At 38.1% G+C, this 72,089-nt stretch overlaps 1 protein-coding gene across 5 annotated transcripts; it reads right to left on the reverse strand.

Annotated features, from left to right (window-relative positions):
- Positions 1 to 6,636: 6,636 nt before the first annotated feature.
- PYHIN1 (pyrin and HIN domain family member 1) lies at positions 6,637 to 54,964 on the reverse strand. Of its 5 annotated transcripts, none has more exons than XM_007976591.3 (10): positions 54,783 to 54,964; positions 53,945 to 54,050; positions 49,321 to 49,605; positions 47,934 to 48,079; positions 47,220 to 47,387; positions 44,068 to 44,490; positions 42,476 to 42,664; positions 41,414 to 41,581; positions 19,317 to 19,441; positions 16,287 to 16,382 (listed from the first exon to the last, which is right to left on the reverse strand). In XM_007976591.3, exons 3-9 carry the CDS (start codon positions 49,583 to 49,585, stop codon positions 19,322 to 19,324), a joined length of 1,479 nt encoding a protein of 492 aa, XP_007974782.2. In that variant the 5' UTR covers positions 49,586 to 49,605; positions 53,945 to 54,050; positions 54,783 to 54,964; the 3' UTR covers positions 16,287 to 16,382; positions 19,317 to 19,321. The 5 variants fall into 5 exon arrangements, with proteins under 5 accessions (XP_072864340.1, XP_007974782.2, XP_007974783.2 ...); XM_007976592.3 differs by having other exon boundaries at positions 47,934 to 48,052; positions 53,945 to 54,182; XM_073008237.1 differs by having other exon boundaries at positions 53,945 to 54,182.
- Between the last annotated feature and the right edge of the window lie 17,125 nt (positions 54,965 to 72,089).

Here is a 72,089-nt window from a genome sequence, read left to right on the forward strand (position 1 = left end):
AAGTTCCTCGTCTCCATCTGAGACCACCAGCCTGGACTTCATTGTCTGTATCACTATCAGCATTTTGGTCAAAAGCATTCAACAAGTCTAGGAAGTTCCAAACTTTCCCACATCTTTCTGTCTTCTGAGCCTTCCAAATCTCTAGGAAGTTCCAGACTTTCCCACATTTTTCTATCTTCTTCTGAGCCCTCCAAACTTTTCCAACCTCTGCCTGTTACCTAGTTCCAAAGTGAATTCCACATTTTCGGTTATTTTTACAGCAGCACTCCACTCTTTCCCAGTACCAACTTGTATTAGTTCTTTGTCATGCTGCTAATAAAGACATACCTGAGACTGGGCAATTTATGAAGGAAAGAGGTTTAATTGACTCACAGTTTAGCATGGTTTGGAAGGCCTCGGGAAACTTACAATCTTTGTGGAAGGCACCTCTTCACAGGGCGGCAGGAGAGAGAATGAGTGCTGAGCAAAGGGGGAAGCCCCTTATAAAATCATCAGATCTCATGAGAAATCAGTCACTATAACAGGAACAGTATGAGGGAAACGGTCCCCATGATTCAATTACCCTCCCACTGGGTCCCTTCCATGGCACGTGGCAATTATTACAATTCAAGGTGAGATTTGGGTGGGGACATAGAGCCAAACCTTATCACTTAGCCCATAGTTCCTTCCAAATCTCATGTCCTCACAGTTCAAGACACAATCATGCCTTTCCAACAGTCCCCCCAAAGTCTTAACTCATTCAAGCATTAACACAAAAGTCCAAGTCTAAAGTCTCATCTGAGACAAGGCGAGTCCCTTCCACCTATAAGCCTATGAAATCCAAAGCAAGTTAGTTACTTCCTAGATATAATGGGGCTAAAGGCATTGGGTAAATAAATTTGTCCAAATAGGAGATATTGACCAAAATAAAAGGGCTGCAGACCCCATGCAAGTCCAAAATCCAACAGGGCAGTCGTTAAAGCTTAAATTTCCAAAATATTATACTCCATGTCTCACATCCAGGTCACGCTGATGCAAGAGATGGGCTCCCACAGTTTTGGGCAACCACCTTCATGAATATTTATTGCTCTTTCTGTAACCTGTTGAATATGTATGTTTAGCCAATCCATTCAGCATAAAGTTCTTACCCCAACCCCTCCTGCTTTGAAGGGCCTGTCTCTGGCCTTGGTCAGAGACAAATTGTGTATATGTGTGTGCGTGTGTGTTTCCAGTGAACAAACTTGACATACACTACTGAACTCTAAAGTGAAAGGCCAGTAGAGAAAACCAGGTCAGAGGTCATTTGCTTTACTCAACTAGCACAGGTGGATGGAATATGCCTACTGCCCTAATGGAGTGAGACAGGTCTACACATGTGCAGACTGATAAAGGAAACAGAGAACAGAGCCCTGAAGTGCTGGTGTGGGCATCACATTTGCAGCACTGCTAGCTTTTTGGTCAGCCTTTGCATTTAAAGACAAAGCTGATAAATGTACGACTATGTAATAGACTTGTGTTTGTGTTTGTGTTTGTTATCCTGTTGTTTTTTTTTGTTTTGTTTCGTTTTTGAGACAGTGTCTCACTCTTGTTGCCCAGGCTGGAGTGCAATGGCACCATCTTGGCTCACCACAACCTCTGCCTTCTGGATTCAGGTGATTTTCCCTCTTCAGCCTCCTGTGTAGGTGGGCTTATAGGCATCTGCCCCATGCCCGGTCAATTTTTGTATTTTTAGTAGAGATGGGGGTTTCACCATGTTGGCCAGGCTGGTCTTGAACTCCTGGCCTCAAGTGATCCACCCACCTTGGCCTCCCAAAGTGCTGGGATTACAGGAATGTGCCACCGTGTGTGGCCAAAGATTTCTTTTCCTTTTCTTTTCTTTTTTTTGAGACAGGGTCTCACTCTGTCACCCAAGCTGAAGTGCAGTGGCACCATCTCAGCTTACCGCAACCTCTGCTGTTATTCTTAAAAACTCAGAAAGGTGGGGACCACATAAGGCTTGAACACAAGACCACATGATCCCCAATGATCTTACTTGCTTTCATGGGCTTTTGACGCACCCATTTTCCCGTAAACATCCAGGCAACTCTCTCTGCCCTCTCCTGGGGAAGGAAGATGATGTCTCCCAAATGCCAAAAAAATAAACATCCCCAAGCCCCCCCACAAAAGAAAGAAAATGTATATATACAAAATATAATACTTTTAACCATAAAAAGGAAGGAAATTCTTTCATTTGTGATGACATGGATGAACCTGAAGGAAATTTTGTTAAGTGAAATAAGCCAGGCACAGAAAGACAAATATCACATAATCTCGTTGTATTAGTTTGTTCTCACACTGCTCTGAAGAACTTCTCAAGACTAGGTAGTGTATATGAAAAAGATATAAAGTAAAGAGGTTTCATTGACTCACAGTTCCACATGGCTGGGAGGCTTCAGGAAACCTATAATCATGGCAGAAGGGGAAGCAGTCACATCTTACATGATGGCAGGCAAGAGAGTATGTACCTAGTTCCAAAGTGAATTCCACATTTTCGGTTATTTTTACAGCAGCACTCCACTCTTTCCCAGTACCAACTTGTATTAGTTCTTTGTCACGCTGCTAATAAAGACATACCTGAGACTGGGCAATTTATGAAGGAAAGAGGTTTAATTGACTCACAGTTTAGCATGGTTTGGAAGGCCTCGGGAAACTTACAATCTTTGTGGAAGGCACCTCTTCATAGGGCGGCAGGAGAGAGAATGAGTGCTGAGCAAAGGGGGAAGCCCCTTATAAAATCATCAGATCTCATGAGAGTATGGAGGAGGAACTGTCAAACACTTATAAAACCATCAGATGTTGTGAGAACTCAGTCATTATCATGCAAACAGCAAGAGAGAAACTGCCCCCATGGTCCAGTCACCTCCCACCAAGTCCCTCCCAAGACACTTGGGGATTACAGGGATTACAATTTGAAATGAGATTTGGGTGGGGACACAGAGCCAAACCATATCACTCATTCATATGTAGGATCTCAAAAAGTTGATCTCATAGTGGTAGAGAGTAGAGTGGTGGTAACCAGAGGCTAGGGCGGTTGTAGGGGAGGGAGAAATGGGAAAATGTTGGTCAAAAGATACATAATTATAGTGAGATAAGAGGAATAAATATCAAGAAATCTATTTTATGGCAAGGTGACTATAACTAAAGATGAAATACCGTATTACTGAAAAATACAAGGAGAGTGGATGTTATGCCTTCTCATGACAAAAATGATAGCTGTGAGGTAATGTATTTGTTAAGCAGTGAGATTTAACCACGTCACAATGTATATATACTTCAAAACATCATATTATACCTGATAAAAACGTATAATGTTATCTGTCAACTGAGAAAATTAAAAAAAAAAAAAAAAGAAATAGTAGACTATGACGACGTCCCAAAAAGAAAGGTCACAATAGAGAATTCACCATGTCATAATACGCTCATTCTACCCCTAGACAGTCATATTAAATTAATCTAATAACTGAATCATTCTTCTTTCTGTTAAATGCAAGGTGATCACCTTGTTTCTTCAGCCTGCTCTGAAGAAGCAGTTTCTGATAGAACTGCTGATGTTCTATCAGAAACCATATCTAACAATTTCTCTTATCCTCTTCTGTCACAGAGTGCCTTAAAAAATTAAATTTGGCCATCTTGATACATGGTCATGTTCAAATCATGAGTGGAAGTTGACTATTCAAGATGCAATGGAACTTGGCCATAGAGCCTAGGGACTTAAGCCAAATGTTACAGCTATGTTAAAGAAGCATTGATGAGAAGCCAGTATGCCATTCACTCATTCACCCGTTTATCCATTTATCCATTCTATTATGTTCTTAATAGCTACCAGAGACTCTTTAAGGTTCTGTAGATAAAAGAAGAAATTAAAAACAAATCTAAGTTTTACGGAACTTATACTTGAACTTGGAAGGTAGTTATTTTTCTTAGCAGGAAATTAATAAATGCAATAAACTGAGATAAATGTTCTGATGAAAAAGAAGATGGTCCTTTAAGAATGTATTAGTTTTAAAGGGTTGTAACAAAGTATCTTTGACTGGGTGCCTTAAGCAACAGAAATTTATTATGTCTTGTCTCTGGAGGAATTAAGCCTGAGATCAAGAGGTCAGTAGGTTTGATTTCTTCTGAGAAAGCAACTGCTTCATGTACCTTCCCTAGCTTTTGGTGGTTTGCCAGAAATCTTTGGTGTTCTTTGGCTTATGAATGCATTATTCTTATCTCTACTTTCATCATTTCATGATGTTCCCCCTGTAATTTTTAAAAAAATTTCCCTTTTTAAAAAATAAAGACACCAGCATTATTGAATTAGACAATAATTAGCCTAATGCCCTCAGCTTACTTCATTGTATCAGGAATGACCCCATTTCCAAATAAAGTCACATTTTTAGATACGGGAAGTGAGGAATTGAGCACACAAACTTTGGGGGGATACAGTTTAACCAGTAGAAATCCACTCTTCACCTTCACTAATTCATATCCTGATGAAACGCAAAATATAATCACCTCACTCCAATATCCCCCAATATCTTAACTCATTCATTATAATTAACTAAGTCCAAAATCTCAACTAAATATCAAAATAAATATGGATCAGACTCAAGATATGATTAATTCCATGACAAAAGTCCTCTCCATCTGTGAACCTGAAAACCTAGAAAATACGTTATCTTTTTTAAAATACTATGATCCGACAGGCATAGCATAGACATTTCCATTTTAAAAGGGAAGAACCAGGTAGAAGAAAAGGGATGCAGGTCTCAAACAAGTCCAAAAACCAATGGAGAAAATTATATTAGATTTTAAGGCTCTTTGGATCCATGTTCAGCATACTTTGGTACAAGCTGACAGCATGTCAGCTGAGATGGTTGATGGTGTCCACTTGTCATATACCTGATCTCTTTAGCAAGTGGTAATCCATACACCCAAGGGGGGTGTCTCTTGGTATTCTCTTCAGAGTCTCTCTCTCTGCAATGTGACTAGAATAAGGATTTTTCAAATGCTTGTATTCAAATTCTCATTTATTTTTCTCAAAAAATGTTTCTCTTCAGTTTATCTCTTTCCTCATGTTATTTTAAACAGTAAGAAAAAAATTAGGGTATTCCTTCAACATTGCACTTAGAGGTCTCCTCAGCGAAATATCCGAGTTCATTATTCAACAGAACACAATACAGCCAAGAGAGCCAAGTCCCTTCTCACTATATAATGAAGATTGCCTTTCTTCCCATTTTCTTCCCATATACCTCATCTCCACCTGAGACCTAATCAGAACCATCTTTAACATTTACATTTCTAGCAACATTCTATTGATGAAGACACGTTTATTCTAAAAGATCATAGAGGCTTTCTCTTTGACTGTCCTATTTTTCTTTCTAAGTCCATACCAGAATCTCCTTTAATGTCCCTATTTACCAATAATCTCTTCAAGGCAACCTATACTTTTTCTATTACACCTCATTTATATTATACCTCATTCTTCCAGTTTAAACCCATTATATTATATACCTCATTCTTCCAGCTGATACTAACTTTCCAATTCCAAAGCCATCTCCACAGTTTTAGGTATTTGTTACAATGTACCCCATGCCACTTTTCTAAACTATTCCTTTTCTAAGGCCTCTAAAAGAAAAGACCACGAACTGGGTGGCCTAAACAACAGAAATTTCACAGTTCTGGAGGCTTTAAGTCCAAGATCAAGTGTTAGCAGATTTGAGCGTCAGCAGATTTGATTCGTTCCGATGGCTGTGAAAGAACCTGTCGTGTGCCTACTCAGTAGGTTCCAGTGGTTTGATGAAAATCTTCAGTGTTCTTTGGCTTATCAATGCATAACCTTAATATCTGTTCTTATGTTCACACGGTGTTCTCCATAGCATGTCCTTCTCTGTGTTCAAATTTTCCCTTTTTGTAAGGCATAGTCATATGAAATGGAGGCCCAATGTAAAGACTTTATCTTAATTGGCTCATTTGCCAGGAAGACACTATTTAAAAATTAACGGGTATTGCAGCTTTCTCTCTAAGAAGAAAAGACTAGTCATTTTCAAAAAATTATACTGGGACAATGAGATAGTCACATACAAATAATAAACTGGATTCATTTTTTCATATCATATGAAAAAATTATTTCAAAATGGATCAAAACTCTTAAATGTAAGAACTGCGACCAGGCACGGCGGCTTACTCCTGTAATCCCAGCACTTTGGGAGGCCGAGGAGGGCGAGACCATCCTGGCTAACACTGTGAAACCCCGTCTCTACTAAAAATACAAAAAAATTAGCCGGGCGTGTAGTCCCAGCTACTCAGGAGGCTGAGGCAGGAGAATGGCGTGAACCCGGGAGGCAGAGCTTGCAGTGAGCCGAGATCGCACCACTGCACTCCAGCCTGGGCAACAGTGACACTCCGTCTCAAAAAAAAAAAAAAAGAAAAAAAAGAACTGCAATTGTATACGTCTTAGAACAACACATAGGTGTCAATCCACATGACCTTGGATTTGGCAATAGATTCTAAGATATGATACCAAATGCACAAGCAAACAATATATAAATTGGACTTTATTAAAATTAAAAACTTTTATGTATCAAATAACATTATCAAGAATATGAGAAGACAACCAGTAGAATAAAAGTAAATATTTGTAAATCATATATTCCATAAGGGACTTATATCTAGAATATATAAAGAAGTATACAACTTAATAATAAAGACAACCTAATTAAAAAATAGGCAAAGACTCTGAATAGAAATTTATCCAAGGAAGATACACGCCAATAAGTATTTTTGAAAATGCTTGACATTAGTCATCGGGGAAATGCAAATCACTTTATACCCACTAGGTTGGGTATATCCACTAGGCTGATTAGAATAAAAATTATGTAATAACAAGTGTTGATGAGGATGTGGAGAAATTAGGACTTTTCTACACTGCTTATGGGAATGTAAATTGTTGTAGCCACTTTGGAAGACTGTCTGACAATATCCCATCACTTCACATCTGTTAGGATGTCTTTTATCAACAAACAAACAAACAAACAAACAAAAAAGATAACAGGTGTTATCTTTTATCTTTATTATCTTTAAGATAATAGCGTGTAACCCTTATATGCTATTTGTGGAAATGTACAATGGTATAATCACTAAGAAAAACATTATTAAGGTTTCTTTAACAATTAAAAATGTGGGAAAGTGTTGAGTGAAATAGTTGTAGAGTGGCCCACTCTCATCATGGACTTCCAGAATCCTAGCTGTAGGAGATCCCGTAACTCCCACAGACATCTGAGCTGGCTAGGAGAAATGCCAGGAGAGCTGGCAGAGACAGAACTCCAGATTGCACAGACAGAGGGTTTGGCACAGGATTGGCTGCAGTGGAGCATGGACATGGATGTCCATCCCTTAAGGCTTACCATACTCCTCTGGGTGGCTTTAGCCTTTGTTGGCTGCAGGGGCTGGATAGAAATGAGCTATCTGCTCAAAGGGTGGGGCCAGCTTGATCAGAGTGCCCCCATCTGCTGGCCTCGCTCAGAATTTCTGCCTGGCTGCACCCACTTGAAGCATGGCCTTGGCTGCATTAACCCACAATTGCTGTCCCACCAAAGCATTTTTGCCAGCATGTCCCCACATAGATGGTTTTGCCAGTGGACTGAGAACACCTCAGCCCCTTCAGTGCAGCAGGTCCTTTACCTCAAGTGGCCCGGAAAAAAAGGTGTTGGCCTAGTTTCAGACCCCTAGGGGTAGAGCACACAGCCTAACAGTGCTGAGCTGATCCTTGGCCCCATGAAATTATCCAGAAACCGAAGCCGATCAACTAAAGCCAACTTATAGCACAGTTACAGCACAGTTAAACACTCAAAGGCATCAAAGAATATAAAATAAAAGAGCCCCATCCAAAGGACAGCAAAGACTAGTAAAATATTAGCCCACACAGATGGAAAGAACCAGTGCAAGAACTCTGGCGCTGTAGAAACCAGAGTATCTTACCTCCAAACTACTATGCTAGCTACCCAGCAATGTCTACATGGCAATGAAGATCATTGAAATACAGGAGAAAGCTGAAACCCAATCAAAGGAATCTAATAAATCCAATAAAATAATACAAAAGCTTAAAGATAAAATAGCCATTTTAAGAAAGAACCAAACTAATCTATTAGAGCTGGAAACTCACTATAAAAATTTCATAATATAATTGGAAGTACTAACAGCAGAAACGGAGGATCAGAGCTTGAAGATCAGTTCTCCAAATCAACTCAGTCAGATAAAAATACAGGATAAAAATAATAAAAGTCAGATAAAAATAATAAAAAATGAATGAAACTTCAAGAAATACGAGTTTATGTAAAGAGACCAAACCTACAACTGATTTGCGTCACAGAAAGAGAGGGAGAGAGACCAAGGAACTTGGAGAACATATTTGAAGATATTGTCCCTGAAAATTTACCCAACCTTGCTAGAGAGGTTGACATGCAAATTCAGGAAATTCAGAGTACCCCAGCAAGATATTACACAAGATGACAATTCCTAAGACACATAGTTATCCAATTCTCCAAGATCAAGTTAAATAAAAAATATGAAAGATAGCAAGAGAGAAGAGGCAAATCATATACAAAGGGAATCCTTATCAACACTAACAGTGGAACTTTCATCAGAAACTTTGCAAGCCTGAAGAGATTAAAGGCCTACATTCAGCATTCTTAAACAAAAGAAATTCTAACCATGATTTCATATCCAGCCAAACTTAACTTTACAAGTGAAAGAGAAACATAGTTCTTTTCAGACAAACAAATACTAAGAGAATTTGTTGCCATTAGCCCAGCCTTATAAGAGGTCCTTCAGGGAGTGTTGAACATGGAAATAAAAGGTTGTTACCTGTCACAGAAAAGAAAAAAAACACAAGTAAATATTCCACTGACACAATATGCAACTATACAATCAATTCTATATAACAACCAGCTAATAATACTATGACAGGATCAAATCCTTACATATCAATATTAACCTTGAACATAAGCAGGCTAACCACTCCACTTAAAAGGCACAGAATGGTAAGTTGGATAAAGAAGCAAGATTCAATTACATGCCATCTTCAAGAGACCCATCTTTCATGTAAAGACACAGACTTAAATAGATGGAGGAATATCTATAAAGCAAATGGAAAACAAACAAAAAAGAGCAGGGGTTGATCCTTCATTTTGGGAAAAAAGAAACAGACTTTAAACCAAAAGCTATCAAAGAGGATGAAGAAGGGCATTACATGATGATACAAGCTTCAATTCTACAAGAAGGCTTAACTATCCTAAAGATGTGTACATTCAGCACTGGCACAACCAGATTCATCAAACAAGTTCTCAGAGACCTATGAAGAGACCTAGCTAATTTCACAATAGTAGTAGGAAAATACAACACCCTACTGACAGTGTTAGATAAATCATTGAGGCAGAAAACTAACAAAGATATTCAGGAACAAAATTTCACACTTGACCAAATTGACCTAACAGGCATATAAGGAATATTCCACTCAACAACAACAGAATATACACTCTTTTCATCTGCACACGGCACATACTCTGCACTGCATACATTTTTGGCCACATGCTTGGCCATAAAGCAATGCTCAAGAAATTTAAAAAACAGAAATTATATCAACCACACTCTCAGATGACAGTGCAACAAAAATAGAAATCAATACCAAGAAGATCTCTGAAAACCATACAAGTATTTGGAAATTAAACAACTTACTCCTGAATGACTTTTGGGTAAGAAATAAAATTAGTGCAGAAATCAATTTGAAACTAATGAAAACAAAAATAAAACATAACAGAATCTCTGGAACACAGCTAAAGCAGTGTTAAGAGAAAAGTTTATAGCACTAAAGGCCTACATCAAAAAGTCAGAAATATCTTAAATTTATACCTAACATCACATTTACAGGAACTAGAAAAAACAAAAGGAAACCAACCCCAAAACTAGCAGAAGAAAAATAATAATCAAAATCTAAATTGAACTGAATAAAATTGAGATGTGAAAATTCACGAAAAAAATCAAGAAAACAAAAATTGTTTTTTTGAAAGAATAAGATACATAGACCACTAGCCAGATTAATACACAGTAAAACAAGAGAAGATCCAAATAAACACAATTAGAAATGACAAAGGGGACATTACCATGGAACCCACAGAAATACAAAAAACTCTCAGAGACCATTATGAACATTCCTATGCTGAAAAACCAGAAAATCTAGAAGAAATAGATAAATTCCTGAAAACATACAACCTGCCAAGATTGAACCAGGAAGACACTGACTACCTAAACAGATTAATAACAAGTTCTGAAATTGAATCCATAATAAAATACCTACCAACCGACAAAAGCCATGGATCAGGCAGATTCACATCTGAATTATACCTGATAGATAAGGAAGAACTGATACCAGTCCTACCAAAATTATTCCAATATATTGAGAAAGGGAGAGTCTGCCCTAAATCATTCTATGAGGTCAGTGTTATTCTGATACCAAAACCTAACAGAAACAGAAAGGAAAAAAACAAAACAAAACAAAACAAAACCCTTCAAGACAATATGCCTGATAAATATTGATGCAAAAGTCCTCAAAAAAAAAAAAAAAAAAAAATACTAGCAAACTAAATCCAGCAGCACAGTAAAAGCTAAGCCACCGTGATCAAGTAAGCTTTACTCCTGGGATGCAAAGTTGGTTCAACATATGCAAATCAGTAAATGTGATTTATGACATTAAAAAAAAAACAAACAAAAATCATGTGATTATCTAAATAGACGCAGAAAAGATTTCAATAAATTCAACATTCTTTCATTTTAAAAACTGTCAACAAACTAGGTATCAAAGGAACATATCTCAAAATAATAAGCGACATCTATGACAAACCCACAGCCAACATCATGTCACAAACAGGCAAAAGCTGAAATCATACCTCTTGAGAACCAGAACAAGACAAAGTTGCCCACTCTCACTACTCCTGGTTCAACATAGCACTGGAAGTTTTAGCCAGAGCAGTCAGGCAAGAGAAAAAAAAAAAAATAAAAGACATCCATATAGAAAGGGAGGATGTCAAACTACCTCCTTTTGCAGATAATATGATTCTATACCTAGAAAACCCCATAACCTTTGCCCCAAATTTCCCAGAAATTATAAACAACTTCAGCAAAGTTTCAGAATACAATATCAATGTACCAAAATTAGTAGCATTTCTATACAACTAATAATACCCAAGTTGAGAGCCAAACCAAGAACACAGTTCCTTTCACAATAGCCACACAAAGAATAAAATACCTAGGAATATGGCTAACCTGGGAGGTAAAAGATCTCTACAACAAGAGTTACAAAATGCTACTAAAAGAAATCAGAGTTGATACAAACAAATGGAAAGACATTCCATTCTCATGGATATTGTTCATTCTAATAGATATTGTTAAAATGACTATATTCTCCAGAGCAATTTATAGATTCAATGATATTCTGATCAAACTACCAATGTCATTTTTCACAGAATTAGAAAAACTATTCTAAACTTTATATGGAACCCAAAAAAGATTCCAAATAACCAAACTAATACTATGAAGAAACAACAAAGCTGGAGGCATCACACTATCCAAATTCAAGCTATACTACAAAGTTACAGTCACCAAAGTAGCATGGTGCTAGAACAAAACAGATACATAGACCAATGGAACAGGTTAGAGAACCCAGAAATAAACCTGCACACCTACAACCATTGGATCTTCAATGAAGTTGACAATGACAAGTAATGGAAACAGGACTTCCTATTCAAGAAATAGTGTCAGGATAACTGACTAGTTATATACAGAAAATTAAAACTAGAACCCTTCCTTTCACCATATAAAAAATCTACTCAATATAAAGTTAAAAAAAAACTTATATATGTAAAACCTACAACTATAAATGCCCTAGAAGAAACCTAGGAAACACTATTCTGGACATTGGTCTTGGCAAAGACTTCATGACAAAGACTCCAAAAGCAAATGTAACAACAAAAACAAAAAATTGACAAGTGAGATCTAATTAACGATCTCCTGTACAGCAAATTAGACTATCAACAGAATGAAAAGAGCCTACAGAATGGGAGCAAGTATTTGCAAACTATGATTCTGAGAAAGGTATAATATCTAGACTCCATAAGGAACTTAAACAAATCAACAAGCAGAAACCACACAACTTCATTAAAAATGGTCAAAAGCCATGAATAGATCTTTCTCAAAAGAAGATCCATGCAACTAACAAGCATGTGAAAAATACTCAATATCACTAATCAATAGAGAAATGCAAATCAAAACCACAGGGAGATACCAACTCACGCCAGTCAGAATAGCTGTTATTAAAAAGTCAAAAAATAACTGATGCTGGTGAGGTTGTAGAGAAAAGGGAACATTTATACATTGCTGGTGGAAATGCCAATTATATGCTAACTTTTTTTATATGGTGAAAGGAAGGGATCCAGTTTTAATTTTCTGCATACAGCTAGCCAGTGATCCAGTTGCTATTTGCTGAATACTTCAGCCACTGTTGAAAGCAGTTTGGAGATTTCTCAAATAACTTAAAACAGAACTAATATTTGACCCAGCAATCCCATTACTGGTATACACCCAAAGGAATATAAATTGTTCTGCTAAAAGATACATGCATGTATATAGTTTTTTGTTTGTTTCATTAGTTTGTTTTTTTGGTTTAGAGTCTCACTCTTTTCTCCCAGGCTGGAGTGCAATGGCGCGATCTTGGCTCACGGCAACCTCCGCCTCCTGGGTTCAAGTGATTCTCCTGCCCCAGCCTCCCAAGTAGCTGGGACTACAGGTGCCTGCCACCACAAAAGGCTGAGGTTTTGTGTTTTTAGTAGAGATGGGGTTTCACCATGTTGGCCAGACTGGTCTCGAACTCCTGACCTCAGATGATCCACTGGCATCAGCCTCCCAAAGTGCATGTGTATGCTTATTGCACTTTTCATAATAGTAGTGACATGGAATCAATCTAGATGGCCATTAACAGTGGTTTAGATAAATAAAATGTGGTACATATACAATATGGTACAGTACAGAGTAATAAAAAAAAAAATTCATGTCCTTTGCAGGAACCTAGATGCAGCTGCAAGGCATTATCTGAAGCAAAATAACACAGGAACAGAAAACCAAATACCACTTGTTCTCACTAATAAGTAGGAGCTAAACACTGAGTATGCAAGGACACAAAAAGAAGCACAATAGACGCTGGTGGTTTACTTAAAGGTGGAGGGTGAGAGGAGGGTGAAGACTGAAAAACTACCTATCAGGTACTGTGCTCACTACCTGGGTGACAAAATCATTTGTATACCAATCCCAGCCGATATGCAATTTATTGATGTAACAAACCTGCACCTGTAGTCCCTGAATCTAAAATAAAAGTTGGAAGAAAAAATATGAATACCATATGACCCAAGATTTCCTCTTCTTGGTATTTATGCAAAATAATTAAAATAGGAAGTTGAAGAGATATTACCAGTGCTCCCATGTATATCACAGTATTATTCAAAATAGACAAGCTGTGAAAACTACCTAAATGTCCCAGTTTTGAGTGAATAGATAAGAAAATGTGGTATAAGGTATATAGATAAGGAATGTTATTCTTTCTTAAAGAAGGAAATTCTGCAATAGTTACAGCATGAATGAACCTTGAAGGCATTCTGCTAAGTGTAATAAGCCAGCCATAAGAGAATAAATACTGCATGAGTCCACATATGTAGAGTATCTATAATAGCCAAAATAAAACGGTGGTTGGCTGGGGCTGGAGGAAGGGGGAAATGGAAGCTGCTATTCGATGGGCGTACAATTTCAGATATGCCAGATGAATAAGCTCTGTAGATCTGCTGCACAACACTGTGCTTGTAGTTCGTAATCCTGCACTGTAAACTTGAAATTTGTTAAGTGGTTGATCTCATGTGTTCTTATCATAATAAAATTCTAATACATACCTCACTGTGTGGTTTTAGAGAAATAATATTGCCGACAGTGTTGGGTTTGCCTCTTCCAATCAGAATCATTTGCTAATACACTAGAGATCCTCTCAGAGCTATTTCTCTGCCTCTTGCAGAGAACCACTTGGTACAAACTGATCTCTAAAATGTCTATGAGGGTACATTAGATCTCTGTGAGCTGTTCTGTCTTTCTTTTTGGTTCACACATTTCAAAGTTAGGGGAAGCCCCAGATTCTCACTTACTTGTGGTCATATAGGAACTCTGATGTGTGGTAAGATATAAAAATATAAGATAGAATGGGGTCCAGGCACTAGAGGTTGAAGTTGTTTAAATTAAAACACAGTGAACAGGCTAATTCTTTTGGGTGGAAGATAATTCCTTTCTTATCTCATTTACAGACATGACTGTCCTTAGAAGTTACAATTTCAGGGAGAAATCAGCAAACACATTAGACAAAGCACCTAAATGACTCATTCTCTAACTCTTAATTACCATCATCTACATTCTCAAGAGTGGTCAATTATACCTAGTTTACATAAAGTAATATGAATATTATGTATTTGAGTAGCTCAGAATACCAATATCATTTGTATATAAAGCAGTTATTTGTTCAGTGTCCATAAGTCAAATTTGAATTTGGAGGATGTTTTAGCAGTTTGTGACATCTTCTCAAGATGAAATCTGTTTCCTAACTAGCTGAATGATGTGATTTTGACCACTTCACTCAATCTCTGAATTTCAGTTTTTTCACTGCACATGAGGAAACAATTCAGTGGCTTCAAAACATCCTTCAAAATTTGATTTTCCCAAATGAATCAAATTATCTCATACACACACACACACACACACACACACATGAATATTAGCAATGATATTTGGCAACAAAGAATGTCTAAAAGAACTTATTCATGGTATCTGAATCCATCATACCTTCTTACCTTTATGCCTCATAAAAGACATAATCAGAAAGGTGCAGGGCAAGAGGGGAAAAAAAAAACAACTATATTTATTCCTTGGATTGTTGGCCCAAACCATAAAGGCAGAACTTTAATGCCTCTTTTCCTTAGATGAACTGGGCATATATAGCTTCAGATCACCACAGTTCTCTGATGAGTACAGAAGATTGTGATTTTGCAATTATCTACTTTTTCCTAATTATAAGGGTGAGAGTGAGGCTCTTTTCAGCTTTCTCCATCTTAGGTGGAATCCGTCTTATTCACTGTTTAATTTGCATCTTATCCCTGTTCTCCTAACATTAGCACACCTAATCCAAGCCAGAACAACAGGCCTGGATGTTAAATCAGGACTATATAAGACCACCTAAGTGTCACTTGGAAAGTAAATTTGCTTTCTGTGCCCTTTTTGCTTTATATATGGAGAGTAAAAAGGAGAAAACTGTCAACCGTCTAGAGCTACTGTGAAGATTAAGTGACACAAAATAATTGTAGCAGGTACCAAATATATGATCTACAAATACATTGTAAGTTTTAGATACCGACTTTCTGCCATTCTACTCTAAAATAAATTAATTATTCTTCAGTTTGCCTGAGTTAACTGTCTGCCTGGGGCAACTTTCTGATGGATTCACACAATGGAACGTGAGAAGAGGAAATATGGTTGGAGAGCTCCTGAGGAGCTGTTGGTGCTGAAGGAAATGTACAGAACCAGGTAATTTACATCAAACAGGGCCAGGATTTCCTTTAACATAGGCAAGTGCCTTCATGCACATCACCAGAAGGTGCCTGGTTTGGCAAGCAAATTACCCAATTATTCCCCCTCCTGGAGTCCAATTCTGAAAAGATATCTCTAGTTTTGGCTAGAGCAACTCCTTCCCAGGACACAGTGCTTGCAACAGAATCATAGGCTGGATTTCACCCTTACCTGCCCCCTTGGTCTGGTTTCTTTGGGCAGGGCACAGTCAGTTCAGTCTTTACCAGGGCCTATTCCTTAAAGATCCCATCCAAACTATAAATCTGTGTGCCCCACCCTGACTTGCAGACCACAGTTTATTTGCTTTTAAATAACTCACAGATAGATTAAAGAACTCCTATGGAAGCATTCTTTTATAAAGAAAAAATTTATTTTTTTTCAAGTTATGAAAACTCTGAATGCAAAATATGATATGAAGAAAATGCATAAAAGTAAAACTAATGAAATAAAATGCACCCTTAATACTCCATTTCCTAGAATTAATAGCTGGTGTGTATATATATATATATAGTATTTCAACCAGATATATATATACATATATTATTTTCTGTGCTTCGATCTTATCTTCATAAACATCATTACCAGTGGCATCAGGGTTTTAGGTGGAGGACTTCAGGCAAAATTTCCACACTGGAATAAAGATTGAACGGTATTTGTTTGATATCCTTGTCCTTGGTGACCTTGAAGCATAAAGAGACAAAAATAAACCAGTTGAGATGCAGGTGGTCATACATTTCTTTCTCCAATCACACTGCCTCTCCTCCCTGTGAGCCACATCTCTTCTTCTATTTCCATCTGAAGGACTCTTTTCTCATTCTCACCTATCTCCTTTAATGAATTCCTGTCCTTGGAGTCACATCTTCCCCCTCTGTTGGGGCCATGAAATGCAATATTCACTCCTACCCAGCATGAGACCAAGTGAAAGGGCAGGAGATGTCAGGGAACAACAGGATAGAGAAAGGAGCTGGTGTGTCCAATGACAAGGGCTAAAGGAAAACTTCTCATTGGGCAGAAAGGTAGGAGGAGCGTACCAAATGTATTCCTGGTGCAACTGCTGTCAAGGAAGGCTTGGGACTTTTGACAAATGGCCCTGAGAACTGGAACAATCAGAAAGCCTTTGCGTTTTTGTGTGTCTGAATGTGTTAGCCTTTATTCTGATCTTTTTGCATTCCAATATTAGCCTTTATTTTTTCCAGGAATCCCACATGATTATATGTGACAACCAGCATAAACTTTGTCATGTAGATCCGACCATCTCCGTCTACACAGAGATGTTTCTCACTAAAGACAGCTAGCTTGGTGTTCTGATTCGCTTAGGGACATCCTTGGTAATTTAGGACTGTTATGAGCTATGTTGACCGCCCTCAAATTTAACTCCCTCTTCTGTTCATTGTGTACCACAAAGAATTAAATGAGTTAATACATGAAACAATTGGATTATAAAGGATTAATGAAGATAATTATTGAAAAACCCTTAGAATAGTCTGAGTCATTCGGCATACTCAGTAAATGAGAGGCATCATTATTTCTATTCTATTAGGTACTTTCAGTCACATCCACTGTTTTAACAACTATGTCTATACTGACGTAATTCATAAAAGGCCCAGCCAAAATTATCCAAGTTCACGCTCTATATACCAGATGGATAATTCTTAGATGTCCTGTGGGAATCTCAAACTTAACTTGTCTAGAGCAGAACACATTTTTCCCTGGAACATGGTCTTCCTACTGTGCTCATAGAGGTGTATTGAAGAATAAATGCAATCATATACATAAAAACATAACTTTCACTTCCAGCTTTACCCAGTAGATGCCCAGTTAGAAAAATCTTATTTTCATTGCTATTTCAAAGACTATGCAAGGTTTGTGTGTCAGTCTGATCCAGAAATGAATTATGATTTATGTTGACCCTCTTGTGGAAACCCCAGATAAAGTTGTAGTGATTCGGGATAAAACTAAAAGCGTCTTTTTTTCCCATATAGTAATTCTGAGCCAGTAATATCTCCATTTGTTTTCCCAACCATTTTGGGTTCTTTGATTTAGGAGACTCATGACAAAAGATGAAAAATAAGAATGGTCTGCTTTTGACTTTAAATCCAAAAGCATAGAAAAGTTTATACAAATGAATCATTAATACTTAATTAATAATGCAAACAATCACTTTGGGGTGACTTATGATATATAAAAGCAAGGACTTCTTTCAGAACTAGTGAAACACAGAGGAAGTAATCAGATGTATTTTCCAGGCCTCCTGTGGAAGTGCTAGATATCAAAGAAGAAATGGCTAGATGGGTGGTTAGGTGTAGGAAACATAGGGCCCTAGCTGGGATTCCTGGGCTAAGAGAAGTTTAGATGCAGTCAAACAAATCTAATGGCTACAGAAACAGACCATAATGCATATTTAAAATGGTAGAATGTAGGCAAACTTTGCATAGTCCCTTCAAAGTCAAAATGTTGGAGAAATAAGTTCTTTTCCAGAATGTTGTCCTGGGATGTCCAATTATGTCTATGAAGTAACAGAAAAGTGGGTCTGAGCTGGTAAGGACTACATATAAGTTCCATCCATGGTCACCTAAGCCAAGATGGCTAAAGAGGACATGCTAGCTTTGACTCTCAAATAAATTATGTATAATTTATTGAGGAAAATATGATTCTTGGGCTTATCAAAAACAACAAAAACATAAACAAACAAAAAACTACCACAAATTGAGAACCCCTGTATATAGGTTATCTGTCTTCAACTAGTCTGTGTGGTGACATGTCTTCAACTAAAAGAGTGGTGATGTGATTCTCCTCTTGCCTTTCTCTTTCATCACCTTCCTTCTCACTGTAGATCACAGTCTTCCGTTCCCTAGGTGGAGGTGACTCCACTGGTCCTATCATGGCCAAAAGCAGGCTGGGATTTCACTGGAACACTTAGATATAAATTCATTAGTTCACCTTTGTCTGATGTTCTCCTGGACAAGAAATCTACAAGCTGTACTTATTATCAAGTATGGTTGAAGAACACTCTATTATTAGAATTTTAATAAATGTTCTAAATAAAATAACTATTCAGGACACTTTGGCATGATGTGTTCTATGGCAGGAGGAAGGTATCAGTGCAGTGTTTTTCTGAGGAAGGGGGATTTTGGTTGGCCCAGAAATATATTGGAGCAAATGAAGAGATGAGAGTAAGGGATTCTAAACAAAGGAAGCAGCGTATGTCAAGACACTAGCTATGTAAAGAAATAGGGATTTTGAATATCAATCCTAAGTTATGGTCATTAGTCATAGTGGAAAATTGTGAAAGGAAACTGGAATGGAAGGTACGAACATACTGTTGTATTCATTTCTCCTTGTCTGGATACCTCCCCACATACACTATATTTGCACCAATGAAAAACAGTAATCTTCTTGAAGACAGAATTGATTTCATGAATGCATGTTTTGTGAGTATTGAAAGACTTAGAATCCAGTGGCATGTCCAATTATATACTGATAAATGAATGAGAAATGTAGTAAAATAATGAAATAATATATAGTCAGAGTTTAAATGAGAATCCCTCTGAAGACTGAGATTACCCCTACAATTATATTTTAGAGGTACAGGAATGGAAATAGAAAGGTGGTACCTTATTTAAGGAACTGCTGGATGGCGGTTGGTGAAAGTATCAGAAGAAACAGGAGGGGCCGCAGTTGGTGAGATGATTCTAAAGTTTGCAGGCGGTGACTGTGCTCCTGGGCGAGCTTCATCCTTCTGGAGTCATAAATTTGGGTACTTTAGTCTTTCACTTTATGACAGAAAGAACTGTTTTTTCTGCTTAATAGTTTTCTATATAAGTTGGATGTCATACGTGTGTGTGTGTGTGTGTGTGTGTGTGTGTGCCTGTCAAAATCCCTTTTTATAGAATCTTCTCTCTGCTAATCTCTCTGGATGCTGGCATACATTTAGTTTTCTTAACCCACATTTCAGCATACACAGAAACTAGCATTATAGTATAAGAGAAAATGGATCTGAGCTGGCAATGATTAGGCATGGGGTCTATTTGAGGCCACTTCTGCCAAGATGACAAAAACACACTGCCTGCTTACTGATCCACCAGATAAAATCTGTAGACACTCTTCAGAAAAATATGAACTTTGGGTAACGATAACAAAATAATAAAGAAAAATCCAATCACATATAGCAAACTCCTGTAAAGTATAAGCCTGTCTTCAACTCATAGGTGTGGGGGAGTCATTGAGGCTGTAGGCTGCGTCAGTGTGGATCTTGGGGCCTGGGCGAAAAACTAAATGAGAGAATAATGACTTAATACTCCCCTTTTCTTTCTGTAAGTTGACTTCTTGTTCACTGCTGATAGAGGGTGCTGTGGCACAGAGGCAGGTGATTACACAGTCCTACTTACTGGTAAGTAAAATGTAGCGTGGAATAGGATTTGATACACAGATATAAACTCATTCATGGACCCTTGTTTTTACTTACCTGAGCAGGTAGTATATGTAATCTCAATTACTTACAGGGTTGAAAATATACTATAATTACTGTGGTGACAAGTATTATAAAGGAAATAAATGGACACGTGAAGGACACAAAGAGATGATCTGTCTTATTTTTGGATGGGGTTATCAGGAGGTCTTGCTTGAGGACAGTTTTAGGCTGGCCCAGAAATATATAAGGGCCAGGGAAGGAATAAGAGAAAAAGATTCCAGACAAAGGGAGTACCATATATGAAACAACGCATATAGGAAAGAGTAAGAATGTTGAAAATAAACTGAGTTTTGGTTCTGAAGCAAAGGGGAAAGCTGTGAATGAACACTACAATGTAAGAGAGGAACACATTCTTGTATTTCTTCATCTTTGTATACTCTCCTCCACTCTTTCTCTGTATCTGGACCATAAATCACAATAATGTCTTCAGGTCAGGAATGATTTTATTAATGTATCCCTTGTAAATCATAAAAATCTGAGAATATAGTAGCATCTCTGATTACATACTTAATAGATGAATGAGAAATACAGTAAAATAAAAAACTGTATTTAGTCAGATATTGATTGAAAAGCTCTGTCAAGATACTGATTATCCCTTTAATTATAATAAAGGGAGGCACAAAGAATGGCAACAAGAACCTGGTCCTTTGGTTAAAGAACTACCAGGTGGGGTTTGTGACATTTTCTGTGACATCTGAGGATGGTTCAGAGTTGGAGGTTCTCTGACGCCTGAAGCTTACCTATGCGGACTATCCACTTTTGAGAGGATACTAACTTATTGGAGTCATATGTTCGGGTGATTCTGGCATCTGTGTTCTGAGGAAAAGATTGACTTTTCTGATTAATGGTTTCACTATGAGATAAAGCCTGATTATGTATCTGCCTCTATATCTATATCTATCTATATCATCTATATCTATATCATCATCTATCTGTTTTGCTTTTTTAAATTTATTTTTTCTTTTCTTCTTTTTACATTGTCATCCCTCTTGCATTTTCTCTGGAAAACAGCAAAGCTTTAGATATCCTAACCTCTTCACCTGCACATTCACAAATGGCATTCATCCTTCATTTTATTGACTGAAATTCTATAGGTGTGTGATTGGGCCTTGGCTCTGTTTCTGGTGAAAACTCGTCTAGGCTAACTTGGTCAAGCACCTCTGCTGGAGTTATTTTTGTTAAACAATCTTCTAGGTTATAAGGGTAGAAGTTTCAGAACAGTGTTAGCCAAATGGATGGAAGCCATTTTCATCAAGCAAATACGCAAAGGATTCCTGTAATTTGCACTTCAGGACCCAGAAAACTCAGCTGTCGGTTGTTTGGGCATACTGATCTTCATTTTGCTATCAGCACTCTCTGAAAGCACAGTTCCAGTCAGGGTTCTGGTTATCCAGTGATGTGCATCAGGTATCCAAAATCCTTCAGGATTCCCAACAGTAATCAGAACCATTCCAGATTTCACCAGGGCATTCCCAGTACCTGTCTTTTTTTATACCTTGTTAATGTAAGGATAGTGGGTGTCCAGAAAATCATATGTGACTCTCTCTAATGTTACTAAGGGAAGCACTTAAGGACATTCTACTTCCAATATCAAATCGCTCTCATTTATTTCTACTTGTAGATTTCCATAGCATTTTTTCTTTGGTCCTTAAGGAGATGGAAGAAAAGTGCTGAAAGATCTGTTTGCTTATGGTGGTTTCCTAGTGAGGACAAGAAACCCTAGTCATCTTGTGTACCTCGTCCTGTTTTAGAAGCTTCAAGAGTCTGTATTATAAAACCAAATGTAAAATTCAACACTATTTGAAATGCTTACTGATACATTACAGATATTTTAATATTTACTCTCACACTGGAAGAAACATACTCCCTAAACTACAAAAACTTTTTAATTAACTAAGTTGAATATGAATCTTGCATCTAACACTAATTATCTTTATTAACTTCAGAGAGATTTCTAACTGCTTTGAACCTCATGATTCTCACATGTGAAATGGGATATATGTTGCATCTTCATGGATATACAATAAAGAATATATGCTATAAATTTTGTAATAAACATAGCTTTACTTTAGAATCCAGTAAATGCTCAATAAGAAGAAATATCATTAATTATTTTCATTGTTATAGTATATGCAGGGTTTGTGTGTTTGCTCTATTCACAGATATTTTATGCTTTATGTTGACCCAGTTGTAGAAAATCTCACTGAGGAGGTATGGGAAGAATATTAAATAAGCTAGTCTCTATTCCCTTCTACCAAAGTTAGTAGTCTAATCTCATTGATAAAAGTGGATTGAACAAGTATCTCTTCAAAATAAGTCAAAACTGATAAGATCAGACATTGCAGTTATCTTAGTGGAAAGGCCAAGAAGTGATATTGGACATAGAGGCGGTGTGATAATAGACATTGGAGACTCAGAAAGATGGAAGTGTGGGAGTAGGGTGAGGGATAAGAGATTATCTAATGGGTATAACATACACTATCCAGGTGATGGATACACTAAAAGTCCCAACTTCATCACTGTGCTATTTAACCATATAACACAGCTGCACTTGTACCCCCTAAATCATTAAAAATTGAATATACATAATAAAATATAAATAAAAACATTTTCATTACAGTAGCAGAATTTGGATGCCTAAGATCTTAGCTTTGGTTGGATATTAATTTAAATAGTTGTTGATTATTTTCCTCATAGTAATTTCTCCCTACTACCATCCCTGATCATGACTCATACCATTCCGCGATCTACGCTTTAGATGAGTCATGACAGATGGTCATGCTTCTGTCTTCTTCGGAGTTTAGATCCCAAAGCATAATGAACCTATTTCATACACAAAACGAGTAAAAGGGCAAGTCTTTCCTGCTCAGCTGGTGAATCATAGATTGAGCGGTGAGACAACCTTTGAGTGGGTCACCAAAGCAGAAAAGGTCCATGGCGCATTTAGGTGTAGGGGGCCATGGAGATACGTGCCTCTTTCTAAAATTATTGTATCTAAGGGATTTTATGTATAGCAGAATAATTCCTATGAATGTAGAAATGGCTGTATTATGTGTTTAGACAAGATAACTTAGAAACTGTCGCTCCATTATGTCTAAGCCATCATGCGTCAGAAAACGGATTGTCTTTAAATGTTGTAGCAGAGAACAAATGGATCAGAGCTGATAATGACTAGGAATGGGATTCATCTAACCACCTGAAGTAAGATGGCAAAGAGGCTAGATTGATGTCACCATCCACAAATAGCAATTTTAGAAAGTGTACAGAGAAATATGAATTATTGGAATGGACCAGTCAATAAGAACAAAAGCAGTAACAAAACAAAATGAAAAAATGAGAACTCCTTACATAGGAGTCCTGTCTTCAACTGGTACGCATGTATTAGGGATGCAGAAAGAAGGTTGGTCTGAGTGCCGTTTGGGTAATATACTAGATTGGAGGATAGTGACTCAGTTTTCCTTTTACCTTAGCTTCAAGTTGCCTGTGCATTCACTGAAGATATAGGCATCTGATCCATAGGCCTTAACATGGCAGTTAAAGACAAAGAATGAGATAGTGAGTCACAGTTACCTAATTTCTCAAGAGAAGCCTTGCAGAACCTGAATTATGGAAACAAACTCAAGCCATAACAATGTCTAATTTTAAATATATAGAAAAATATTTCAGAAATTTTGACATCTACATTCTGACTCTGGAAGCAATATATGACGATGAAATACTTAAGTTTTAGAGTTCATTAAGCCTGGATTTGAATATTGACTGTAAGGTTCAGAGGTACATGTGCAGGTTTGTTATATAGGTGAACTGCATGTCACAGGGGTTTGGTGGACAGATTATTTCGTCACCCAGGTATTAAGCCTGATACCCACTAAGACTTGTTTTTTAATCCTCTCCCTCTTCCCATCGTCTTTCTTCAAGTAGGCCCCAGTGTCTGTTGTTCTCCTCTTTGGGTCCATGTGTTCTCATTGTTTAGCTCCATTTATAAGTAACGACATGTGGCATTGGGTTTTCTATTCTTGAATTAAGTTGCTTAGGATAATGGCATCCAGCTCCATTCATGTTGGTGCAAAGGACATGATCTGTTTGTTTTTTGTGGCTGTGTAGTATTCCATTGTGTACGTGTGCCACACTTTCTTTATCCAGTCTAACGTCGGTGGACATTTAGGGTGATTCCATGTCTTTGCTATTGTGACTAGTGGTGCAACGAACGTATGCATGCATGTGTCTTTGTGGTAGAATAATTTATATTCCTTTGGGTATATGCCCAGTACTAGAATTGCTGGGTCAAATGGGAGTTCTGTTTTAAGTTCTTTGAGGAAATGTCACACTGCTTTCCACAATGGCTGAACTAATTAACACTCCTACTGGCAGTATATAAGTGTTCCCTTTTCTGTGCAAGCTCACCAGCATCTGTTATTTTTTGACTTTTCAATAACAGTCACTCTGATTGGTGTGAGATGTTATCTCATTGTGGTTTTGATTTGCATTTCTCTAATAATTAGTGATGTTGAACATTTTTTCATATGTTTGTTGGCCATGTGTATGTTTTCTATTGAGAAATGTTTGTTCATGTCCTTTACCCACTTTTGAATGGGGTGGCTCATTTTTTCTTGTAAATTTGTTTACATTCCTTATAGATTCTGGATAACAGATCTTTGTTGGGTGCAGAGTTTGCAATTTTTTTTTTCTCATTCTGTAGATTGTTTGATTACTTTGTTGGTAGTTTCTTTTGCTGTGCAGAAGCTCATTAGTTTAATGAAGTCCTATTTGTCATTTTTTCCTCTATGTTTTAATTGTTTATGGCATCTTCAAAATGAAGTCTTTGCCAGGTCCTGTATCCAGAATGGTATTTTCTAGGTCATCTTCCAGGGATTTTATAGTTTTAGGTTTTACACTGAAGTCTTCAATTCATCTTGAGTTGACTTTTCTATATGGTGTAAGGAAGGGGTCCAGTTTTAATCTTCTGCATATGGCTAGCCAGTTATCCCAGCACCATTTATTGAAAAAAGTGTCCTTACCCCATTGCTTGTTATTGTCAACTTTGTCAAGGATCCAGTGATTGTAGGTGGGTGGCCTTATTTCTGAGCTCTCTATTCTGTTCCATTGGTCGATGTGTCTGTTTTTGTACCAGTACTATGCTGTTTTGGTTACTGTAACCTTGTAGTATAGTTTGAAGTTGGGCAAAGTGATACCTCCAGCATTGTTCTTTTTGCTTAGGAATGCTTTGACTATTCAAGTTCATTTTTGGTTTTATATAAATTTTAAAATAGTGTTTTCTAATTCTGTGAAGAATGTCATTGGTGGTTTGATAGGAATAGCATTGAATCTGTACATTGCTTTGAGAAATATGGCCATTTTTAATAATATTGATTTTTCCTATTCACGAGCATGGAACTTTTTCTATTTGTTTGTGTTCCCTCATTTCTTTGAGCAGTGTTTCGTAATTCTTATTGTAGATAGGAATTATCTACAATAACTACCTCCTTGGTTAGCCTCTCTGTGATTACCTAACCTCTCCAAGCTTCAGTTTCCTCATCTAAAACATGAAATGATTGCCTCACTATTTTGATTTGAAGATTATGAGAAAAATGGATTCAAAGTGATGTACACAGTGCCTGTCACATAAGAGACAATATACAAAACATACTACATTCTAAGAAAACCCTCTCATCCCACAAATAGTCTGCTCTAGAAAAAAATGTTGTATGGTGATTTCCAACCTTGATGAATACAAGAAATCTTTTTGTCAATTTCTGTGGCAATTGTGAATGGAATTACATTCCTGTTTTGACTCTCAGCTTGGATGTTGTTGGTTTATAGGAATGTGTACTGATTTTTGTATATTGATTTTGTATCCTGAAACTTAGATGAAGCTGTTTATGAGATCAAAGAGCTTTTCTGTAGAGACTATGGGTTTTTCTAAGCATAGGATTTTGTCATCTGCAAAAAGGGATATTTTGACTTTCTCTTTTCCTATTTGGATGCCTTTTATTTCTTTATCTTGCCTGATTCCTCTGGCCAGGATTTCTAGTACTCTGTTGAATAGCAATGGTGAGAGAGGCCATCCTTTCCTTGTCCCAGTTTTCAAGGGGAGTGCTTCTAGCTTTTGTCCATAAGGTATGATATTGGCTGTGGGTTTACTGGAGATGGTTCTTATTATTTTGAAGTGTGTTCATTCAATGTCTAGCGTATTTAGGGTTTTTAACATGAAGGGATGTTGCATTTTATTGGGAACTGTTTCTGCATCGATTGAGATGATTATGTAGCATTTGATTTTAGTTCTGTTTATGTGATGAATCACATTTATTGCTTTGTGTATGTAATCTTGTATTCCAGAGATAAAGCCTACTTGACTGTGTTGAATTAGTTTTTTGATGTACTGCTGGATTTTGTTTACTTGTATTTTATTGAGGATTTTTGCATCTGTGTTCATCAAGAATAACCACCTGAAGTTTTCTTTTTTTGTTGTGTCTCTGCCTTTTGGTATCAAGATGATGCTAGCCTCATAGAAAGAATTGGAGAGGAGTCCCTCCTCCTCAAATTTTGGAACAGTTTCAGTAGGAATGGTACCAACCCTTCTTTATGCATCTGATAGCACTTGGCTGTGAATCCATCTGGTCATGGGCTACTTTTAGTTGGTAGACTTTTCCTTACCGATTCAATTTCAGAACTTATTATTGGTCTATTCAGATACTCAATTTCCTCCTGGGTTACTCTTCAGAGGTTATATGTTTCTAGGAATTTATCCACTTCTTCTAGGTTTTATAGCTTGTGTGCATAGAGTTGATTATAGTAGTCTCTGAAGGATTGTTGTATTTCTGTGGGTCAGTGGTAATTTCCCTTTGTCATTTCTAATTGTGTTTATTTAGATCTTGTCTCTTTTTTTAGTCTATCCAGCAATCTCTCTTATTAATTTTTTCAATAGGTGAACTCTTGGCTTTGTTGATCTTTTGTCTGTTTTTTTTTTTTACATCTCAATTTCTTTTAGTTTAGCTCTGATATTGGTTATTTCTTGTGTCCTGCTAACTTGCGGATTGATTGTTCTTGTTTTTCTAGTTCTAGTTGTGATGTTAGGTTGTTAATGTGAGATCTTTTAAATTTTTTGATGTGAGTGCTTAGTGCTACAAACCTCTCTCTTAAGACTGACTTAGCAATGTCCCAGAGATTCTGATGTATTTTATCTTTGTTCTCATTAGTTTCAAAGAATTTCTTTATTTCTGCCTTCATTATTCACCCAAAAGTCATTCAGGAGAAGGTTGTTTAATTTCCATGTAACTGTATGGTTGGAGCCATTTTCTTACTATAGATTTATACTTTTATTGCACTATGTTCTGAGAAGGTGGCTAGTATGATTCTGTTTTCTTGAATTTGCTGAGGATTGTTTTATATCTTATTGTGTGGTCAATTTTAGAATGTGTGCTATGTGGCAATAAGAAGAATATGTGTTCCGTGGTTTTAGGTGGAGAGTTCTGTAAATGTCCATTAGGTCCATCTGGTCAAGTATTGAGTGCAGGTCCTGAATATCTTTGCTATTTCTTTTGCCTCAATGATCAATCTAATACTGCCAGTGTGGTGTTGAAGTCTCCCACTATTATTGTATGTGAATCTAAGTCTCTTTGTGGGTCTCTGAGAACTTGTTTTATGAGTGTAGGTGCTCCTGTGTTGTGTGTGTATATATTCAAGATATTTAGGTCTTCTTGTTAAATCAAAGCCTTTATCATTATGAAATGCCCTTCTTTGTCTTTTTAACTCTTTGTTGGTTTAAAGTCTGTTTTGTCTGAAATTAGGATGGCACCCTCTGTTTTTCATTTCTGCTTTCTGTTTGTTTGGTAGATTTTTCTTTGTCTCTTTATTTTGAGCTAATGGGTGTCATTGCATGTGAGATAGGTCTCTTGAGGACAGTATACCATTGGGTCTTGCTTCTTTATCCAGCTTGCCACTCTGTGCCTTTTAAGTGGAGTGTGTAGTCTGTTTACATTAAAGGTTAATATTGACATCTGCAGATTTGATACTGTCATTGTGTTGTTAGCTGATTATTATGCAGACTTGTTTGTGTGGTTGCTTTATAGTGTCATTATTCTGTGTACTTAATTGTGTTTTTGTAGTGCCCGGTAATGTTCTTTCCTTTCCATAATCAGTGCTTTTTTCAGTATCTCTTATAAGGCAGGTCTGGTGGTAAAAAAATTCCCTCAGCATTTGTTTGTCTAAAAGGGACCTCATTTCTTTTTTAATTTATGAAGCTTTGTTTGGCTGTGTATGAAATTCTTGATTGAAAATTATTTTTTTTAAAGAATGCTGAATATAGGCCCCAAGCTCTTCTGGCTTGTCAGCCTCCTGTTGAAAGTTCTGCTGTTAGCCCGATACGGTTCCTTTTGTAGATGACCTGCCCTTTCTTTCTAGCTGTCTTTAACATTTTAAAATTCATTTCAACCTTGGAGAAGCTTATGATTATGTGTCTTGGGGATGGTCTTTTTGTGTAGTATCTCATAGGAGTTCTCTATGTACTCTGAATTTGAAAGTTTGCCTCTCTAACAAGGTTGGGGAAGTTTTCATGGATGATATCCTGAAATGTGTTTTAAAGGTGTTTGCTTTCTCGTCGCTTTCAGGGACACCAATGAGTTCTAGACTTTGTCTCTTCACATAATCCCATATTTCTCAGAGGTTTTTTTCATTCTTTTTAGTTCCTTTTTTCTTTATTTTATTTCTGATTGAGTTATTTCAGAAAGCCAGTCTTTGAACTCTGAGGTTTTTTCCTTAGGTTATTTCATTCTAGTGTTAATACATGGAATTGCATTATGAAATTCTTGCATTTTCCAGCTTTATCAGATCAATTTAGTTCTTTTTTATGATGGCCATTTTTTTCTATCAGCTCCTGTATTGTTTTATTGAAACCCTTAGATTTCTTGGGCTGAGTTTTAACTTTCTCTTGAATGTCAATTATCTTAATTCCTACCCATAATCTGAATTCTATTTCTGTCATTTCAGCCATTTTAGCCTGGCTAAGAACCTTTGCTGGGGAACTAGTGCAATCATTTGGAGGAAACAAGACACTCTGGCTTTCTGAATTGCCAGAGTTCTTGCACTGTTTCTTTCTTTTGAGTAGTTAGAAACCTTCTTTCCTGGATGTTTTTAGAGAGCTGAGGCTTTGTGCAGGATTTTAATTTCTAGCTAAATTCTTGTCCATGGTTACACAGGGGTCTATATTAGGAAAATATTTTTGGCGTTGAAGTTTTGGGCTGTGATCCAGTAGGTGGCGTTTAAGTGTACTGGTCAGTAGGTAGACTCTTGCTCTGCCATATACAAGGCATGCTCCCTCTCAGTGCTCTGAAAGTGTGGGCTCCTTTCCCACTTGAGTACTGGCTGCAGATCTTGGTTTGGCACACTGCAGCTCTGGGGTGAGCTCAGACTTTATGTTCCCTCCCCAGCTTGGAGGCTGCAGCAGAAGAAACCTTAGCAGTGGTATGGCAGAGGGCCTTTCACTTGCCTCTTGGTGGTCCACCCCAGGGAAATGAGGAGCTGCTATCAGCCAGTGCAATTGGCCTAAGATGGGGCAGCTGTGCTGGGGGTCCAAGCCAGAGGGTCCTTGTTTGGTGAAGAGCAGGGCTATGGGTGGATCACAAGAGAGATAGACTGAGTTCTTCTCCTAAGGGCAACTGCAGCTCCTCCTCCGTCTGAAAGCAGCAGGGCAGTACCACTGCAGCAGCAGTGGCAGAGGGCCTTTTGGTTGCCTCTGGGAGCTGCACCTCAGAGAAATGCAGAGCCACTGCTACAGGGAATGTTCAGCGAGGAAATGGGCAGTTACATTGCTGGCCACAACTAGGGGCTCAGCTCATTGAAGAGTGGGGCACTGAGGGTTCATAGGGAGAAGAGACTGTGCCTCACTGCCTGTATGGTGACTGTGGTATGCTAGAAGCGCAGGTGAAACTCTCGGGGTCTTTGTTTCTTCCTTGGACTAAGGGGATCGGGGCAGAACCACTGCTTTGGCCATTGCAGTGGGGCAGTCAGTTGCCTCTGGGACCCCCCAGGGAAACACAGAGTCACTAGCAGACATTATGCTTAGCCATGGGTGGGGCAGCTGTTCTGTAGTTCAAAGCCAGGAGCCCTGTCTGGTGAAGAGTGGGGCTGGGAGCTCATAGGGAAGAGAGACTGGACTTCTCTCCAGTGCTCGCTGTTGTGCGCTGGAGGTGCCAGTGTAGTGACCAGATCCTTTGTTTCTTTCATGGCCCAAGCGCAGTTAGGGCAGTGCCACTGCAGCTGCAATGGTGGAGAAGTTGTGGGTCGTCTCTGAGATTTTCTCCTGAGACAAATGCAAAGCTGCTTTTCACTGAAGTGTTCAGGAGGGGGCAGGGTAGTTGTGTTTGAGCCCTAGGCCTGAAGGCACCACCCAGTGAGGAGAAATGTGAACAGGGACCCATGTTTACAACACTCCAGCCACTTCTCCGTGGGGTGGCTCCAGTGTGCTGGGGATCCACCCATCACCAATCACTGCCCTTCCTTCAGAACCTGAAGGCAATTGGTGTGAGGGCTGCAAGACAGGAAAAATGTCAGCCTAACTTTCCCGCTAGGAGTTCCATCCCAGGGAAGTATAGAGATGCTATAGTCACCACAGCCCAGGCAGGGAGTAGCTGGAGTCTGAAGTCAGGAGGTCCTGCCCAGTGAGGAGAACTGGCATCCGGAATCCACATATAAAACAGTCTGGCCACTCTTTCATGGGGCATCTGTGCTGTGCTGGGGATCCGGCCAGTCCCTAATCACCACACACGCTCCAGGGCCTGAAGGCAGCCGTGACAATGGCTGTGAAACAGCCAAAGTGGCGGGCTGCCTCTCCCTCTGGGAGCTCCATGCCAGGGAAGTGCAGATCTGCTACTGGCCCAGGAGCCCAGGCAGAGGGGTGCCTGGAGTACTAGGCTAGTGGACTTTATCCTGTGAGGTGCAGTGGAGGCAAGGCCTGCAGTCCAGTGCTGCTTAGTCCCCTGGATTTAGCTACTTTCCTGAAGGCCTGTGGCGCAGCCTGACCTCCCGTATTGCCAGAGCTGCAGCCGCTAATTCCAGGATACTTGGATCCAAGGCTCCAAGTTTTCCCTGTATGCCTGAGTGGCGGCTCTGCCCAGGCTCCACTTAGCTCCCCCCTCAGTCTGAAGGCTCCAGTGGGGTAGTCTCATGGGAATATCTCTTGAGCCCAGGGTGGCAAAGGTATGGGTCCACAGAGACTCTCACTCACTCACCATCTCCCTGCAGTGGAGAAGCCTCCTCTGGCTTCATGCCATTCCCAGGTGAGCAATTGTCTTGTCTTACTCTTCTCTATTCTCCATGGGTAAAGCCGTTTTCTTGGTGGTTCTCAATGGTCCACCTGGATGTTCCAGTTGAAGATCTAGCATTTACTTGCTACTCTCTTCTCTCTACAAGAGTGGTGCACACTAGCTGTTTCTAGTTAGTTATCTTGTCCCTCAAAAGCAGTATCTTAAATGAAGATTTAACCTCTCATTTCCTCAGTATTTAGAAATATGAAATGTGACGACTAATCATCAAGGCAGTGTAACGCAGAACAAATAAGAAAAGATACATAAAGTACATATAATTTACGTTTAGCACACTCACTATCTTTGTAAACTTGGGGAATATTTTAAAATCCTATGTATTTCAGTTTTCTCTTATGTGTAAGGCTAAGAGTAGCATTCTCATGACTGTGTTATGAAAAAGGGATGTGATAATACACATATACATATAGAATGCAGGTTTTAAAACCAGTACCCTGTAAATACTCAGAAAGTAGAATATCATTTATGTTTGGTATTATACTCATTCTGCAGGGATTTGGATGTCTACTCTGATCACTTGTGTCTTGTACTCCCTGTTTACCTTTCTCATGGAAACCCTAGATCAAACTGGTATAGAAAGTGTTTTATTAAAAACACTTCTTTATTCGTTTCTACCACTTATTGACAAAAACATCTTGAGTTATTATCTTCTCAAAAATAGTTAAATAAAACAGTCCATCACAATGGTGGAATTTGGATGAGAACATACATACTCTGGTTGACTAGTATTTTAAGTTATTAAAAAAATGTTCTCAGAGTAATGCTTTTCTTTACCATTCCTGGTCCTGATTCATGTCAATTTGTGTTTTTGGCTTTAGGTTAACATAACGTAAGAAATTAACGATAAGAATAGGCTGCTTCTTGTTTTAAATCCCAATCCATATACAAACTATATCACACAAAATCTTCTGGCAAACCCACGATGAGTGGAACGAGACTTTCCTGCTCACCTAGTGAGTCATAAGTAAGTAGTTGGATACTCTTTTTTTACGGGTGGTAGTTGGATACCCAAGAATAAATGGCTGCATGATGTGTTTAGGTATTTGAGGCCACAAAGGCATAATATTCTCCTGGAATTCCTGTGCTCTAGAGATGTTCATGTACAGCAGAATAATCTGTACAGTTTTAGCAAGGTTTGTGATTAAGATTTTGGCAGGTAAGATTTAGAAATTCCTACATAATCCCATTCAATCAATGTAAGTGAGAAAGGCATTGTTGTCTGGAGATGTTCATTTAAGTGGACATTGAAGTGGCCAAGAGAATATGGATCTGAGGCTGCAATGATTGAGCAAGGGCTCCATTCATAGCCACTTGTGCCAAGTTGGCAAAAAGACACAGGCTGCTAGCTCAAATAATACTTGAATAAACTACTGAGGCAATATAGTGAGTTAGAACTAAGAACTACAATGATAACAACAAAAACAAAACAGAGAGCTTGTACATAGGAAGCCTGTCTTCCAGAGTGTATACAAGGTGGTGGAGGTGTCTGTTGCTGGGCTTAGGGCTGGGGTGAGAAACGATTGTAAAACTAGTGATTTAATTATTTTGCTACAGGCTTCTGAACCCTGAGTGCAGGTAACTACCCCATCATGTCAGAGGAAAAGGTAATCTGGAATAAGAATTGATGCACATAGCATGAACTGACCTTTTCCCTCTTGTATTTTGTTCCTCTGGGGTAAACTCTACCTACCATCTGAGCTTATGGTATAGAAAGGGGGAAAATCACTCCTTCACTCTAGTTGTTCTAAGGCTATCATGAAAAGTAAAGGGAGCTAGGAAAGCTCATAAATGAAGGACCGGAGAGAACCAACAATGGGAGGACCTCATCTAATCTGAAATGTGGGTATCTGTGGGAGTTCAGTCAGGCTGGTGGGAAAAATTTTAAGATGAAGTTATAGGACATAGACACAAATCTTCTTGGAAGGCTGGAAGGTTTTGTAAAAGTCACAAGATAGGGTTATGGCTGAAAGCAGCCTAATTCTTACCTTGAGTAAATAGCTTAAAGTGGGTACAAAGGAAGGTAGAGTAGTTTATCTAAATAGCTTGTTTACTCATGTGGTCTTAAGGCCAACTTCTGATCAACTGCGGGTGCATAATCACTCTCTACTGGGGCGGGTTTGGCAACCAAATTACGCACAGGTTTGTTGACTCAAAAGCCTTTGTCAATTAAATCTGTGCTAAATAAATGCCCACAGGGCCAGCTAGTCGAGGCTGCAGCTGCTACTCTTTACAGCGCCTTCCTTGGTGTCTGTGAGGGGCCTGGACCCTTAGCTGAGGTGACAGGCAGAATATCTGTCTCAGTGTACATTATTCATCTGTCGTTGGGTCAGGGTCTGCAGGATGGACCCCTGCAGCTGGTACCCCGTGTGAGGAACACTGCAAAGGCAGTGCAACGGACCTCCCAAAAACGAAGGTGAAAAAGAACTGCGCGGTCAGTGAGTCAGTAAGTCGTTAGCGGCCACTTGGGATTTCCAAGTTCAGCGCCGGTGGGCCTTGTTCAGGCTAGGTTTCATCATGGGACAACAGTTATCAGCTCAACAGAAACAGTATATAAAAGTATTGAAACAGCTGCTTAAGGCTAGCGGAGCCTCAGTTTCACAGGCTCAATTAAGGGACCTAATGCAAATGGTTGTAACCCATAATCAATGGTTCTTAAAAGAAGGCATGCTAGATGTAGAGCTCTGGGAGTAAGTAGGGAGAAATCCTAAACAACATTATGCACAAGGGCAAGGGGTCCCAGTAACAGCCCTAACGCTATGGGCTTTAGTTAGAGGGGCTCTGGTTAGTTACAACCAGAAGAGCCTAAAAAGGGGAAGGAGGAGGAACCATCACCTGCCTTACCACTTCCTCTTCCCTCAGCCCCAGTATCATCAGGCCAAAATAACAAACGGGAACGGAGGTTTTGCCTGAGCTCCCTTCCTCCAATAGATGGGAAAAAAGGCAGGATATGCTCCAGGTATGGAACCCTGTCTTAAGCAAGTGGCATTAGAAGGGAGCCCTTCGCCTGCAGAGTAATGCAAGATCAACAAGGCAATCATAAACCCATTTCTTTTAACGCTTATAAAAAGATTTAAAAAAGCATTAGAGGCCAAAGTTGTGCCACCAAGCAAGCAGTAGGTAGAAAGAAAGGCTCGGCAGTGGGGAAGCTCACAAACCCGGAGCCAGCCAATGCTCCCAGGAACTCAGCCTGGGCAGCTGCCGCTACAGGAAGCCAGGCCTAGCTGCAGGAGGTAGCCGGCTGGGGAGGGGCAGGTGGCACATGTGGGAAGGTCCACCCAGCAGGCAGCAGCCGCCTTGCAGCAGCGGGAGGGAGCGGCACAGAAAACAGAAAAGAAAAGCCACACAGGCAACAGTGGCGCCTAGGCAAGCGCAAGGCCGCCACCACCCTGGGGCCCGCATGCTTAGCTCTCCAGCTCTGCAGGCGGACCACGGCAAAATTTCATGTGCTCCTTGTATACAAGCGACACCCCAGATTATAATTCTATGCTAAGATTTAAGTAAAATTTAGAAATTTAAAAAACCTCTTTCTAATAATGGCCACTGTTATCTCTCTCTTACCCCTAACGTGACTTTCTCCAAATCCAATTTAAGTAAAACAGTAACCTCTAAAGGGAGAGAAATTACAAGAGGCCCATGAGTTAATTAAGGAGCAATTAAAAGCAAACTGCTCCCCAGTAGAAAGAAAAATTTCCTGATTGCAAGGTTATTCATTTTATGGATGATATTCTACTAACAGCCCTTGGGATGCACCCATTTTTCGTCATTCCCAAAAAGTCTAGTAAATGTTTTACCTACAAAAGTAGTTCACTCCCCCATACCTAGTGCTTCAATACTGTTTACTGATGGTTTGCGTAAACATGGAAAAGCGCCAGTCTGGTGGAGACCACATAATTTAATCACTCAAACTCGGTTTACCAGCACTCAGAGAGCTGAGATTGGGGCTCTGATGTTGGCCTTGGAAACTTTTTCCACTCAGCCCGTCAATATCATTAGCAATTCTGCTTACTCTATTTATTGCAGAACGTTCAGACAGCCCTAATTAAGTCCACTCTGGAGCCTGCCCTATGTGCTTTTTTTCTCTGACTTCAGCAATTGCAGATCAACGTACACATCTTATTTTTATTACGTACATTCGAGCCCACAACTCACTGCCTAGCCCATTGGCTTATGGCCATGATCAAGCAGACCTTCAGGTTATGACATCACTGCTTGACCAAGCCACCTAACCGCATCAGTTTTTCCACCAAAATTGGAGAAACTTATCTAAGCAATTTCAATTTACCCAGAGACTGGCTAAACAAATTATCCTACAATTCCCAGATTGCCAGCTCACAGGCACATCCCCTCCTTCAACAGGTGTTAACCCTAGAGGACTAGAACCTAATCAGTTATGGCAAACAGACATTGCACATATCCCTGAATTTGGAAAACTAAAATATGTACATGTATCTGTTGATACTAACACTCATCTAATTAGTGCACATGTTCTTCCTGGAAAATCCACTGGATATGTCATTAACTTTTGCATTTATGGGACGGCCCACAAAAATTAAAACTGATAATGGTCCAGCTGATGCCAGCTCACAATGTCAACAATTTTGTCACACGTAGAATATCTAACATTCCACAGGTATCCCATATAACCCCCAAGGACAAACCATAGTAGAACATGCCGACTCCACACTTAAAAATATATTCAAGAAACAAAAAAGGGGGAGTATGGGTAAATACCCTGCCACACTATCGGCACAAGCTGTAGAAAAGCACTTTGCTAAAACCTCTCTAGGCATAAAACCTTCGGTTTTATGGAAAGATGTGAACAGTAATGTATGGTGTGGTCCAAGTGAATTATTAACATGGGGAAGAGGGTATGCTTGTGTCCAGACGCCCTCAGGTCGTCCTTGGATTCCAGCATGACACATCAAACCATATCATGGCGTGGCTAGGACCCAACCTGGTACCAGAAATGAAGGAACTAACGCTACAGGACCCGCAGCCCTGGACGATGTGGCTTCCTCAGACAATACAAGCCTCAGACGTTACCTGGGGGATGCTGAAGAGGACAACTCAGGAGGCTGAACGAATCCTGCTCCGGACACAGACACCATTCACTCCAGATAATTTGCTTCTTGCTATGCTTTCTGTTGTACATTGCAACTCACATAGGGTATGGTTCCTTTTTTATGCTCTCACTTTGTCTGCAACCTGTACCTGCTAAACTCTACTGGGCTCATATCTTAGATCTACCTTTCTTTCGCCCTGTCACCTGGGCAGACACTCCCTTCCCAGCCTTTAATAATGTGATTGCTTGGCTAGAAGGGTTAGATTTACACCCAGTGGGGTCTCTCAATAATGGCACACATTGGACTAAGGTGCCAGGTAACACTACATATCACTCCACTATCCTTCCACTATGTGTAAGTTATAAAGGTTCTAACCCTTAATGTGTACTTGCCCAAATCCAACTGTGGCTACATCATGGCAAAAGAAATGCCTTAACAGTCTTAGCTGCAGGTAGCCTCAAATTGGGTAATGCAATTAATGCCGCTTTCCCAAACATTCCTTCCTGTGCTAAAGAACAAAGGTGGGGAAGTAATGAATTCCACTTTAGCTGGGAGGTCTGTCATGGGGAACAAGCCCATAGCCTCCAATTAGGCTATTATAACATCTTAGACTGGAGCCCACACAGCTATTTACAGGGCAGTCTTACCGATGTCCTCATCCATCATGGCATCAATCACCGTTTTGTAACCTCATCCCATTCCCCTATGATTTGAGCTGATGGGGAGATGGGTTATCCCAGACCCCAAGTAAAGTCCTTGCCACTCCATGACACTTTATGGTACCTGGGACATCTTAGCACCTCCTTTGACACTTGGCATGGGACATATCATAATTCCAGTAACAATTATACTATAGCCTTCACTCGTAATCACACAGATCAGTGCCTAATTTGCACTCCCCATCCATATGTTTTCCTTATGGGAACTGATATTTCCATTATACCCCAAAACTCCGCGTTTGTGATCCGGGTGCAGGGACAGGGTTGGTTTGCCTCATGTATCACTAATTACAATATATCTAACTTAAATATTGCTAGTGTTATGATATTAAGGAGACAATCTGAGGCATTCCTACCAGTCAATTTGACACGCGATTGGCAAGGTTCTTTTGTCCTTACCACCTAAGAATGTCCCCTGTCCCAGGTCAGACTCAAAAGATTCATAGGCACACTTATAGCCTTTATGGTCTCAGCCATAGTCATCCTGGCAACCGCTAGTGTGGCTGTTGCATCTATTACTGAATCAGTACAAACAGCTGCTTTTATAGATAATACGGCCAGAAATGTGTCTAATAAACTTCTCTCACAGCAAGGTATAGATCAAAAGATTCTTGCACTACTGCGAGCCCTCAAGGCTGCCTTAGAATATGTGGGGGAGCAACAAGATGCACTGGCATTCCGACAGCAATGAAACTGCCACTGGGGGGCATAAACATATCTGTATCATTTCTCTACCACGGAACCAATCAATACATGGTTGGGATGAAGTGAAACAACGCCTCTGGGAAACCTTTCATGACAATTTAGCAACTTAAAACTAAAATTTTAGAATAAAATTTTAAAGCATAAAATTTAAGACATAAAGCAACTTAAAACTAAAATTTTAGAATCCTTTCACACTATAGATCCACACACCCAACAAACAGCCATATGGAAGGGTGTGCAAGATCATCTCTCCTGGTTAGAGCCCTGCTCCTGGGGGTCACTCTGACTGGAAAAGAATGCTGCTAATTATAGTCATGGTTGTCTTATGTTATTTGCTAATTCTAGGATGCAAAGCCAGAATAAGAGCAATGACCGCCCTGCCCAACAGACTTGTTGCTGCACATATCTGTATGCTTCAGTCCAGAGAACCTGATGCAGAAAACAGAAAAGGGGGACATGTGGTAGTTCAGTCAGGCTGGCAGAAAAATTTTAAGATGAAGTTATAGGACATAGACACAAATCTTCTTGGAAGGCTGGAAGGTTTTGTAAAAGTCTCAAGATAGGGCTATGGCTGAGAGCAGCTTAATTCTTACCTTGAGTAAATAGCTTAAAGTGGTTTCAAAGGAAGGTAGTTTATCTAAATAGCGTGTTTACTCATGTGATCGTAAGACCAACCTTTGATCAATCGTGGGTGCATAATTGCTCTCTACTTGGGGGTCAGCGATCAGATTAATTACCTACAGGTGTATTGACTCAAAGCCTTTGTCAATTAAATCTGTGCTAAATAAATGCCTGCAGAGTGGAGGCTGTGGCTACTACTCTTTATAGCACCTTCCTTGGTGTCTGTGATGGGCCTGGACCCTTAGCCAAACTGACAGGCAGAATATCTGTGTCAGTATACATTATTCATCTGTTGTTGGGTCAAGGTCTGTGGGACAAACCCCCACAGGTACCAGTGAGGACTTGTCCTAGGAAGGGATTTAAGCTGGCACCTGTGGAGAGGTGGGTTAGAGAAGAGACTGGAGAAAATGATCCCAGCAAAGGAAGCAACCTATGTCAAAGCTTCTGATTTGGAAAAGACCATGGATAGTTTAAAATAAAACCTGAGGTGTGGTCATAAACAAAGTGAAAGGATGAAAGGTAACTGGAATATAGACAATGAACACATTCTTGTATTCATCTTCCTTTATCTAGCTACATCCCCACAATCTCTCTCTACACCTGGACCAACAAAAGACAGTAATTCTCTTGACTCAGGAATGATTTCATGAATATGTATTTTGTAAACACCAAAAGACAAAATCTAATAGGGTCTCAAAGAATGTACTTCACTAATAATGATAAATTTTATTAAAGAGATTGTATTTAGTCTGGATCAATGAGGTGCCTGTCCTGATCCAATCACCCTAGTAATTATGATGTTGTGAAGCACAGGAATGGGAAATGCAAGATAGTATCTTGTGTAAGAAACTGTATTATGTGGTTTTTGGGCGTAACTGAGAAACCTGATGCTGGAACCCATATGGAAATGAGTTCTTCACTGCAGTTCACTGCAGACTCTGCTCTGGGGCTGAATTAGGAGATTGAGGTCAGGAGTTTGAGTGGTTGTGTCCTTAGTTGTTGGGAGGAAAATAGATTATTTTTTTCTGGTTAATAATTTTCAATATGAGCCACAACATGCTAAATATTTTATCCGTTTTAACAGGACCCTCTCTTTGTGAATGTTCTCTGGAATATCTATATAAGTGTAATTTCCCTAAATCTCCTCTTCTGCACATCCAGAAACCAGAATTACAAACTTAGCTCTGAAAATATCCGATGGGTGTTTATTAACTAAGTCTTTCTAGTCAAGGAAATACACAGATGGGCACCTGTTGTCTGTTCTTTAGATTGTAGGAAATCCAGCTCTATGTTTCTAACTATCTATCTATCTATCTATCTATCTATCTATCTATCTAATCACTGTGCTAGAAGGATTCTTTCAAATCCACAATTCCAGATGCAGAATTCTGCTGTTTTGTAGTCTGCATCAGTTAACCAGAATCCTCAGGGCTATCAATCATATTTAGAAATACTTAACAATCTACTTGAGCATTTGAAGTAATTTTTTAAAATTTTTTTCCAGAAGCAAGGACATAGGTCTCCTCAATCATATAATTTTCTCTATTTTCACTGATTTTTACCATTCATTAATAATACATTAATTTCCATCGTTCTACCACTGCTAGAATTCAGTTATCTACTATATAAAAAGCACTGTGTTATAGAGAAGAATGAGAGGACTCTAATTCTGGAGAGTGGCTTCTGTATGACTTTTTTCATTCTGGGTACCTTATTTTTGAGAAGCCCTGCAGAGCCTGGGCTATGCAAACAAACCCATTACATGACACTGTCAATTCTGAAATTTTTAAAATAAGTTGCTGACATTAGTATATCTCAACTTTAAAGCCACATATAATCATAAATTGCTCAAGTTTTACATTTCAGCAGGTCTGGATATGAATCCTGACTCTAACACTGTCTTTGAGAACTTGAAGATTTTTTTTTATGTCTGCATATGTCTATTTTCTTCTATGTGAATTGGGACAGAAAGTAGCATCCTCTTGATGGTTATGAAGAAGGAATGAGATAATGTACATCAGGAACAACATTTAAGATCCAACACCTAATTAAGTGCTCAAATCATAGAAATATAATTATTGTTGTTACATGTTCTATGCTGGGACTTGTAGTTTTTTTCTGTTCTACAAATATATCATGTGCTACACTGACCCTATTAAGGGAAATCCCAGATCAAGAAGTATGGAAAACATCTTATATAATAAGCCTCTCTCTTCACTTCTGTGAAATTAGTAATTTACTCTCATTGACAGGAGGCCCTGTAAAAGTAAAGGGTAGAAGGACTCATCAGTTCTGCTATCTTGTATCATTGAGGACTTGCCAGAGGAAAATATTTAAGCTGGCATCTGAAATTTAAGGAAATTCTTGCCAGTGATGAGATGGGAGAAATGGATTCCCAACAATGAAATAACATGTTTCCAAATATATACTTGGAATATTTATTTCAACTTGGAATGCTGAAAATAAATTCAGAAATAGTACCAATAAGCAAAGGGGAAAGTTGTGAAAGAAATTGGAATGTGGGTCATAACGCACTCTTTGTCTTCATCTCTGTTTGTCTGGCCATTACCGCTCCCCCTCTCAGTAGGTTGAGCAACACAAGATATTAGCCCTCTTGAGGTCAGCAATCATTGCACAAATATATTTTAGATAGCAAAGACTGTGATGTGGTAGTATCTCACTGTATGCATTCAGTAAACACATGGGTGATTTAATTTTATCAAGAGATTGTGGAAGAGAAACTCTTTTAACAGTCTAATGATCCCTGTAATTTATGTTTGGGAGATAGGAGGCATGGGACCCAGGAAATTGTACCTTGGTGAAGAAACTGCTGGATGGGGTTGTTGGCGGCATCTGAGGAGTCTTGGGACGGCTTTCAGGTAGGGTTGTGCCAGCCTCTGAAGGTTTTGGATGCTGACTCCGTTCCTGGGGTAGTGCCAAGCTCCTGGCGTCATGGCTTCTCTGGCTTGTATTTTTGTGTATCTGAAAGTATTCATTTTTTTTTTGTTTAATGTTTTTTAATATTAGGGAAAGCACAACATCTTTAAATATGTGAGACTATCATCCTTTATTAAATTCTAATAGATGTCATTACCTTTAAAAATTGCCTCTATCTAATGTATTCCTCCAGGCAACTGCCAATATATTTTTTTGCTAAAATGTAAAATGATCTAACATTCTTAGTCAAATAACATCTTTATTTACTTATTTTTTAAAATGAACTCCATTTTTGTCTTTATGGCATAAGACAGATGAGAAAAGGACTACTTGTTACCTGTCTTGTATGAGTTTTTCTTACCTTTCCACATATGCCAAAGTTGTACAGAACTCACTATGCTGTTTCTCACTTTTAATATTTGTATGCAACATTGTATCTGCCTGAAGTCTTTCCAATGTCTGTCTTTACCTTGTTAAGAGCAGCAGTATCTAGTGCATACTGGTTTGTCATAATGTACAAGGAAGGCAATGGGATGCAAAATGTCTATCCATGATCTCATTTAATTTTCAAGCCAATCTTATGAGGAACATGTAAGCTATTTCTCTAATATCATGCACCTAAATGAGCAAAATATATACCAAGCCTATCTTACTGCAAAGAACTTGGTTTTGATAACTAACTTCAATTAGTCCTGTGCCCTCTGAATTTCTTCAAATATTTTAGTAGTTAGCACAAGTTTCATGTCTTTTTGAAGAAGATAATTAATGTCATTCTTTTAATATATTTTAATAATTTTCTCTAAGTGTAAGTGCAAGGGCATCATTTGGTTTCTCATGAACTTGCAGAATTTTAAGTGTAAAACAACAGAAGTATGGTTTCCTAAAACTTAAAGCAAATGATTTTCATCTTTGGAAAACTAATATCTGTTTATTTCTCACCTGGATGAAACTATGCATTTCTGACATCAGTTTTGACATATTTTCCCTCTTTCTCAGTCGAAAGCAGAAGAGTTGAAGCTTATCTCCTTTTTCACAGGGGATATCGTGGCATTCTCCTTTTCCTACTACAGTCATACTTCCTGTTTTATCCTGAATTTCATAGATTGTTGTCTTCCTATTTATAATTTTCTGCAACAAAAAATTAATATCATGTTTGTGAGAACATAGTAACTACTGTACATAAGGGAAAGTCTCTTGTGACAGATTAAAAACAAGATGCAAGACAGCAACTCCCAGTACTGTATCAACATACAATACATATGCCTTAGTCTGGACCATCTCACAGAGCTCTCCCTCAATATCCTCTTTGTTTAAGTCCTTAACGTTCTAAGTATTTCTATTACAGTTCTAGAGCAATGAGTTATCTTCCCAATTTCAACTTCTTTCACCTCCAAGACAGCTATGCTTCCCAAAGCACCTTGATACAAAGGAACCTGAAGTCCTTGGTAGGCTTATTTGGCCTCTGCCCCTATGCAAAAAGAATGGGCATCTGTTACAACTAATTATTTGCTATGTTATGAGGAATCTGTAATAAAAAACAAGCTTTTAGTAACTATCTAATTACTTTTTTGACTTTCTCCATTTACTGAATCTCTTTCCACATCTCCCATCCTGAAATCAGGTCCTTAAGTTCAAACATTCCAATTTCTTGCTCATCAAGGCTATTACTCATCGTTCTGGATGTGTATTTCTAAGGATAATTTCTTTAAGAGTGTGTACAGAAAGCAATGCTGCTAAAATAAGAGGTCATTCTAGAAAATAAATGTAACAGATTGAGAGCTGTTGATCATGTAAGAAACTACTGGAATCAATAGCCAGGTATAGACTGGTTTTCTGAGTTGGAATGTCTCATGCTAACTAGTTTCATAAATTTTGACAGTAACATATCAGAAAAATTATTCTGCTCTTTTTTTGTGACACATCTAGTATACGAGTACAGATTACTTGACTTTCCAAGTATCATCCAAATTTATATTTCTCAGTTGTTCAATACTTTTTGATGAATAGGCTTCATTTGGTCAGAACATTGTCCTACCTGTTTTCTGTAGTTGATTTCCAGGTATAATCAGTCAATTCATTTCTTGCCCCGATTGTCAAAACTGGAACTCAAGCCTCAAAGGACAATACTTTATTCAAAATGAAACTAATGTGATTTTTGCTACAATTGAGATTATAATCAAAGAAATAAGTTTACTATTATGTTTGTATGGATCTAGATCCCTCACTATCCTTGATCATTATGACTCATAATAGGTAGTCATAGCTGATGAAGTCTCAAGGTTTCTCAGTGAATGTTTTACTAAAGAACTTCAGGGTGATATTTTGGAAAGAAAAACATGGGAATGAGAACATTAATAGTTCTCCTAATCCTGGTCTTAACCTTGAAGAAGACTTTATTTACTTGTCAGTAGTTTTGGGAGAGTCCTGAGTTCTAATGTTAAGTAAATATGTAAACTTCCATTTAGCACATCAGGGGTTTTAACTTCACGTGTTATTGTAGAAAATGCAACAAAACAGCTTTGATGCCTTACCGTATGTAGCATATATAATCCATATACAATATATCCTGAAGTTTGTTTGTGAAGAATATTGATCTTCGGAGTTTTCTTTGCTCTTATGATGATGTCCTTTGGAACCTCAAACATTTGGTCAGGACCAGCTTCAGATACAGAAGAGGCTTCATTCACCTCTAGGAGACTATTATGTTTAGAATAATTTGATATAATGATGATTCTCTTTTTAATGAATTTCCCCTTCAAGTTGATGTTTAAAACCTTCACATGAAAGAACTGTGTCTGCGTAGCCACTGTAGCATGAAACATTGCTCTTTGCTCATTTTCTGAGAATTCATATTTAAATATCTTTGTTGCACTTAGTACCATCACGATCATTGGGTCTTTTGGGAAAATATTTTTACTGGGAGTTGCCTGACGGTTGGCCAATGGTTTTAGGCTCTGTGCATGATAAAAAAGGAATACAAGAAAGAAATTTTTGAGTGAGGAATACAGAATTGCTCTTCAATGACCTCAAGTCACAGCATTGGGCCCCAAAACGGTTATAGATGTGTAGAGCTAGGGCCAGGATACAGGGAAGGAGAGGATATCCTGAAGTAGTTTCATAGCCAGATGCAGTAATATAGGAGACCACATGGTAAAGGAAGACTCTTCTCTAAACAGAATAATTCTTAAAATGTAAGATATAATAACAACATAAGACAAGTGGATGCTGAGCTGATTATCATGAAGTAACTTAAAATAAATTTAGGATAAAATAATGAATTGTAGTTTTACTCTTACCAGCTTAAAATGCCAGAGCATAAAAATAGACAAAATACAATTGAATAGCACTGAAAATGGTAAAGGGTATCCACCACAAACCACATACATCACTAGTGTTTAGTTATTACCAATGTAGACAGGGCAATTTTTAGCATACAACTCGTACTTTTCCTGCCTAAGATAAATACTCTTAAAGCAGGTGAGAATACCTGTGGGCTAAACCCCTCAGAATGCCCTCATCTCAGTAGGTTCAGGCTACAGACACTCTACAGAGTGTCATTTCCACCATTGCAGCCTTTCTCAATGTCAGGGCTCCAGGAGGTAGCATGCTGGCAGAAAACCAAGGATCAGAGTGGATTGTCTTTAATACCCTTTTTCTATAACATCCAGGTTTCCTTAAATTGCAGCAGAACACATTAATGGAGGAAAAGTTGTTCAATTTCAAGAAAAAGCACTGGAGGAATAGGTAGGCCTCATTCACAAACCAGCAGCTCCTGAGTGGTCTGATCTGGAATACCATAGACAGTGATCATCTGTGAGTGATTGGACTTTATTTGATCTGACTTTTCATCCATGTGACCCATTCAGCCTAACACAGAAAAGTCCTTTCCCAATGCAAGTTAATCAGTAACCATAGACTCATCCATGAGAATATTAATAGTAACCAATATGCAACCTCACAAGGAGCCACATGAATACAGGACCTGCATGAAGGGGATCATAATAACTGCTCAGAGAGACATAATAGGACATTACATTGTATTACAGTATTTTCAGAAAAAATATGTGTATACATAGGAGTAAATGTGAGAGGGTATATAGAGAAATGTGGCAAATTATGGATGCTGGAATTTCATGTAAATTTAATTAAGTTTGATCCGGTGTGTCTGCATTTATTCCTTTTTTTTCTGAAATAGTCTTATATTAATACAAAATCTAACGTAAGAAAAAAGGGAATAGAGCACGTTCCAATTAAGGTTGGTGTTGTGGTTTCATCACTTGTTGCCTATCATAGTTGATCTCCTCTATTGTGTATCAGAAATACAGAACATTCTTTTTTATAATAAAGCTCATTAGAGTTTCAATTAGTTTTTAGACTATTGCTGATACATGCATACAGTAAGGCTGACCTGTCCAAATTTGAGACGAGTACAACATTATAAGGATTATCAGAATCATGCAATTATTAATTGTAGTTTACTTTCTTTCATTTGTAAGTCTTGGTGTATCATCTTCTGTCTGCCTACGTTTTCCCAAACTCCTGAGCTCTCTTCCCTATTCCATCACTTCTCTTTGTTTTTACAACTTTTGGCCTCACAATAGGTATCTTTGACTGAGTCAGATGACCTTTATTTGTCATTTGCTTAGCTGCAGTGGTTCATATCTTAGAATATGGTTCTTTTTTATTTTTTTACTTTTTTATTTTGAGACGGAGTCTCACTCTGTCGCCCAGGCTGGAGTGCAGTGGTGCAATCTCGGCTCACTGCAACCTCCACCTCTCTGGTTCAAGCAATTCCCATGCCTCAGCCTCTCAAGTGGTTGGGATTACAGGTGCGTGCCACCGCACCCAGCTAATTTTTTTCTATTTTTAGTAGAGACAGTGTTTCATCATGTTGGCCAGACTGGTCTCGGACTCCTGACCTCAGGCAATCCACCTGCTTCGGCCTCCCAAAGTCCTGGGAATACAGGCGTGAGCCACTGGTTTTTCATTTTTTCATTGAGTAAAGGTATTTATTGGAAGTTTCCCATGAGGCAGACACTGAAGTAGGCCCTGGTTTACGGTGGTCCACAGAATTACAAACTAACCCTAATCTTGGAACTACGTTGAGTAGGTGGGAAAGATAAACCCTTCTTAACTTGAGTTGTCATAAACAGTAGAATAGAAAGAAATTCCTAGGAAACAGAACACCATGAAGATTTAGCCTAAGTTACAGGAGTCTAAGTGAGGATTCCCTGAGGATAAGGTCTCAGTATTGGGATCCAGAGGGTGGATAAAGTTGACCAGTAAGAGTTTTAAGGTGAAAGAAATATGGTGTGCGAAAATCCTAAAGGAAAAAGGAGCATGGTGTATGTCAAAGAAACTTGAACAAATTAGTGAGCAAAGGGAAGGGGTGTGAAACAGATGGGGGCAGTAGACAGTGAGTCCATTGCTGAAAGTTCCAGATTCCACATCTCTCTCTCTCTTCCCCAGACAACACAGGACAGAAAACTTTCTGCAGTCAGAGATAATGTCAAGTTCATCAAGTATCCCTTTGGAAGCAAAAGATTAAAATGCAGTGAATTCTCAGTCTATACATTTGATTTACTGGCTGATTATTGATGTCATTTTTCAGTAGAGGATGAAATCAGATTCCTACATTTTGGGTTGAAGAAAATGAATCACAAGGGGACCAGGAAGAGTGTACCTCAGTTGAGGAAGCGTTGGGTGGAGCTGATGATGAGGTCTGGGGAGGTGGGGAACAGCCCATGGCTGTGGACGTGCTGGCTTTTGCAGAGCAGGAAGGCTGAGTCTGCTCTTTGGACATCTTACTCCTTTTGGTTCCAGTCTCTTCTTCAGATGGTTTTCTTCTTTTCTACAAGTAGTTTATTTTTCTTGTTAATTATTCTCAGTGTCAAATGAAGCAGAACACATTTTCATTACAAGGCAGGATGTTTATTATATATAAATTATTTTTCTTGGAAACTTAAGTGGGTGCTGTACATCCCCAGGCCAATTGAAAGAATAGGGCATAGATGGTTTCATTTTAAAAAGGGGAGTGGAGAAAGTAACACACACCATTCCTTAATTACTTGTGTTTTGGGATATGCTGACTTGCAGTTAAAAAACTAGGCTTTTGTAAACACAGGAAACTTTTTTTTTATCTGACTCTCAAGTTAACATCCTTCTCTATTGGGGATGAAAATATACGTATTTTATACATATTTACATTATGTTTACTAAAGCATTTAACTTGTTGCCTCACAGAAAGAAGATGATCAACTATTATGTAATTTGATAAATCTGAAACTTGATGGGAACCATAGGAAGAAATAACTGTCTGCTGGAGAGATTAAGTGGAAGAGCCATAGCAGAGCTTCCACTGTGAGACTTGAAGCCTGCTCCTCTTCCTGAAGCTTACCTGAGGTCCAAGAGTCTCCTCTGCTCCTTTAGCTGTGAGTGTGTTGCTTGTGGTGGATGCAGGTGTAGCAGGATCCACTTCTTTCTGTTTCCTCATTTTAGATGGGGTTGTTCCTTTGACTGGAATGGATTCAATTTTATTCACAACTAACGCAGAAAAAAGGAAGATGTATAAACCCAGAGCAGATGATCGCGGACAGCTGAAGCAGTTTCAATACTATTTGCTCTTAGCGCCTGCTTGAGAGTTCAGGTGTGTTTTAGTCTACTTCTGTTGCATTAGCCTAGTCTGGCTTCCAGGAGGCCAGCAGGAGAAACAAAGGCACAAACACTGACTCATACTCTTCAGTGCTTTCATCACTCCTCCTCTGTGCAGTGAGGACATCCTTCCTGTCCTCTGAACTCCATGTGCCTCAGTCAAACCCATTCCCAATCCTATTCTTCTATCATTTCTTTTTAAAATGTAAGGTTCTCATGATGCTGACTGCTTAGTCACATTCTCCAGATAATCTATTCAAATTACAGAAACCAGTGAAAGGAGATGTTATATAGGTTTGTGAGGTGAGATATTGTGACTTTTTTATTTTTTATTTTTTATTTTTTATTTTTTTGAGACAGAGTCTCACTCTGTCACCCAGGCTGGAGCACAGTGGCGCGATCTCGGCTCACTGCAAGCTCCGCCCCACAGGTTCACGCTGCCGTTCTCCTGCCTCAGCCTCCCAAGTTGCTGGGACTACAGGTGTCCGCCACCACACCTGGCTAATATTTTTTGTATTTTTTAGTAGAGACAGGGTTTCACCTTGTTAGCCAGGATGGTCTCAATCTTCTGACCTCGTGATCCAACTGCCTTGGCCTCCCAAAGTGCTGGGGTTACAGGTGTGAGCTACCATGCCTGGCCGACTTTGTTTTAATTATTTTAACTCAATGATATGACAAGAGGGGAGGTTTTCATACTACCAGGAGCAATGCTTACATTTAAACACTATGTTATCCTTTGTATTATAAAGAATGATGATGTATTGAATATTCTCAATAGAATGGACACATTAATTGGCTAAAATGTACATATCTCAGATATAAACAACAATTTTTTATAATTTTATTTTGTCATTATGTAATCTTTCAAATGTACTAGAAGTCTCAGTCTGTCTTCAACTCCCTCTCCTTTTTGTTCTTTTACTGCACCTCAACTCCGATATACGTCAATCCATATTAGTAATGGAATGCCATACGTTGTCAACTTATTGGCATCTGAAGTGCCAACAATGTCATGGCCAGTGAGTCACAAATTGGGAAAAGGATGTATCAGCTATGATCAAGGTGGCATTCTAATCAAGGTTGGGAAGGGTGGGGATGGTTGCAGTGGGTGGGTGTTCCCTCTTCCCAATTACCTTTTAACTTTTCTCTTTTAAGAGTTGCAGCAAGGTCTCCCAGTGTTGGTATTTCTTTGAAGAATTCTATTAGTTTGCCCAAACCAGCATCACCTGGGAACTTTTCTTCCATCAAGTCAGCAATCTGAATTTTGTCATACTCTTCTTTCATTTTTGGATTAAGTTTTAAATCGTTGCTCAGTAAGGACTTAACAATTCTAAAATGATAATCATTGATGACCTCCAATCCTTTTAGTAGAACAATTTTCTTGTAGTTACTTGCCATCACTAAAGATATAAGTGAGCCTACAAGAGAAAAATGGCAGACAATGTTACACACATATACAGACAATTTAAAAGAAGATGTATGCCTCTGTGAATGAGTGGCCCATAAGAAAGAGTTGTTCATGAATATGTGTGATAAAGAAGGACTTAATGACCAAATGTGTTACTGTAGAAATTGAGTGAAGAACTGTTTCTTTAGGAATGTCCAAGTAATTCTTCCCATTGAATGAGGATAGTTGAATTGGGTCCAGGTGTTAGAAGGAGGTCTGTGAACAAGCAATTGTCTCAGTGTTTAGAGTATGGGCTGTGCAGTGTCAAAGTCCTTGGTTCCTCTTCCCATTCTTTATTGGGGCTGGGGCCTATCCCCCAAAACCTGCCTGCTGTTTCTTAAATCTTCCCACACCCACCACTATGACTGGAGTGGCCTAGGTGTAAATGGGCTGCAGCCTCCCACCTTATATGAATAACTTTCTGCTACAGCACTACAGTTTCATGCTGGGACACAGACCCTATTCTCCTTAACTCTTCTCTTGTCAGCTATCATTAGTATCCTCTCCCTTGGTGTTGGACCCTGCCATATTTGTCCTCTGTGCTCATAAAACTTCACTGTCCTGGACATCTACATTTTCTCTATTGCAGAACACAGGATTTATTGGTTGGAATATTTCGATAGTTGCTTGATTTTTCTTTTAGGCTTGATTTGTCTAATTCATTTTCATTTAACAGATCCACATTTATCTCTATAAAATACATTTTTATCCCACTGAAATGTTTCAATATTTGCTCATTTTCTTTTCAATACATTCCTTGCTTCTTGTATTGGTTTCAGAAAACTTTGAATAATCTGCATTCTTTTTTTTTTTTTTAAAACCTCTGGCACTTGTGTGTTCCTTATATCTTATGATTCAGAAGTATAAAACATTTTCATGCTTCATGACACTGCTAATTCTCTTCTCATTGCCTGGAAAGCCATTCCCACATTCCTCTCTCTAACTACCTCCCCTACAACCTTTAAAACTCAACTGAGAGTTTGCCTTCTAGAAATTTTCAGAGTCTCCTTAAGGACACAGTATTACTCCTCTGGACCTCTTTAGCGCCAGTGCACTTTAGCACATGATGACACACAAAGCATGCTATGGATTCCTATTTCCTTTTTAAATTATCACAGCACTTTGCAAGGCCGAGGGAGGCAGTTCACCTGAGGTCAAGAGTTCAAGACCAGCCTGGCCATAATGGTGAATCCCTGTCTCTATTAAAAGTACAAAATTTAGCCAGGCATGGTGGTGGGTGCCTGTAATCCAAGTCACTTGGGAGGCTGAGGCAACAGAATCACCTGAACGAGGGAGGTGGAGTCTGCAGTGAGCAGAGATCATACCACTGCACTCCAGCCTGAGTGACAAAAGCAAAACTCCATCTCAATAAAAACAAATACCAAAACAAATATTTTAATTATAGAAAGCATGTATTTGTGTACCTCTTATGTAATTAAGATATTTAAATTCCTGGGGCTGTTAATTGCTTTCTTCTTGAGAGAACATGAGTGTCCTCAGATTGAAAAGCATAGAATGAAGGAAAAAATGTATACAAAGACATATAGTCAAACTGAAGCATATAAAAAACAAATAAATACTCCATACGCCTCTGAGAATGAAGAATATATCACCTGCAAAGATCCAAAAATTAGATTGAAACTGATTCTCAACAACAAATCTACTTGAAACAGGAGAATGGAATCATTTTTATATAATGTTGGTCCAAAATCCCATATAAGTTGCTAAACAAAAAGTTTAGAAATGGGAAGTTTTGATTTGTTTTGTGAGTATGACAACACAATTAACTTGCAAAATGAAACCAGATGTGAGATTACAGGAGCTTATGTATGATTTTTATTTATTCCACTTAAACACAAATATTCATATATTTTGATGCTGAAATATTAGTGCTTTTGTTTTTACAGTAATGACACTGATAACATTGGGGTTTCTAGAAAAATGTGCATTAAGTAATCTTTTAAACCTCCAAGTTCTGATTTTCAAAACATATCGAGCCTCCCAGGAACAAAAGAAATACTCTCATCTTGTCTTGAAGGAAAAAATAATTTTTAAAACTAGAATTTCAATCTAAACAAAATGATATTTCAACAAAAGGTCCTCAAAAACTATTCTCTGAACCTCAAGGCCTTAGTAGTTTTTCAGACAAAGATGCACACAGAAACATTTTTGGAAGAACTTTTCAATAGAAAATTTAAAAAAATTTTTTAAAAGCTGCAGGCCAAAAGACGAGTAAGAATGAAAAATGAACTTGATTATGTATGCCTATGTCTTAAAAAGAAAGCCCTGATCAAAGAAAAGAGAAACAGAAAGTATACCAACATGGTGGAGGGAGGGAAGAAAAAGAATGTGACAGTTTACTAATGTAATTGTCTTAGAGGGTGAGATGGAAATGTAAGTTTAAAAAAAAAGACAAGTAGGAGAATATAGAAGAGTTATAAATTGAAGTGAAGATAGCAGAAACAGGCCAAAATATGTTAATTATTAGCCTATACATAAAGAGCTTAACTAATTAAATGACAACTTTTATCAAATTTGATTTAAAATTTCTATATGTATGTTGTCAGTGAAAGATCACTGAAAAGTGAAAAAGAAATTTAAATTATCATGCAAGAAGAAACTAGAAGAAAACCAGCTTATCTATGTTAGAATCATTTTAAAAAAGATCTTAAGACAAAGAGTATTATCAGATACCACAAGGTAAAAGGGTGAATTCCTGGGAAGATACAATAATTTAAATTATAGATTTATCTAATAATAATAAATGTATATTATTTTTCATTATTGTATAGTCTTTCATGATAATATATTTTTATATATTTATCTTCATATACACACATATGTACACACATTGCCACAAATATATATATTTATATGTATATGTTTATGTTTAGAAACATGTATGCATGATCACATACCGCACATAATATACATTATATATATGCATATGAGCATATCTATATATTATATATATGAATTTGAGAGAAGTACAGGAAAATACCGTCTTATAATAGGAGTTTTTATATCTTCCAATACTAAATGAAAAAAGTAAAAAAATAACATTTTTACAAATTTGAGCAACAAATTTGATAGCAGTATTTATCTAACATATATAAATTCTGAAATCAACATTTAAAATCTCATATTCTAGTCAAGTACACTGAAATATTGCACCAGGCTATACAGAAAGACTTCGAAAAATTCTGAACTTTGCAATATAAATCTATTTCAAGTTGACTTCCCTGCCTCTCTCCTATACATTGCCACTAGAAAAATAAAAAATCATTAACTTTCAGGAGGGTAGGAAGTAATCTTAAAATGACTGAAAAACTGCCTTTTATACCTGGTGTAGAATGATACTTATGTAAAAGTTAAACATACTTATGAAAATATTGACACAAATTATTTGAATAATTGTGTTTGCAAAATGGATAAATTTTCTACTGTGTTTTCATTTGTAGAATAATATTACAAAATGTTCTCACATACGTTTGTGTGTGAGAACATGTTTTGTAAAATTGAGATAATACCATAAAACACAGCTCTACATCTAGATGTCTTTTTTACTTAATATTATTTCCTGATACTTTGTGCACAACATTATCTTGTCTTATTTTATCTTCTACTTTCATTTTAGGTTCAGGGAGTACATGTGCAGGCTTGTTAAATGAGTAAACTGTGTGTCGCTGAGGCTTGTTGTACAATGATTCCATCACCAAGGTAGTGAGCATAGTACCAGCTAGATAGCCTTCTAACACACATACTGCTCCCACCTTTCCCTCTCAAGTAGTCCCCAGTGTCTAATGTTCCCATCTTGTGTCCATATGGATTCAATGTTTAGCTTCCACTTATAAGTGAGAACATGCAGTATTTGGTATTCCTGTGTTAGTTCACTTAAGATAATGTTCTCCAGCTATATCTATGTTGTGCATATACAGCGTGGAATACTATGCAACCACAAAAAAGAATGAAATCATTATCTTGTCTTTTGCCTAGACCCCTGTGGCCACCAAGCTTTCTAACCTCAGAGAATATATACTCAGAGGATTTGTTTTAAAATCTGCAATGGTCAAAATGCATATTCCTTCATTCGTGCCCCAGTTGTAGAATAAAGGATATCTACTATCTCTGAAGTAAGTAAAGAACTGGAAGTAGTAACTGCAATTTTCACTTTTCTGAATATAGTTGATACCAGCTCTACTCCCTTCACCCCAGTGCTCTGAAGAACCAATATTAATTTTTCCCTTGTGATTTTGTGGATTTCAAGGAAACATCTAGATCTTTTCTACAAAAATACCCACAGTACTCACCTTACTGGGAATTTCTTCAACAGTAGTCCAGATCTTGAGATCTTCAGAAATGTAGGAAATGAGGATTGTTTTGAGTAGGGAAATCAATCAGTAAAGCTCTCAGAAACTGAAATACAGGATGTTATAATCTTCTGAAATGCTAAGAAAATGAAGTGTTTTCAAAGACAGTAAGGGAAAATGGCCGTCCTTAGAGTCACTTCACTTGACTAGTACTGGCTTCCTCACACTCTGCTTTGCCCTAGAGAGAGAGGAGCTGTGAAACAGTGTGCAGACTCCTCCCACCTCCCACCAGTGTTTTTCGCTTTCCATCCTGTTAGAGAAAATGAACAGTTTCTTTCCTGTAGGTATCTTATCAAAGTAAAATTTATATCAAAGTTATATTTAAATTTTTTTTTCTTACAAATGTTGATATCTGAATGGAGTTCCAACCTTAGAACTTTCTTAGCCAGCAGATTTACATGTGGGTCATTAGGGACCTCTATTCTGATGAATGATTGTCAAATATAAGAGGAAGCAAGGTGGCTTCTTCTCCCTCCTTTCCTGTGCACAGAGTGGCAGTTGCAGGAGGAGATCTTGGTAGGAGCATCTATTGCTACCAGTACTTTACTGCATCTCCTGCATGGGAGAATGTCTGCTATGAAATGGCAATTGGTTTAAATACTACCTGAAGCATTCACCCAGTTATTAATAGTTGGCAGACCTAGGGCTTTCCATATCAGAAAGTTATTACCAATATATAAATCCTTTCTCAAATATATATGAAGGAGTTTAACACTAGCTGTCCTCTTGACTATGACTAGGCTACTTAACCTCAATGATTAGATTCATGACTACTCACGTTTTCTTCATTATTCATGGAAAAACACAAGTGGACAGTGGGCTCGCAACATGACAGCATCGAAGCCTTGAAAATCCTGGAAAATGCACTGAACTTCTGGTAGGGTGAGAGTCCTGTTAAACCATTTTCTCAGCAGTATTTTTTCTGTTAAGGGCAGTGGGTGTCCTTCAGAGTACTGTAGCCCCAAGATGTCAAATAAATGACACCAACTGGCCGATAAGGTTGTGTTAACCCAGCAGCAGATCTGCAAGCAGGATGTGGCTGTGAGTGGAAAGTGGGGCCCCAAATACAGCTGTAGGGGAGAAAACATATATATTTTTTAAATTTCCCTTTTTAGGTTCTTAGCTGACACTCTCCTGAAAATGCCAAATCAACAAGAAAAACAAGCAGTTTATTAATGTGTGCTCTACCTATCACAAGGGATAGGCCTCAGTTCAAAAGTATTTCTCTCTCCAGGCTGTGGCTTAGAAACCTTGTTTAAATAGTGTTTCAATAAAGAGCCATAAATCCTAGACAGTGAAAAGCAAAGGAGAAAGCAGTCCCAGTCATTTAAAAGGTGGGAAAATGTGGGATGTTCCCAGATTCCTCAGGTTTCTGGTGGTGCTTTCCCTGGGCTGAAAAGCAAGTGCTTTCTCCAGTAAATAAGGATTTATGTCCTGCCATCAGGCAAATAGTGCCTGAGGCAGCATATTCCCCTGCACTTTCTGTGTGTTTAACTTAACAGTCTTAAGTATTTTGAGAAGTATTTTTGGTTTCCTTCACAAATAATACAAATGATCTGAGGCCATCTTGGAGCAGAAGAAAGCTGATCATCTTAGTACAAACTGGGGTCACGGAGAGGATAGTTGAAGTCTGGATTTGGAAACATATGATAACTTTATCAAAGCAAAAGTAAGTTAAGGAAAAGCAAGGAGGATCTGGAAGGGTGGCCATAAAAATACCTTTGAGTGTTCATGGTTTTATAGGTTTTCGATAATAGGTAGAGAAGGATATTAGGAAGGTCAGGTTACCCCAATTCAAAGGTCAGACAGTAGAGGAAACTTGCTAGACATTATCGTGTTTCAGGACATTTTTCTCTCCCCTTTGTGGTAATAATTTCATGCAGAGTAATGCCTTTGGTTAGGACTCCAGCATACAACACACAAATTACTGTCACCAAAGACAATTCAGAACATTGCTCCGTAATCCATACTGTGCAGATAAAATTGTGATAGATGAAGCAAAGAAATGCTTTAAAAATGTGCATTTGTACTGATTCTGAAGCAGTGGGCAATAATTTGCAATTTGTGCCATCACACAGAAAGCTCACTAATAGAACATACAAGAGATCCTGATAAGGGGGAAAAAGTCTGGATGAACCTGCATGACTTTATCATCTGAAGTACTAATTCCCATGCTCATTCAAAGTCCTCAGGAAAAGTTCCCACCAGATTAATATTCTAACCAAGATGTTAGTAAATTACTGCCTATGGGACAATACTAACACACCATCCACTTTTGTAAGTAAAATTTTATTGAAACACAGTTGTGATTATTCACTTATGCATTGTCAATGTCTACTTCATGGTGCGATGAAGAGTTGACTAGCAACAGAGTACATCTGGCTGCAGAGTGTAAAGATTTTGCTGCATGGCTTATTACAGAAAATGTTTGTCAGTCTGTACCCAGTCATCAGTCTAGGAGACAGCAGAAAGCCTCTAAAGAGAAAAGCAAAAGTAAGTAGAAGAGCAATGTTAAATCAAGGTTAGCCTAAAGCTGGCTTCTTACATATTCTAAGTTTGGCCTAAAGGTTTCTCATGCAGCATGAATGATAGTCTAAATGGAAGTGTAAACAGACTGTAGTATACTCTTGGGTCAATCACCAAGTTTTGGTCAATCAAATGTGGCCCACTTGTTCAAACCGCATTCAAATAAGGCAAACTCCGAGCTATAAGCAATCCAGCTCTCTCATGTCCATTTTCTGTATCTCCCTTTTCTTTTTCTCTTCATAAATCTTTCACTATGTGGCTGTGCTGGAGTCTCTGAGCCTGCTCTGGCTTGGGAGGCTGCCTGAATAACAAATCGTTCGTTGCTCAATTAAACTCTTTTAAATTTAATTCAGCTGAAGCTTTTCTCTTAACAGCAATCACGCCAACAAACCACATTTGGGACTTTTAAAGTCCATTGTAAACCCAAGGATAAAGGCTTGTGATACTTTTTGTGATCTCAGAGAGGAAAATGGAAATGCAGAGTGTTAAAGCCTTTCTCTATCCCTAAGAGTCAGAACAAAACCCATTTGTATGGGAGCCTCTGTTAGCAAGATTGCTTTATACATTCATGACCATCGGCCACCTGAATCAGGTGCCTTCTCCTTTTGTCTCTCGAGTAAATAGTTTTCTGTTTCTCAAGGAAGAGGGAAGGGTGATTGAGTTTTAAACGTTGAACCAATCTTACATCCCTGAGATAAAACACTTTTAATGATACATTATAATTTATCATATTGATAAGTATATTGGTAAGTATAATTTTTCAATATTTCAGAAGTGTTTTTACATTTATTTTCATGTGAGAATTGGCTTTTGTTTTAGTTTCTGTGTAATATCTTTAATTTGGGTGTGACAGCAAACTGGCATTTCTAAAACAGATTGTATAGACATGGTAAACTTTTATCCTCAAATGTCTGATAGAATTCATAAAGTGTCTATTCCCAAAACTTTCACTATGGAAAGATTTTTGTTATAACTTCTCTTTCTCTAATAGATATAAAAATATTTAGTTGTTTTATTTCCTTACAAGACAGTTTTGGTAAGTTGTGTTTCATGGGAATTTTTTCTGTAACAAATTTGTGTTTTACAGGAATTACGCAAGTAAGCAAACAAACTTATTTGCATAATATTATTCATAATATTATTTTATTACCATTTTAATATCTGCAGTGTTATCCCTTTACTTTCCTGAAACTGGTCATTTATATTATCCTCCGCTATTTTTCTTGATTATTCCTGGTAGACTGACTCTCTGAGGAGGATGCTCAGGGAAGTTCAAAGTCAAGAAGAGCGACAAAAAGGACAGTAAAGGATTCTGAAGCGTTTGGCACCTACATCTAAGAAAAAAGGTAAATAACATTTTAACACCTAGCCAGACTAACAAAAAATCTCATACTAAAGGTCTATTTATTTCAGTTCCTATTACCTGATCATATATCTCTTCCTTTTGACAACAACAACAGCAACAACAAAAAGAAAAAGCAAGGTATGCTAAAGTCAAGGAAAAACAGAGTCTGAAGAGTCAAAAGAAGCATTAGAAGCAGACTCAGATATGACTGTGATGTGGAAATTTGCTGACAGGGAATCTAAAGTTACTGTGATTAATGTATTAAGAGCTCTGATGGAAAAAGAGAGACTGCATGCAATAACAGATGAGTAAGATAAGCAGAGAGAAGAAAACACAAAGAGACAAATCAAACAAAAATATATGAAGTGAAACAATCGTAATAGAAATAGAAAATAATCAATAGGCCAGACACGATCTAGAGAAGAATGTTACCTTGAAGATAGATCAATAGAAATTTCCCAAACTAAATGCAAAGGAAAAAAGTATTAAGCCCTCCAGCCCTCAGAATATCTAATAACTGTGGTGGGATTGAAAAGCCAGAAGGAAAGAAAGAAGGAAGCATAAAAAGTACTGAACTGGTCTCTTTGTCTGGCATGACACCTGAGGTTCTTGGTCTCATGGCCACAGAGATCAAGGATGCAGACACACAGAAAGGGTGAGGTTTAGAGCTGAATTTTAACGGGCAAAAGAAAGAGAATAGCTCTCTGCTACAGAGAAGCATCCTGGAAAAATGGGTTGGTGATCTGCTGTGAAGTGCAGAGATTTTTATAGATGAGATAGGGTAGATGGTGTCTGATCTACACAGGTTGTGTAAAACTGGTTAGGACCAGCTGTGCCATCTGCATAGGGCCCAAATTTCTGGCTGCCCTTACTCCAGTCTTTTATTATGCAGGTGGATAGCTACTCCATGTTGCTTATTTCTTTCTTACCGTACACATGCTAACAAAAAAGGGAAGGTGGCGCCCCATGGTGAATATGCCTCGCACCAGGTAGTCCTTTCTATTGGCGCTGCCAGCATCCCCCTGTGGAAGCTCCTAGCTTCCTTCTCTGTGTTTGCAGTTTGATTTTTCAGGCGGCTCTTTATTAGAAAATAAGTGATTTTTGGGCTGCTTTTTGTTAGAAGGGAAATTTTGCCGAGGACTCTTTTGCCCTCACTATCTGCCTAAGATAATTTATTTCTATCTCCTGTATCAGTATTTGGAGAATTAATTGCCAAGAAATATTTAAAACCAACCAGAGCCAAAACCTCAGATGCAGGAAGGTCAGATATTTTCCATTGCGATAAATGCTGAAAAACAAATCATATCTGAGCATTTTATATTCCAGCTGCAGAAAAGTCAAAGAAAAATATTGATCAAAGTCAGAGGAAAGTAAAATATTGTATTATATATAGTGAAGCAATTCCAAGAATCACTGTGGAGTTTTTTGTCAGGAACATTGGAGGCAACAAGAGAAAGAAGAATATAAAATGAAATGCTTAAATGTATTGAAAGAAAAAACATGGCAATCTAGAATTCTATATCTGTCAAAATTATTGTTCAAAAGTGAAGGAGATCAGATCTACATGAAGAAAAGAAGACCATCAGAGAAGGCATAAATGCAAGTCAATTAAATTTTGAAAATTTTGATTCTTAATTTATTTAAAAGATAACTTTCTTTAAAGTAATAATAGTAATAATGTATTCAGTCATTATAGTATATAAATACAAGAAATGAGCCACGGAAAAAAATGGAGGAATAGGGGATTTTCTGTTGTATGGTATCTGTTGTATACATAAAGCAATACAGTAATATTTAAAGATAGATTTAGGTTAGTTAAAGCTATATTTTTGAAACTCCAAGCCAAACAATAAAAACATTTTTAAAAGAATAATTCATATGTTAAGAGAAGAAAAGAAAAAAATTATTGCTCAATTAAAACCAAAAAAGGCAGAAAAAGAGGGGCAAAGAAACAAGAACAAATGCAACAAATAGAATGCAGTTGCAAAACTGTAGATATTAATCTAACTATAACAACTACAGAAGAGCTCTGATTTGTAGTAATTGCCAATTCCTGTGGTATAAATATCACCTCCTCTGCTGCCTTTATAATGCAAAATACTTGACAGCCAGCAGAAAAATTCCTCAATAGTTAATAATCTGTTTTTTCTACTTTGGGAGGCTGAGGTGGGTGGATCATGAGGTCAGGAGTTCAACATCAGCCTGGCCAACATGGTGAAACCCCGTCTCCACTAAAAATGCAAAAATTAGCTGGGTGTGGTAGTGGGCGCCTGTAGTCCCAGCTACTCAGGAGGCTGAGGCAGGAGAATCACTTGAATCCAGGAGGTGGAGTTTGCAGTGAGTCAAGATTGCACCACTGCATTGCAGCCTGGGTGACAGAGCAAGACTCCATCTCAAAATCATCATAATAATAATCATCATCGTCATATCATCATCATCATCATCATCATCTGTTTTTTCTGATTTCTAGCTGAGGAATGAGTATGCTGCCTTCAATTCATCCTCTCACTGCATAAAATCTCCCAATTATGTACCTATTTTTTCACAATGAAACTTCCATTCCTCCCTTTATGAAAAAAGGTAGCTTACTATTTTACCATTCTGACCTCATTTTCCATACGCTTATGCATATACCAAAGTTTCAGTTGTGTGGAACCATTTGTGTTATTTCACACTTTTGAGTATTTTGAGAAGTGTGAAAAGTGACTTCACGCTTCTGAGAGACAGAGAGAGATCTAATACCTTTTCTTTAAAGGAGACCAATCACATCATGAAGACCTTGACATCCTAAATACTCAATAGTGTGAAATAGTTCTCAATACCATTGATACTATTGATACTCAATGGTATCAGTATTTTAAGTGTCTTTACCTTGCTAAGAACAATGATTCCTACTGCATATTGATTTCTCATGATGCACTAGACTGTAAAATGTAATGTATATGCTTTATGTCACTAGATTTTCAAATCAACCCTATGAGGCAGAGTTTCCCCATCTTAGAGAAGACTATTATCTTAGTTGACTTGAGTCTCAGGACACTATAACAAAATGACATAGACTGGGTGGCTTAAATGACAGGCATTTCCCCCAGTTCTGGAGGCTGGGGTTCCAAGATCAAGGTGCCAGCCAACTTAGTTTCTGGTGTGGGCCCTCTTTCTGGCTTGTAGATAGCCATATTCATACTGGGTCATTACCTGGTCGGGGTTGAGAGAGAGAGAGAGAGAGAGAGAGAGAGAGAGAGAAAGAGAGAGAAAGAGAAAGAGAGAGAGAGAGAGAGAGAGAGAGAGAGAGAGAGAGATCTGATGCCTTTTCTTTAAAGGGAGTCAATCACATCATGAAGACCCTGACATCATAAATGAATTACCTCCCAAAGGCCTCATATTTTCAAATATCATCACACTGAGGGTTAGGGCTTCATCATATGAATGTGGGTGACACAATTCAGTCTGTAGCAACCATTTAAGCTATTTTCCTAAGATTATGTGACTAGTTAGGGTTGGAGCCGGATTCAAACCAGGTCTATCTTATCCAAAGCTTTACCACTTACAATATTAGCACAGGGGCATTGATTGGTTTCTCATGCTTCCTGCTTGGACTGAAAAAATTGTGTTAAAACACAGGAATCTGATTTTCCCAAAGCTTAAACTAAATTATTTTATCCTTTGAAAAGCTAATACTTATCTATCCGACTCCCATCTGAGTGAAACTGTGAAAGTCAGATATCAGCTTCGATCTTTGTTTCATTGAACTGTTGAAACTAGGAGTAGAAGCTTATCTCCTTCCTCAATCTTGTTATTATGCTTTATTTTCCCCATTTTATCAATTTTTCCATGTTATTCTGTATTCCATAGAGTGTGTCCTACTTAATGCATAGACGTTGCAATTTATGTATATAACAGGTTTTAAAGAGAGTTGAATTCTGTACACAAGTTGGAATAATGGAGGTGAGATACTTGCACACTGAGTGAATACAGTTAACTAGCAAGGTAACTGTTGGGAAAACTCCTTGCTGGACCAATACCTACCCTTCATAAGAACAGGGAAAGCTCAGACCAAAGAAAGCAGACCACGCCGAATTGGTAGGTAGTCAAAGATTTATTCAGGGGATACATGTGAGGCCATCTTGGGTAATAGCAAGAAGAGGAAGACCTCTGCCTTTGCAATATATGCATGACTGGTCTTTTAAGCCGTAAGAAGAAAAGGGAATGGGAAAAGAGGGGAAAAACAGTCACTGATGGCCTATTAAGCCATCTGGTTGCACTCTTTAGTCTATTTACTTCCTGCACAAAGGTATTGTTTGGATTCTCTGCAGTCTGTTCCACATTCCTAGGGGAGGGTGGGTGTTTGGGAAGCAGCAGTTATCCTGGCATCAGTAAGCTTTCTCCAGTTGGATTAGACATTTCTACCATTCACTTTGCAGTCACCTACCCAGAACACATTTTCACAGCTGTGGCATTCCTTCCTTTCCAACTTGAATGCTTCTCAGACCTAGTTCTTCTCTGCAATTTTGTAGTCTATATTGTGGTTTTGTCTGCTTTTCCTTTTGCCCTAAACAAATACCATAAACTGCAGAAAATTCTGTTGGCAGAAAGGGCTTCTGTAGTTCTAGGGTTGATCTCTCTACTTTGGAAAGTAGTGGAATAAAGAAGAGATTTAGTGTTGGGGCCAGAGAGGAGAGTGAATTTATATGGAAACTTCAGAGATGATGTGGACGAGTTCTAATATACTGTACACAGCCAGAACTGGCACCATTCATCTCATGTTCATTGCGTAGTACATGGAGAGTATATGATAGAATGACATTTCTGGTTCATGAAAACCATTGTTCTCTGATGCTTTCTACAATGAACAAGGCATATTTTCCCACTGTCTTATTCTGCTTAGTGTTGTTGTAGTGGAATACCATAGACTGGGTAATTATACAGTGCAGATATTTGTTTCTCATAATTTTTAAGATTGGAAGTCCAAGGTCAAGGTATCAGTATCTGATGAGATTTTCTTGCTGTGTCCTCACATGATAGGAGAGTCAAAAAAAGCTAATTCACCCCACAAGCTCTTTTTATAGTGGCATTAATATGTTTATAAGAGCAGAACCCTCATCATTTAAACACTTCCCATTAGGCCCCACGTGCCAACACTGTTGCTTTGTGTGCTAAGTTTAAGCATTGGTTTTGAAGGGGACAAAAGCATTTAAACCATAGCACCACACTCTGTGCCTTTAATTTCTGTTATCTCCATCCTTTATTCGCTCAATTTATCTATAATTGACCATACTCTAGGAAGCAGTCATTGAAGAATCTTATTAGTTAATAATTTATTTTCTCATCTTTACTTTTGTACTTCCACTTTTGGCTCTCAGGATTTCCCCTGATATTATTTATCCCCTAAATTGGAAATGAGATTCTCTGCTGTTGTCAATAGTTAACTCCTCACCCCATACATATAGTTTTGGGAATTCTTGCCTCAAGTTACTAACATCTATCTATAATTTACTTAGATTTGTTCAGCAGCAAGAGCAAATTTCATCGGAACTGAGATTTATTAATAGCTTTTGCTTGATTTTGGATGTTAACATGTGAAGAAGAGAAAAATAATTTATGAGTGATGGGTAAGTGGTATAAGGATTTTATTGCATTTTAAGTTTTGGATTTAGTGCTTGAGAATATTTGGCACAAGGAAAAAGACTCCTGTGTGCCCAGTTAATGTTCCTGTATTCTTCAGTGTTTACTATATTAGCTTAAGAGTGTCAGAAAGGGAAATCAACAATAAATTATGAAAATACGAGATGGCAGAAAATTAGTGGTGCAAATGCCTACTTTTTTGATTTTTCCTTTTCCCTTCGCCAGTGCCAGGTGGCTGCTGATAGATCCAAAATGTGACTGAGTCATCTCACTTAGGGATTCTAGTCTAGTGATCGCCAAGTAGTAAAGCAGAGAAGGGATTACTTAGAAAGTGGAGCTTGAGCTCCTCCAGGAGTTTTGAATATGGCAAGTTGTTATTTCTTCTTGGCTTTATGACAGTAATTTAAATGTTTATGACTTTGTAATTGCAGAATATTATGACAAAGTGTATTAGTCTGTTCTCATGCTGCTTTGAAGAAATACTCGAGACTGGGTATAAAGGAAAGATTTAATTGGCTCACAGTTCTGCAGGGCTAGGGAGGACTCAGAAAACTTACAATCATGGCAGAAGGGGAAGCAAATATGTTCTTTTGCACATGGTAGCAGGAGAGAGAAATGAGAGCTGAGGGAAGAAGGAAGACTTTTATAAAACTATCAGATCTTGTGAGAACTCAGACACTATCATGAGAATAGAATGGGGCAAACTGCACCAATGATTCAATTACATCCCACTGGATTCCTCCCACGACACATGGAAATTATGGTTACTACAATCCAAGATGAGATTTGGGTGGGGACACAGCCAAACCATCTCCTTCTGCCCTGGCCCTTCCTAAATCTCATGTCCTTACCTTTCAAAACACAATCATGCCCTCCCAACAGTCACCCAAAGTCTTAACTCACTCTAGCACTAAGTCAAAAGTCCAAGTCCAAAGTCTCATCTGAGACAAAGCAAGTCCCTTTCACCTATGAGCCTGTAAAATCAAAATCAATTTAGCTACCTTTTTTTTTTTTTGAGATGGAGTCTCGCTCTGTTGCCCAGGCTGGAGTGCAGTGGTGCTATCTCGGCTCACTGCAAGCTCTGCCACCTGGGTTCACGCCATTTTCCTGCCTCAGCCTCCTGAGTAGCTGGGACTATAGGCACCCACCACCACGCCTGGCTAATTTTTTGTATTTTTAGTAGAGACAGGTTTCACCATGTTAGCCAGGATAGTCTTGATCTCCTGACCTCGTGATCTGCCTGCCTCGGCCTCCCAAAGTGCTGGGATTACAGGCATAATTTAGTTACTTTCTAGATACAATGTGGATACAGGTATTGGGTAAATAACCCATTCCAAATGGGAAAAACTGGCCAAAACAAAGGGGCTACAGGCCCCGTGCAAGTCCAAAATCTAATAGGGCAGTCATCAAACCTTAAAGTTCCAAAATGATCTCCTTTGACTACATGTCTCATATTCAGGTCATGCAGATGCAAGAAGTGGGCTCCCATGGCTTTGAGCAGCTCTGCTCCTGTGGCTTTGAAGGGTACAGCCCCAATCCTGGCTGCTTTAATGGGCTGGCGCTGAGTGTGACTTTTCCAGGCCCACAATGCAAGCTGTCAGTGGATCTACCATTCCAGGGTCTGGAGAACAGTAGCCCTCTTTTCATAGCTCCACTAGTCAGTACCTCAGTAGGGACCATGTGTGGGTGCTCTGACCTCACATTTCCCTTCTGCACTGCCCTGGCAGAGGTTCTTCATGAGAGCTCTGCCCCTGCAGCAGACTTTTGCCTGGATATCCAGGCCTTGCCATACATCCTCTGAAATCTGGGCAGAAGTTCCCAAACCTCAATTATTGACTTCTGTGCACCCAGACGCCCAACACCACGTGGAAGCTGCCAAGGCTTGGGGCTTGCCCCTTCTGAAGCAATGGTCTGAGCTGTACATTGGCCCCTTTCAGCCATGGCTAGAGCTGAAGCAGCTGGGATGCAGGGCACCATGCCCCAAGGCTGCATAGAGCAGTGGGATGTGGGGGCCCAGGAAACCGTTTTTCACTACTAGGCTTCTGGGCCTGTGATGGGATGGGCTTCCATGAAGGCCTCTGACAGGCGCTGGAGACATTTTTCCCATTGTCTTGGTAATTAACATTTGGCTCCTCGTTAATTATGCAAATTTTTGCAGCAGGCTTGAATTTCTTCCTAGAAAATGGGTTTTTCTTTTGTATCGTATTGTCAGGCTGCAGATTTTTTAAACTTGCTTTCTTTTGAACTTTGCTGCTTAGAAATTTCTTCCACCAGATTCCCTAAATCATCTCCCTCCATTTCAAACCTCCACAGATCTCTAGGGCAGAGGCCAAATGCCACCAGTGTGTTTGTAAAGCATAGCAAGAATTACCTTTATTCCAGTTCCCAAAATATTCCTCATCTCCATCTGATACCACCTCAGCCTGGACTTTATTGTTTATATCAGCAGTTTGGTCAAAGACATTCAACAAATCTCTAGAAATTTCCAAACTGTCCCACATTTTCCACTTCTGAGCCCTCCAAACTGTTCCAACGTCTGCCTGTTACCCAGTTCCAAAGTTGCTTCCACATTTTCAGATGTCCTTATAGAAGCACCCCACTCTCTGCTGTACAAATGTACTGTATTAGTTCATTTTCATGCTGCTATAAGGACATACCCAAGACTGGGTAATTTATAAAGGAAAGAGGTTTAATTGACTCATAGTTCCACAGGGCTGGGAAAGCCTCAGGCAACTTACAATCATGGTGGAAAGGGAAGCAAACACATCCTTCTTCACATGGCAGCTGGAGAGAGAAATGAGAGTGGATGAAAAGGGAAGCCCCTTATAAAACAATCAGATCTCATGAGAACTTACTATCACAAGAATGGTGTGGGGCAACAGCCCTTATGATTCAATTACCTCCTATCCTGTCCCTCCCGTGACATGTGGGGACTATGGGAACTACAATTCAAGATGAGATTTAGGTAAGGACACAGTCAAATCATATCACATATACCGAATAAAAATATACTCATAGCCTAAATAAATATCAGATTCACCAGTTAAATTATGATGAAAAAATAACTGATAATAGAACCTTTAAAATAAACCACATGCTTTTCTATCAGCTTAGTCTGAAAATTCAAACAAACTCAATTACTTTGAGTTTCCCTGCAGTACACCATGTTTTACTTCCTTCTTAGAATCTAGAGTAGCTTGCACAGTGGAACCATTGGAAGTTGGATTACTCCTTCTGGAGGCAGAAGTTTCTAAGCTTCCTGTCTTGATTCTGTGTAGTGCTATATATTTGGCATAATATCTTAGATTTTGAAAAGCCTTCTCAACCTTTCCCTTTCTGAAATTATTCCAGAAGTAGATATGGTTTGATTTCAGTGGTTTGTTCTGTTTTTCATCGATGCTATTTCTGGCTTGGAAATCCCCCTTGGAGAATGTACAACGAAGACACTTGTATATCCATGTTCAACTAACTCTGGTCCTATATTACTAATGCCAAATGTATCAATAAAGGCTAGAAAGTGGAGATTCTCAGGGTTGAATTCTTAGGCAGGCATGTCTAGACAGTTGATTTAACATGAATTTCTTTTTAAAATGTTTATATAATACCTACAGTATGTGCAATACTGTTCTAGGTGGTAGGAGTACAGAAATGAACAGCGAAGTCCTCGCCCACAAACTGTTCTATTTCAATGGGCTGCCAATTAAAAAATAAATGAATGGCAATAGCATATATACCATAATGTCAAGTAGATAACTGCTATGAAGAAATGCAAGTCATGTAGGTAATAGAGAGTTATGGTGTCATGTGCCATTTTGCAGCTTTTGTTCACTGAAGGTCGAGCTTAGGAGGGGTCAATTAAGCAGAAATCTAAACAAAGTGAGGGATCAAGCTGTGCAGATATTCTAGCTGAAGAGAGATAAATGACTTAGGAAAATAAAATAATTGCTAATACTTCAATTATAATAGGATTTGATATTTGGGTTGGTGCCTTTCAAATCACAGCCAATAACACCAACCTTGTTTTTCTTTATTTCTTTTTTTAAAATAAAAAAACCAATATACCATTGCACTCTGTATTATAAGAAGGCAGTTGGCAAAAGAAAGAACAGAGCACCTACATTCAGAAAACTTGAGTTCAGTCCTTTTATTAGCTGTGTGGCCTCAGGTAAGTCATTTACCTAATTTAAAATGTGATCATTGGAAGATTACAATAAATAGCAAGTGTAGTGTATCAGGCATTCCATACTGAGTACTTAAAGTAATTATCATCTCATTCCAGAGATAAGTAGGTGTCCCTGAATGTTTTGTTTTTTCTTTCCATCTTTGTGACTCCATGTGAAAGCATTTTGTAAACAGTAAGATACTATTTAGTAGTTAGCTATTATTCATGGTACAACAACACACTTCTCAAACTACAGGGTGTGCACTCCTGAGGTCATGAAGCCACCAAATACATTTGCATGAATTTTCTTTGTGTATAAATTTTACCCTATAGCAAATACTATAAGACATTTTTAAGTAATAAGATATTAGGGACTGAAATGCAAATATTACATTTATATAATGAAAGCAAAACTTCAAGGAAATAGCTGAGTATTAATTTTGTCATATATAATGTGTATTAATATATAAATGTAAGTGGATAATAGGGTTGAAGGAAGATTACATTTTTATAGACAAAATGTTCCTGATAATTGTTTAAATTTTTACTTGTAAATGCTACATGTATAAGTAGCATTTCTCTAGCACCCACCTATAAAAATGGCATGGCCATATTAATGGTAATAATTCAGATTTTATTAATGTTGACTCTACCAATGAGGGTATTCAAGCTCCTGTAAAAGTCACAATAAATTATTTTTAGCTCATAAACACCTATCTTATTCTTGGCTTATATCTTGTATCATATAGGTTGATGCTCTGGAAGTCATTAATTGCTGGTAATGTTGAGCATCTGATCATGTGTATTTGACATTTGAATAAAGTGATTATTCATATCTTTTGCCCATTTTGCAAATGGGCTGTTCAAATAAAATACTATGTAGTTATCCCTATATTGTGAATATGTACCCTGTGTTAGTTATATGCATTACAGACATTTTCTTACAGTGTTTGCTGTGTATTTTCACTGTGTTTACTTTGCTTTTTTAAAAAATAAACAAATTAGAATTTGCATGCAATCAAATTTAATCAAGTTTTTCTTCCTGGCTTTTAAACCAATCTCATGAGGAATATTTAAGCTATTTCTCCCATCTCATGTAACTAATGAGCCACAGGTAGAGGAAGTCTATCTTACCTCAAAGACCTTGCTTTTGAGCACGACGTTAAATTAGTTTCCTGCCCTCTTAATTTCCTCAATGTTTTATTAGTTAGTACAAGTTTTATATCTTTCAGAAACCTATAATCAATGTCATTCTACTAATATATTTTAATAAGTTTTTCTATTTAAATGTGAGTACAAGGGCATCATTTGGTTTCTTACGACTTCTACTGTAATCTAAATATAAAACAACAAAAATCTGATTTTCCTAAAGCTTAAAGTAAATCAATTTCCTCTTTGTAAAAAGGCCATGAAAGGAAATGAAAGGCAACGAAAACACAGTGAAAATACACAACAAACATTGTAAGAAAATGTCTGTAATGCATATAACTAATACAAGGTATGTATTCACAATATAGGGATAACCACATCTGACTCACTTGGATAAACTATGCATTTAAAAAGTCAGTTTTGACCTCTGGTTCTTTTTTTTTTCAGTCGAAAGAAGAAGGGTTGAAATTTATCTCCTTTCTTGCAGGGGATATTGTGACATTTTCCTTTCCATAGGATAATGTGACAGATTAAAAACAAGATGTAGCCAGGCATGATGGCACATGACTCTACTCTCAGCAGTGGGGTGGGAAAATCCTTTGAGCCCAGGAATTTCAGGCTGCAGTGCAGTATGATCACGCCTGTGGATAGCCACTGCACTCTAGCCAGTACACTTAGTGAGACTTCCTCTCTAAAACAAGCAAATGAACAAGCTGCAGGATAGCAACTCCTAGTACTGTACAGATATACATATACCTTAGACTAGACCTTCTCAGAGAGCCCTCCCTCACTATCCCTTTTGCCAGCAATGCAGTATTTCCTAATGTCAGGGCTCTAGGAGGTAGCATGTTGACAGAAAACCAAGGGTCAGAGTGGATTATCTTTAAAATCCTTTCTCGGTAACCTCTAGGTCTCTGTGAACTGCAGCATTATACATTAATGAAGGGAAGGTTGTTTATAAGAAAAAGTGCTGGAGGTATGGGTTCGCCTCATCCACAAACCGGCAGCTCCTGGAGTGGTCTGACCTTGGATACTATACACAGTGATCACCTGGAGTTGATTGGACTTAGCTGGATCTGACTTCTCATCGATGTGACCCATTCAGCCTAATACTTTTCCCAATGCAAGTTAATCAGTAACAGTAGATTCATCCATGAGAATATTAATAATAACAGTGATATTCAGCCTCACAAGCAACCAAAAGATGAATACAGAAAATAAAGCAAATTATGCAACTATTCACAGATATATAATAGGACAATATATTGTTTAATATCATTTTCAGAAAAAAAAAGTATATATTTACCTAAAAATAAATCTGAGAGGGGCATAATATGGATGCTGGAGTTTCAGATAATTTAAATTTAATTATTTAATTACTTTCAGTTCGATTGATTGGTTCTTTGCATTTCCTACTCTTTCTGAAAGAGACAAAATCTGATATAAGAAAAAGAGGAACAGAGCATGTTTAAATTGAGGCTCGCGTTGTGCTTTCATCACTTGTGGCCTGTTAGTCTATCCCCTTTCTTTACCTATCAAATAAATATAGAACACTTATTTTTGGAATAAAGTTCATTGGAATTTCAATTAGTTGTTAGTCCCAGATGCATGCATACATTAGAGTTGATCTCATAATAGGTATCAACTTTTTGCCTGTGTCAGATGATATTCATTTGCCCTTTCCTTAGTTGGACTGAGTCGTAACTTAGGACTTAGTTTTCATTTTTTTTTAATTGAGTAAGTATATTTATCGGGAACTTCCTATGAGGCAGACACTGAAATAGTCTCTAGGATACAGTGGTCCACAGACTGAGAAAGTAGACCTAACACTGGAACTCAGAGGAAGGAGGGAAATAAAATAGATATTAACTTCAATTGTCATAAATAGTAGAAAAGAAAGAAGTTCTTCACAAAGAGAGCACCATGAAGATTTCACCTAGACTACAGAGGTCTAAGTGAGGATTTCCTGAGTACGATATGTCAATATTGGTATCCAGAGAGTGGATAGGGTTGGCAAAGTAAGAGTTTCAAGATGAAAGAAATATGGTGTGGGAAAATCCTGAAGAAGAAAGGAGCATGCTGTGTGTGACAGAAACTTGAACAGATTAGTGAGCAAAGAAAAGAGGTGTTAAAGAGATTGGAGGAATAGACAGTGAGCCCACAGCTATATTCACTTATAGTATTCTGGACTCTATACCTCTCTCTCCCTCCCCTGGAACTACACAGAACAGAAGGCTTTCTGCAATCAGAGATTATGTTAAGTTCATCAAGTGTTCCTGGGGAAGCCAAAGATTAAAATGTAGTGAATTCTCAATATATACTTTTGATTAAGTAGTTAATTATTAGTGTTATTTTTTTAAATTGATAGATAAAATTGTGTATACTTCTTCTGTACAGTATGATGTTTTGAAACATGTATATATTGTGGAATGTTTTAATCTACCTAATTAACAAATGAATTACATCACATAGGGTATTATTTTTGGCATGGGAACACTTAAGATCCATTCTTTCTGTATTTATTGGGCTATAATATATCATCATATAGCATAGTCAATATGCTATACAATAGATGTCTTGCACTTATTCCTTCTATTGAACTGCAATTGTATATCCTGTTCCCTTCCCACCTCCCTCCTAGACACCTTATCATCTAGTAACCACCATTGTACTCTTGACTTCTATAAGATCAATTTTTTATATTCTACATATAAGTATAATCATGAGACATTCATCTTGGAGGACTTAACATCATTTTCTCCAAGTTCATCCATGTTGTTACAAATCAAAAGATTTCCCTCTTTTTTGAGGCTAAATTGCATTTAATTGCATATATATACACACACAAATGTTATATGTATATATACACACACACACAAATTATATATATATAAAACATTTATATATATATATATATATATATATATATATATATATATATAAAAAACATTTTCTTTATCCATTCATCTGTTGATAAACACTTAGATTGATTCCATAGCTTGGCTATAGTGAATAGTCTGCAATAAACGTGGAAGTGGAGATATTTCTTTGACATATAGATTTTATTTCCCTTGGATATACATATCTAGTAGTGGGATTCCTTGATCACATGGTAGGTCTATTTTTCATTTTCTGAGGAACCTCTAGAGACTTTATATTATGACTTTGATCTCATTACTTGTTATTGTTCCATTCAAGTTTTGGATTTCTTTATGGTTCAATCATGGTAGTTTGTATGCATCCAGGAATGTATCCATTTCTTCTATGTTTTCCAATTTATT

The sequence above is a fragment of the Chlorocebus sabaeus genome, chromosome 20 (genome assembly GCF_047675955.1).
Source record: "Chlorocebus sabaeus isolate Y175 chromosome 20, mChlSab1.0.hap1, whole genome shotgun sequence".
Lineage (NCBI taxonomy): Eukaryota > Metazoa > Chordata > Mammalia > Primates > Cercopithecidae > Chlorocebus > Chlorocebus sabaeus.

Excerpts from the sequence above, each read along its gene's own strand:
- PYHIN1 (XM_007976591.3), bottom strand. The coding sequence starts at position 49,585 with ATGGCAAGTAACTACAAGAAAATTGTTCTACTAAAAGGATTGGAGGTC. Across the intron at positions 47,388-47,933 it reads AGGAGACTCTTGGACCTCAG|AAAAGAAGAAAACCATCTGA; the intron begins GTAAGCTTCAGG and ends AACTACTTGTAG. Across the intron at positions 41,582-42,475 it reads AAATGCATAGTTTCATCCAG|ATACACAAAAATACAAGCCA; the intron begins GTGAGAAATAAA and ends GAATACTTTCAG.